The 60948-nt window shown below is 38.9% G+C and overlaps 2 protein-coding genes across 3 annotated transcripts; one reads left to right on the top strand and one right to left on the bottom strand.

The window, feature by feature from the left end:
• Positions 1 to 7304: 7304 nt before the first annotated feature.
• Positions 7305 to 17616, top strand: LOC122642125 (cyclin-T1-4-like). Its single transcript, XM_043835548.1, has 7 exons — positions 7305 to 7348; positions 8028 to 8509; positions 8785 to 8866; positions 9309 to 9443; positions 9968 to 10143; positions 16214 to 16359; positions 17360 to 17616. Exons 2-7 carry the CDS (start codon positions 8031 to 8033, stop codon positions 17389 to 17391), a joined length of 1050 nt encoding a protein of 349 aa, XP_043691483.1. The 5' UTR covers positions 7305 to 7348; positions 8028 to 8030; the 3' UTR covers positions 17392 to 17616.
• Positions 17617 to 20736: 3120 nt separating this feature from the next.
• On the bottom strand, positions 20737 to 53849 carry LOC122642219 (mannosylglycoprotein endo-beta-mannosidase). Of its 2 annotated transcripts, XM_043835654.1 has the most exons (12): positions 53825 to 53849; positions 53550 to 53724; positions 51288 to 51426; positions 42100 to 42327; positions 41187 to 41245; positions 39542 to 39590; positions 29933 to 30163; positions 26131 to 26300; positions 25848 to 26052; positions 22010 to 22678; positions 21690 to 21917; positions 20737 to 21594 (listed from the first exon to the last, which is right to left on the bottom strand). In XM_043835654.1, exons 2-12 carry the CDS (start codon positions 53693 to 53695, stop codon positions 20845 to 20847), a joined length of 2874 nt encoding a protein of 957 aa, XP_043691589.1. In that variant the 5' UTR covers positions 53696 to 53724; positions 53825 to 53849; the 3' UTR covers positions 20737 to 20844. The 2 variants fall into 2 exon arrangements, with proteins under 2 accessions (XP_043691589.1, XP_043691590.1); XM_043835655.1 differs by lacking the exons at positions 51288 to 51426; positions 53825 to 53849 and having other exon boundaries at positions 53550 to 53667.
• Between the last annotated feature and the right edge of the window lie 7099 nt (positions 53850 to 60948).

The raw sequence follows: 60948 nt of genomic DNA, 5'->3' as shown, positions 1-60948 counted from the left end.
AAAGGCAGATCTCAGTCTAACTAAATATTATTTGACTATTCATTACTAAGAATCTTTCATGATTCTTCATCTTGTCATTGTAATCATGGAAAGAAAGAGAGAGAGAGAGAGAAGTATTACAGAATTAATTTGATTATTAATCCTTAATTAATAACACTACGAATAAATACTTAGTATCGAGACTAGCGACCCCGACGGAGATGCTGTTGCCTCTTGGGGAGTAGTGAAGAAGGGAAAGACAGGAAACTCGGTCCTTTATTATTATGAATTACAGTTAAGTAGAGTTTTGAAGCATAAATCGGAATTGGATCGGTCGAATTGATTAATATAGATTGAAAATCAGCCTTGATCAATCTTGATTCCATTCAATTCGATACGGTGAAAAACTCTAGGGTTTTGTCACCAGATCATTGGGTTTTCAGATCTGATGGACTATGTCTAGGGATTTTGGAACTGCTTCCAATTTGATCTGAGTTGGAATAAGGGTTTTAGTGCAAAGTATCAGAACGGGTATCGACTAGTTCCAAAACCGATGTTATATTCAATACATAGGTATTGGACGTCTTTTTCCCTCGAAGCTACTAATATTGTGTCATACTTTGACCGTTTTAGCCTTTAGCCATTCAATATCATCATCCGACTTTGGCCACCGATACCAATTTCTAAAACCCTGATTGGAATCGACATATACCAATTAGTTTCTCGATTTGGATTTTAATAACCTTGGACATGAACCCAATAGAGAGAGAGAGAGAGAGAGTGTTGGCGTAGCCTATGCCATCAGTTGAGAGACCTTTTCTCCTATTTATATATGAATTGAAGGTGTGCATAGGGATGGAAAAACAACACTTAACAAATGTACTAAAGAAAAGATCAGATTAACCAATAAACACCCTATATTAATGTCGCGTGACATCAATTAATGTATCATTACAACCAAGCCGAATCTAATTGCAAAAGATGATTCGATTGATGAGGTTGGTATATCTTAGACCAAGCCCCCATTAGACTGTCAATGGATCCAATTAATTAAGCAAAGTACGTAGGAAGGACCAGCAACTATATGGTGAATTTTTAACAGTTCGATTTGCAAAAGAAAATAGATGATGGGTTAGCTTCATGGTTTGAGGCATCGGTACAATATGATCCGTATTGGGCATATGTACCGGTTTTGCAAGTGATCGATCCTAATATCGTATCAATGACATAGTACGGATAAGGGATAAAATGGTTAGAAACTCATTTTTAAAGAAGAATCAAGGGTAATTTTTTTCAATATGGCCAATCCATGTTAATACCAATCAAATATCGTATCGATTTTTGGGTTGACCAATACGATTCCGATACTGTGCACTAAAACCATGGCTAAGTGCTGATGCATGTGCTCCACATTATTGCATGCATCTCATTTACTAATTAAACTTGCAAAGGTAAGCTGTTCACGCGGAGACTTTCAACTTTCTAGCCCACATGGTATCTCGTGGGTGGCCTCACAAGTAATAGCTTTTAGCAAGGAAAAAATATTCCCTCAACTCCAAGTCTATTAGGATATATGCGCCCAATGTTTCTTTGCCACATAGAAAATGATATGGCAATTCTTTGGAAATAACGTGGATTAGTCACAACTACAAGCTAAGAAGGAAGCTATTAGGGAAGGCTAAGACAGGATTATTATCCTATCCAATTCTTAAATTGTGGCAGTGCGGCAGTGATAGGTGGAGATGTTGACACCTGGTAGCTGCTGCATCCAACAGTCCGATCTCATTGATATGAACCGTTGGATGTAGCAGTTGCTAGATGTTGACATCTCACCTAGCACTGTCTCACTGCCACACTTTAAGGAATTAGAGAGGATAATTTTTCGGCTAAGACAAACCGACAATCTAAAAGGGGGGGGGGGGAGAGAGAGTGGTGGAACAGTTAAAATATATCATGATCACATCTTTTGGGTATGCCAAGGATTTAAAATTCAGAATCATTTCAAGCGAATCGGCCGAGCTTGTTCCCAATTCATGTCGTTCTAGAGCAGGGAATTTATGCACTGTTTCAAGGGTTCAGATGGAATTTGACTGATCGATTCTGACCCAATTCCCATGTCGGATATCAATTCCTTGTTTTAAAACCTTGAGGCATACTCTCCTGTGTATGTTCATGCACCCAACAATTATCTCATGGTAATATTTATTTTTTCATTTCTTGTTTTACCACTTGACAAATTCATATTGGGCTAAAACTTGATTTGCGAGTACAAAACTTGAGGTCAACCTATACAGAACCTTGATCAAATAAAAACCTATACAGTGTTAGTGTTAGATTTCTTGTGGGCTTAATTAATTATACCTTATCTATTAGTCTGAGTCAATAGACATAAAAATAGTTTGGGACCACTTTAAAGTTAATGAGGTATTTTAGTCATAGCCATTGTGGGTGGGGCAAAGATTAGAGTTTTGTATTATAAGTACACGGTTAAGGTCCCTGAAGTCTCTTGGTATCATTCTATGTTCTTCCCATAAAGAATTTAAGAGGAGTTAGTGGGAGAAGAAGATTGTAGAATTTCCAAACCAAAAGATTTGATTGTGTTTGTCGTGATGAAATTTTACGAGGTCTTCTTCAACATACCTAAATGCAAGATATACATCGTTTCTCTCGTATTTAATCAATGTATATGTATGAAATTCGATAGGGTTTCATGTGAAACCCAAGATTCTACAAGCATACAGAACATTAGTGGGGTTGATCTCTCACCATGGTTTTAAAACAGGACTTGGTATTTGGATTGGGTTCAGTTTCCATTATGATTCCATTCGAAATTGATTAGAATTGGTCAGGAATTTATAGATTTTGCCTGAACCCTAGAAACCCAATCCAAATTCAGAGCGACCGTTCCAATTGGGATTGGCCGATTCACCTGATTCGGTTCTGAACTTTAAATCCGTGTCCCCACCCCCACCACGTATGGATGGTTCAATCACTTAAAATTCCAGATCAGCTGTGATGTCACAGTCTATCACACCTTAATGCCTTATTGGTAGGTGATATTTTATAATTTTTTTAAAAATAAACTCGATTTGTTGATATGGATTGTATCGGTCTAGATTGTTGATATCAATTTGTTTACATTTTTATTTTTGTCCGTATTATTCCATCGATTGAGATTGATTAAGAATCGATATCAATTTCCATTGGTACTGATATGAATCAGTCAATTTAACCGATCTGATACTGATTCCTCAAACCATGGGTGGAGGCCGGGGGTATTGCAAAAGTGTATCCATTCGCTGTCATACGTCATGATCTCTCATCATGTGGCAAGTTTTAAGGCTTTCTAAAGACTTCATCTATTCTGCCTTGCTGCGTGGCCATTTATAGAAAGATTAAAAACATTTGTTATCCAGACTCCAAAGTATTTGATGTGTCCAAAAGTCATTACGGTGGTCCTTGGACTCAATTGATGCTTATTTAGTAGCCACGCCATATTAACGTGTCTGCAAACAATCGCTAGCTCAGTTGGCTGGTGGCATTACAAGTTGGTGCATGCCCCCCAGGAGGTCAAGGGTTCGACTCTCCTGGTTTGCATTTGTGCCCAAAAAAGGCAACTTTATTCTCCTCCCCCCCCCCCTCCTTCCCCTTAGCTTGTAGGTGGCTTATGGACCCTTGAGTAGGATAGACAAAAAAAATAATATTAACGTGTCTTAAAATACCTCAACCCCCCCTCACCCTCTCCCCCTCTCTCTCTCAATAATCAGATAAGAGGATCGATTATTTAGAGAACAGTAGATCTGTAGATATGCAATTGGTCTTGCTTCCTTCATATCTTGGTTTATCTGGCTGGCTCGGCTTGAAACGATTACAGAACTCCAGGAGGCGACTCCCTTGCACGAAAGGTTTTTTCTTGTATATGTGAGATAATTTGGCCACGTTCCACTCCTTGGATTCAAAGTCTTTGTAATTTGGACGCCTCGTCTGTAACACGTTCCTCTCAATAAATTGATGCTTTACCAAAAAAAAAGTTTAGTTTTAATTTGTTAGTTTTCGTTTGATTTAAGATACAATATGCTTAAATTGAAATTTAATTGAAATCAAATACTTTGTGTAAAATTAAATTGAAACAACTTTAATTTTACTCGGTATTTTAGGTTCGCAAATTGCGTTTAAATGGAATAGCTTGCTAAAATAATTAAAATTGAAATGGAAATTACAATCTCATGAAGGTACAATCCCAGAATATCCAATCTGGTATCATTCAATTTTTATTGCACGTACAACTCAACAAAGAAACCAATAGTAGGTGATTTCACATAACTCAAGAAAGACACATGATTGTAGGGTTTAGTATGATTAAGGTTCGATTTATATGTGTTGCACATTATTTAGTTTGATTCAAACAGTGGATTGTAGTCTAAAATCAAAATTGAATGAAATTTTACTATCCAAAACCAAAATCAAATCGAATTTTTTTGGTGCAATCCTAAGCGGCCAATTTCGGTTCCAAATCTTAATTGATACTCTTAGGCATAGGGGGAAAATGAAGGCAATTTAGAACTCAAATATATAGGGGGAGTAATGATGACTATAGCTTTATGCCATCAACCCTTCACCGTGGGTGGAAGAAAACCTTTGCCATTGAGTAATGATGAAGATAGCTTGTGAGACATAGAGTTTTTATGTTCGATTCTAAGCGGCCAATTTTGTTTTGGATTTAAATTGATATCCCTAGGCATAGGGGATCAATGAAGGGCATTTTGGACCTCCGACATATAGGGAGAGTAATGATAACACTAAATTTATGGTGTGAATCCTTTCTGTCGTGTGTGTGTGTGTGTGTATGTGGGCGTACTATAGTCTCTATGTACTACTCATGAGTCATGACTCATGACTAGTTTTGAGAAAAGTACACGATTACTTAAATTTGGATTTCGATCTTACCAAAGTCATCTATTTTTTTTTATAATAACAGGGAGGGGACTCGTTGTTAGGTTGTGTGGCCCTCACTAGCATGGGGGCCAATGAGAGCACATGTAGGGGCATCTAACAGGGGTAGAAATTTTCATTTAAGGGGGGTCATTTTGCCTTTCTTGTGTTTGGCCGCTGACACCAGTCTGGCAGCCTTCTTTTTCCCTTAATAATATTACCCCAAACTAAAATGGGTATATTACCAAACTACCCAAAATAGTGCCCTCCTTCAGCCACCTACATATTTTTTTTATAATTTTGCCCCCACTTTCATCTTTTGTCCCTCTTTGATCATCATTTCCACACATCGTGATTGCTACAGTTGATTGGAAAGATTCTCCGGAGTTTATGTTTTCTAAGCTCAAATCCTTCTGCACTACCCAAAACAGTGCTCCTCCCTCACCCACCTATATATATTTTTTGTAATTTTGCCTCCACTTCCCTCTCTGATCATCACTACAACACTGTGATTGGCAATGTTCGTCGAGAAAGAACTATCGAAGCTTATGTTTTCTAAGCTCAAATCCTTTCTTGCACATCGATCATGGCAGCCAATACCTTCCTAGTTCCCCCAGGTAACTCCTTGATCAACCGGTGGCTCTTCTGCTTGTTAGGAGGTGGAATTTGCCTTGTCTCCATGTCCACCACCTTCACATAGAAACTTGGACATAGCGTCCTACACCGACCCTTGCAAACCCTAGCATGCTTTTCCAACATGAAATAGTGTCATTTCACATATTTATTCAAAAAATGTATATGACAATGATATATTTTGATCATGACATAAAGATATGCCATTTTCAAATTATTTTTGAAAACCCTTTTATACCTCTATCTTAAACAAATTTTGAAAATTAGACAAAGGTGTCATTAAAACACTTTCATCTTGAAATATGTAAAAGTAAAAGGAAATGCAAACATTTTTAATTATAGAGTAGAGAATGTTTCATCGTAAATAAACAAAAAAGACATAATATGAAAATTAGGCTCACTGCTTGCCAATAATTGTCATGACTTGTAGAAAGTAATACTATTCCCTTCAATTATATTAAGAGTATTTTAAATTAAAGAAAATAGAATTCACAAGGGGAAACAAAATTTGCCACGTTTATCACACAAATATTGCTTGGACCTACCTCAATGACATTTTTTCTAGACTACTTTTTTAAAGGGAAAAGATCTTTGCACAGCCCATGTAGGAAGGCCTTCTTACACCATCCATCTACTGGTTGCCAGATTTATGTTGTATCCGTATTGATATCGGCTGTGATTGATACGACACCATTTGACTTACCGACATTAGGGGTGTCAAAATTGAGACCGAAGCAGGTAAACTGGCACAAACTGAACTAAAATGATTCGGACTGAATCGCACCAATAGCTTATTGGACAAGATTCAGATGAGGGTATTACAATCTGGAAATCAAACCAAAAACCGAAAGAATCCGACATCGAAACAGAAACTGCTTCGAAACCTTGATCGAAATCGATCTACACCGATAAGAAACCGATAACAACCCAAAACCCATTAAAAAAAAGAATTTTACTATAGATTTGTATAAATATATTTGTTAAATCAAACCCAAACTGAGTCGGAACTGAAACCAAACCAAACTTTCATTATAGGTTTGGTTTTGGATTCACCATTCCCCCAACGAATCCTTCTCAACCTGAACCGACGGATTGACAAACCTACCTACCATGTGGTAACTGGACCCTTGTGTTAAGCCTAAGATGTGCGAAGCTCAACCCCTCCATTGGGCCAGACTTTTATGGGACACTATATTGGGCTGGTTTTACGGGCCAAATATCAGAGGGGACCTGATATAGTATTGGGCTGGCCCGACCCAAGTAGTTGTGTCACATACGGAAAGCATCTCGAGGGATTTCTGCTGGCATATCTGGGGTACTTTAGTAATTAAATATACTTTTTTTTTTTTAAAATGTCACCGAAATGCCTATTCACTGATTTAGCCTTTAGGGGTAAACGTAGACTGAAACTTTGTACTTTCCGTCACAGATCGTACGGCACACACATCCTCTTCAACACAGATCTAGTTGGATTAGGATTTTCTACGGTTGACATCTAAACCTCACCGTTTTTATCGGTGGGGTCGAGCTCATCGAACGGGGTTCCATGACAATTTGTCAGACCTTATATGCCCTTTAGACCTTTTTTTTGGTTATATGTTTCGCCGTTCCGTTCCTCATTATGCACCTCCGTCTCTGCTGTTACCTTCCACAAGTACAAGCAACCACTCCCACCTAAAAACGAAACATAACCAAATCCCAATTCATCTTCATAGCAAGACTAATTTTTCCAAAATCTCGTCAGGACCGAATCTTTACATTGAAGAACAGAGAAGAAGAGAGACTCATCTCTCAGTGCAAACAGGTATCTCTTTCTCTCTCTCTTTTTTTTTTGGGATTTTTGCTATGATTTCTATACATGCAAGGATATGAACTGCTAGTTTTGAATTAATGGATATACAAATCGGATGCGAATCGTTATGGATTTTACTGATCTTTCGTCGACAGATTATTTTTGTTGTTCTTTTGGGAGTTGAGGGAGGGGTCGGTTGGTCGTACGAAGATATATTCTGCTAGTTGAGCAACTGCTATCGATTTTCGTTGAAACTCGTCTCGGATCTCATTTAGATTAGGCAGATCTAAGAATTTTCTCAAATTTATGATCTTTATTGTCTCTTTTTATGTTCAAGTCATCGGAGTACCTCGATTTAGGACTCGTGTAGCTAGATTTCACAAGTAGAAGCGTAGGTGTTTTTTTTTTTAATTTTAAATTTTTTATGTTTCGGTGGTTTTTCTAATGTTAATTGGCTTATTCTATTATATCCGAATAATTTGAAGATGGTTTGTTCGATAATTCAATGATAATTGTAATTTTTCTTCTCTTTTTGCTACTTAATCTTATGCATCTTTTATTGGGATTGTAAAGTGCCTCTCTATTTATTTATTATTTCCTTCCTTAATTGGTAATGTCCAATTGAGGAAAGCATGTTAGGAGATTTATCAGTCAATTTATCAAATTTTAATCGTTGGCTGTAATTTAGCAGAAGATGCATGTCTCAAGGACTCGTCGACCTCAAGGAGGCAGTTTTGGAAATGAACTAGGGTCCTCGTTCAGTCGACACTACAGCAGCAACAGTAGTAACTCTCGTGGAAAATTTAGGGATCACGTTTATAATGTTAACAATGATGAAATTATTTATGTTCCTTCCTTAAAGAAGAGAAAATTTTCATCCTCTGGTTGGGAGAACAGTGGGAGATATTATTTGCAGTCTGGAACTGTCGGTGATGTCCCTTCAACAAGTAATAGTTCATTTCTTGCCCCCACGAGAGCTGACACTAATGCTTACACACATACAAGCCATAAACGTGGCCACTCGGAATTAGAGGATGTTGTAATCTTTATGTCAAAGGATGAGATTGAGAGATGCTCTCCGTCGAGGAAGGATGGTATTGATTCTATTCGAGAAACACATCTACGTTACTCGTACTGTGCCTTCCTTCAGAATCTTGGAATGCGGCTGGAACTGTAAGCTTTTTTTTTTTAAATCTTTGGTTTTTTATTTTATTTTATAAGATGGTACTTCTTCTCAAGCGTTTCTTGTGAGATCTAATATATCTATACTAATTGTTCTATTGACGTGAAATCGAAGTCTTTCATTTTGTCACATTCTTTAAAATTATCTAGTTTCTTCTCTGTTTACGGAACTGATTCAATTAAAGTGTAGCTTTCAGAATTAGCTGTTGCTTATTATGATTTGAGGCTGCATTTACTGAATGAATTGCATTTCTGTATTTGCGCAGACCACAAACTACCATTGGAACTGCCATGGTCTTATGCCACCGGTTTTTTGTCCGAAGATCTCATGCATGCCATGATAGATTTGTAAGTTTCTGACCCCTTATTATTTGAAACTATCAAGATGTTCATGCTACATCCTTCTACAGGAGAAAATACTGTCTGCTTCAGCAATCTGTGGGCTCTTCTTGTTTTCCTTTGAACATAGCATGGTCTTCCCTAGGGTTTGCTAGTTGCATCCTTCTAGAGATATAAAAACTAGTATTTTATTACTTCCATTTTGGAAACTTCTTCCTTTTCTGTCTACATGATGTGATGATTTTATCATTCTATGCGTTATTTTCTGAGAATCCTTGTTTGTTTATCCAAAATTATTGACTTCACTGCCTTCATCATTGTTTTATTTATTTTGCAATGATTTCACCACCACTGTGACTTGTCATGTGCTCTTAGTGCTAGTTTGTTGACTCTTGTCTTGTCCAATTTATATTAAAAATTTCATCATTACTAATTCCATCCCTGTATTCAGTTGATTGCAACTGCTGCTCTGTTCCTTGCTGCAAAGTCTGAGGAGACACCGCGACCTTTGAACAATGTATTGAAGTCATCTTGTGAAATTTGTCATAAGCAGGATCTTACTTTCTTCTCCTACATGCTTCCTGTTGTGAGTATCTTTAGACCTTTTTGGCACTTGTTCCTTTTGAAGTTATGAGTATTAGTCTTAACTCTTAAGACATTGACAACACTGTTCCAAGGAGAAGCCAAATATCTGCTACAAACATTCATGATTCATTGCTCTAAAAGCAATTTCCAGTAATCTATCAGAAGGGGCAGGGGCAATGCTCGTTATGGAACCATATTATATCCATATGACTCTTGCTTTTTGAATATTTTCAAAAAACAAGCCTGCGATTATACATTACTATTACACTATAAAGGAGATTCATAATTCAGTTCAATCCACCTTGGGGATTTAGCAGTCTTTGACTTGTCCTAAAACAATGTGCCTTTCAAGCATGGATCATTGGGGGCAAACAGAGATTTTTTTTTTCTTTCTCCTTCTCCTATTCTATTTATATGTTTACATGTGTGGCTTAGTCTGTCTCTACCTTTCATTGTCTAATTTTGCTCCTTTGTCTTCTTCTCTCTCTGTCTCTCTCTCTTTTTTTTTTTTTTTTTTTTGTATAGGACTGGTTTGAGCAATACAGAGAACGGGTGATTGAGGCTGAGCAAATGATACTGACAACTCTAGATTTTGAGCTTAATGTACAGCATCCTTATGTTCCTCTTACATCTGTCCTTGACAAATTAGGACTTTCACAATCTGTTTTGGTGAACCTGGCACTGAACTTGGTGAGCGAAGGGTAAGTGCCATTCTTCTTATGTCTTTCATAATCCATTGATGCGTTTCAAGAATTTATTCTCTTCCCTGAAGATGGTTGCTTTTGCAACCTTTAAAAACTTGCATGATTTCAGAGGGTTCTGAGATGGTAATGACACGAGCAACTGATGGAGTTGGTTTATAAGCATGCCTTATTAAACTACATCTCAATAATAATATTTACTCAGAATGGGCAGGATCCTTGGGAGTACTTGTGAACTGGACAATGTATATGATAGCCTTTAAGCGGGTTTAATGCTTCTTCGATGGAGGTGGGGGAAGAGGAAGGGGCACTCCAGCAGTCTGAAAGTCTATACTTTTTCTTGCATCCTATTTCTTTTGGAACTTCTTTAACAATTTTCTTCCATACTCTCAACCTGCAGTAATTATCCTTCCATCGGTCATATAATCTGCCTTACATGAATAGGATTTGAATGCATCAGAGCTGTATCTCCTAATTGACCATGGTGTTTTCAGTTTCTTTCATATCTAAAAGAAGCTATTACAACTTAGCCTTTAACCTTCTCCTATAGGAAACCTAGGCTTTGTAACATTCCAACTTACTCCAACAGGAAATGAATCTTGCTTGTGGCTCCAGTTTGCAGGTGCATCATGAGTGTGAGAGCCTCTCTGCAGACTCCTTTTATTTTATGAACTTAAGAAATAAGGCTCATTATGAATGCTGCATTGCTGCATATGACTCTTTTAGGTTTCTGCAGATAGTCCTTTAGATGGATCCCAAGGTGGTAGACTCTTTTTCACATCCTGTTATAATTATGGAGACTGCCTTATAGCTGTCAGCTTTGTGACAGACAAACAATCTATTTAAACATATTAACTTCAGTAAAGCCTTTTTACTTGTTTGGTTGCACTGATCAAAACAGTGTATCTTCCCAATAATATGGTTCTTAATCATGATCACAGGACCCTTGCTTGGGTTAGTAAAGTTTTTCTTTTTTTTTTTTTGGGGGGGGACGGGGACGGGGCACGTAAAAATGAGGTAGTAAAGATTCTGTTAGACTTATTCCTTCTCTTTGGATTTTGGTTTCTGACAATCAATGGATCAAATTTTCTACTGTTTACTGCTAGAAATTTAGCAGCAAGAAACAGGAGCCAGAGAAATAACCAAATTATATCACCCCCCTTCCCTCTCCTGCACACACACAGGGGGAGAGAGAGTGCTCTGGTCTTGCTCCCTTTCCTAAATCCTTATGAAACCTTGATTGTGGAACACATTTTTTTCGAAAGTTTGTCCTGTACCATATACATGCTGAACAAAATCTTTTTCTTAATTTCAAGAGCCGGTTATTCAATGTTTATTGTGTGTTGCAGACTGAGATTTTCCGACAGTTTTTTATATCTTGGGTACTTGTTTGCTGCTTTTGCTTTTTCCATATTCCACTTCCTTTTTTTCGAGTTTTATAAACTGCCTTTGACCTGTGTCAGTGTTTTTTGTCATTGTTTTCTATTTTTTATATGAAAAGTAGCTTCTCTAGCTAGTCATTTATGGTGTGGCATAATGATGTTTTGGCATGGCATATTAATTGCAGGGTCTTCACAAGAATAGCGTGCTCACCTGTATGATATTCTTAGCTGGCGGATTGATATGCTGTTCATGGAAAGTTTTATTTTACGTATGAAGTTGAACTTCTGTTATGTTGTGGATGCATTCTATGATTACAGTCCATTACCAACTTGGTCCCTGGTTATTGGAGATAGCCAGAGACCTTACAGGACCAGTTTTGTTGTCTACTTACCTGCTTTATATCTTTATCTGAAAATCGGGATGATTCCTAGTCTCGCATGGACATCTGTAAAAAATTGGCTGCCTGTTCATTCAGTGCTCTATGTCCACCAGCCTGGAACCATGTGAATCATCCTTTGGAGACCGTGAAACAAGAAATAATATATTCGAATATTCTTGCCATCGACCAACGGTTTAATTTAGTGTACTGAAGGCCGAGGCAACTGACAGATTATGTCACTAGGTTGATCAGGTTAGTGCAAATATATCTGGCATGGTTATCTAAGGGATGTCCTCTTGATTGGATGGTCTAGATAGGCTGTCTTTATGCCAGTTTTTGGATAGTAATGGCTTATGGCTTCATAGAAGTGATTAGTTTTTACGAGTCATTTCAAAGAATTTACACCTTTATTTTCAGTTTCAAAAATTGTTTTTGCATAGCCTCTCTCTTTTTTCTGCAACCCCTTCACCATAGTTCGGGTTTTTTTTTCCACTTAAATATGATGCACGGCTTCATTATTATTCCTCTTTTGATCTTCGCTTTCATCCTGTAAAGCTTCCTTCAAGATTGACAAATTATTTCAGAATGAAGAAGAGAATATGCTTTTGTAGCTTCACCTTTGCAGTTTAGTTCATGCTGTGGTCAAAGCTACCTTCTTTTTCATTCTAAGCCATTTGAGGCGGGATAAAGCTTACACAATATTTATATGCTGTTGGAATCTAAACAATTTGGATTCAGGCAGCCACATTATCAGCAATAGTGGAGCCAGTTGTAATAGGTGGTATTTTTAGAAAGGACAGAAGCATTAAGGTTTTCTTGTGGCCTAGCAGTATCAAGGGATCTAGAATGTGAAGGAAAGGGAATCTTTGGAAAGTTTTGAGTGATGGACACCCTATTTGGTTCTTATGTTGGCAGAAGGCTACCCCTTTCATGTGATCTCTTTGGTGTCTACAAAGGTTATGGGGTCCTTGGAGGCTCACAGAAATCTTGTGAACTGTTACTTGAGTATGGAGTTGGAAATCTTTTCAGCCATTTTCCTATATAAAACTATGTAACCATATTGGCTATTCATATGTAGAGTTTCTTTTTCTTTTTTTTTTTGTTTTTTGTTTAATGGGGGTGGGAGTTGAATAATTCATATGTAGAGTTGGCTTCACAGGAGTATTTGTCAAGGGTTTCTTAATTAAGCCATTGCTTATTTTGATTGTTTTTTGTTTTTTTGTAGTTATTGCTCTATTTTTATGAAAAGCCATTGGCACAGCCCCCCTTCTTTTGGTATTATGTCTAAATTTTCCTTTTCTTCTTCATATTACTTTTAGCTATTTTATAAATCCACCCATCAACTGACCTGAACCACAGCGTGGACTTGTGCAGTTTTCCCCTCTTCACTTATTTTTATGTTTCCATATTGCATACTTACAGAAACAAAGGAGCATTTTTGGCTTGGGCTTGCTGGAACCATATGTTGTCTTTGGCCCATAGAAGATTCCATGGGGCAGACATAGCATGATCATGAAATTCTCCACCATCTGATATTTGTATTGTTTTGGAACTCCAACAATGGAAACTATAATTGTCCAATCCTGGTTTATTGGGCATGACCTGTTCAGTGGTGGCTCTGGATACTCCTTACATGAGGTGTACCCCTGCTTATCAGGTTGCAGACCAGTGCTGGGGTCCTGTATCCCCTAACTAAATATTTCCATATTGTTTAATATGCCAATAAGAATGATTTAATATTTTCAGTACAACCCTGTGGACAAGTTAGAATGTTGGCTTTCCAAACATCTATTTGTTTTTGAACCATTATGTGTACATGCCTAAGGTACATGAGTTGTGGATTTGCCCTTCCATGTATTTCTATCCTCTTAATTCCGGATTTATAATACCTGGTATAAGCTGTAAGCATGCATTTAAGTTTCTTGCCTTGTTGAGGCCCTTGAGGGTTATGCTGGTGGTGCATGGGCATATAGTTGATATACAATGTATCATTCTAAAATGAATTTTTTTTCCTATTAATTTTGCTCCTTTTTATTTTCTAATTATTACTTTGGTCTAAAGAATATTTCTAGAGGCAGCATCTCTTGCATAGCCATGAGCATTCTCCCCCCCCCCCCCCCCACTTTTTTTTTTTTGTACTTGTATAGAGGGTGGGCAATGTGCAGGAATCATAAGCTTCGGTGTGTTTTTGGCCTAGAATCACCATTACCCACAGCTTCTTAGAAATGGTTTAAGAACCTGAATGGTCCTCAGATTCTTGGTTCATTACTTCTCACTTTTTTTAGCCTTTGGTTGCTTCTTAAAAATGACCAGCGATATATATATATATATATATATATATATATATATAGATATAGAGAGAGAGAGAGAGAGAGAGAGAGAGAGAGAGACCTTTTTCTTTTAATTTTACACCCATAAGGAACTTGTCCCTTGTAGTTGTCCAAAGCAGCCATATTACATAAATACACAAAATTCTACTTACTTCAATTAAGAAAAAAGGCTCAATAAAAGAAAAGTTTCTAAGTTTTTTTTTTTTGGTTAAAAAAAAATTTCTAAGTGACAACTTGCATTATACCAGTAATATTGTAATTAGGTGTATTATGTAGTGATGACATTTTCCATTAAATAATCCTTGTGTTATATAACAAGTTATTAAATTTTCCAATATCGTCACAGTACACTGATGAAACAAAGATTCCCAACTTTCTGGGCTTCTCAAGTCTATATGCCATATGGCATAGCTTGTCCTTGGGAAATTTTAGAGACTCTAAGCGAGAACTTCTTTAGACCGTGATCAATCTATTCATGAAGGAAGCAAGCTTTCTTGTAATTATTTAAATATGCTATATACATTACCCAAGAAGCTGTTGGGGAGAGGGGGGGTACATGTGCTATATGCAACTGCATTCACAAGTTAATGGGTGTTAATGTATAGTTTTATGCATGATATGTGTAGTGCATCCACATGTTTTGTTACTGCACTTGTAGTTAACATGATGAGTGAGTCAAGTCACTTGGCTGTGAAGACTTCATTTGGGTGAGTCTTGAATGTTGCTTATATGTTGATGCATTTTAAGGCAGAAAAAATCCTTTCTATCAGAAGTATTAAATTATGTTAGCCTTTGCTTTCCTGCCATTAAATGCCATAAACCAGGACCAAATCACCATACCATGCAAAACTTTACCGATTGAATGTGTTTTCAACCTTACGAAGAGGCATTTTCCACTCCTGGTGAACCAGTTACACGTAGAAAAATGTCATGGGATCTATATTCTTGTCAAGTTATCCATAACTTTTTTTAGTTATTTAATTTCGATGGCGTCTAATTTATAAAAAAAAATATATGTATTGCTATTTAACTTGTAAAAGAGGAGAGCGAATTGTACTTTATTCCTACTTTCTACACGCATCCGTATCTCTTAAGTGGAGGATTTTGTGATAGTGTACTATACTTGAATCAGTATATGCTTTTTGATATGATATGATTGTTTCTTATGAGTTTAACCATTTACATAAGTATTTTTTGTTTTCTTCTGCCATATATGATAAATGTGATTTTCTTGGTATACTCCCATACTTACATGTGGCTTTGCTATAGTGACTAGCGGCAATGCTTATATCAGTTTTCTTGGCTGTTTATCCTTGGTGTGTGCCCTCGTACATTTTTTGTACATTTTGTTGCCCATTAGGATACTTCCTGCTTTTCAGCCTTGGAAGTAGGCTTATATACTTGCACATGCATGTGCTATGAATTTTACATCATGCATGTTAGCATGACTCTTCATGCAACACTGTTGACCAGAAGATACCATGTACTTCCTACTTCATGATTGCAAATTGAAACATCCCATTACCTATGGCAATGGAATTGCGTGTGGATTGCTGTGTGTGGACACCCCTGTAGCAGAATTGGGCCTGGAGCTGATGAATTGTTCTAAAAGTTTTAACATATTGCTGTAGTTTTGGCACTGAGCCAGCTTTTCTGCAGAAGATTCCTGGAAAATATTCCTCCTGGTTGCTGCATTCTTAGTTGGTAAGGAAAGAATGTTTAAGGAACTGGCTTGTTTTCTGTTACTAGTAATCTGTTTGTTGCTGTCTATTTGTCTTTATGATACTGATCAATTGTGCTGATGTAAAAACACCATGTACAAGAAATTGCCGCTGATATTTAGTGTTGCTGCAGATGGTTGGTTTGGCTGTTTATTTATCTTTCGTCCGTCTTGAACAGTGCTTGGCTTATATTTATTTATTTTTTCAGTCTTTTAGGGCAATTGCTTGCAAATGAATGAAAGCTTTTTTTTTGGCAGGCTTCGGAGTTCACTGTGGCTTCAATTTAAACCCTACCACATTGCTGCTGGAGCTGCGTACCTTGCTGCCAAGTTCCTCAATTTTGATCTCGCTTCTTACCAAAATATTTGGCAGGAGTTCCAGATCACACCATCTATTCTTAAAGGTAAGAGTATCTTCAGTAATGTTTTTTCAGGTTTTTTTTTTTGGTTTGGCAGTGTAAAGGCAACAGGGCGCTTGCCTGTGTGTCATCCCCCTCCTCTACCTCCTCTTTTTTGTTATTAAGAAATGAAACAGTTGACTGGGATTATATGCATGTTAGTTGCTCAATTGCACCTAAAAGAAAACGTTTATAGTGCTGAAATTCATTTTGGAAGGACTTCCAAACCAGATCTTATCTAATCTGTACTTTAATAAGCAGTAGGAAACCATGACTATGGTTGTGTGTATCATCTAAAAGCACCTTTATTGTAAACATTGTTTCATGCTAAGTTTTCACATTTTAGCTCATTTAAAAAGTTTTTTTTTCCCCACTCAGAATGGTGTTTCTTGTGCCAAAACTAGCCGAATCTTATCTATTCAAGATTATGAAGGGTTAGGAGGGCATAGACTTCTTCTGTGAGTCCTAATGTTGCTTTTTGTTGGGATTGCTGTTAAGTGTTGACTTAAGCAATTGTATTATAAGCTTAAGGGCTGTGGTTGAATGTTTGGATAGAGTGGGATTATAGAAAAGTTGAGGTGAAGTGGGTACTATTTTCCTGCACTTTCCCAAAGTGATGATTAATGTACTTTTCCCAAACATACATCAGGCATTCCCAGGTCAATATATCTCAATATCTGACCAAAATTGGTCGATCCTGTGGAATGGGTGGGGAAAGTGTAGGTTATGCTATTGTGCACAATTTGATCTCTACATCCTAGTCAATATATCTAGTTTTGAAACTTTGAAGCCTTTTCCTCTCTTGTACTTTCTAGGTAGGTTTTAAAAAAATGAATAAATAAATAAATTAAAAGGTGTGGTTTTGTCTTCATACTGTGCTGTTATATCGTTTCCCCTTTTTTATCTATGGGAGAAATATTGGCTAGTTTGTGCATCTATTTGTGAGATCCATCTTATATGCAGATTTCTGCATCCTAACTATTTGTATGATCCATTTTCTATACAGATGTAGTCCAGCAGTTGATGGAGCTCTTTTAGAACAGAAGATAAGCAAGTCCCCTCGGTGATTTGCAAGAGTGTGAGTATATATGTATTTTTGTTTTATTATGTGATGCAATACACCTGAAGAAGTCCAATGGTGACAAAATTTGTTCCACTCGGATGGAAAAGGAACGGTTAGGCTAGACAAATAAAATCAATCTGTCTCTTACACTTGCTGCATAAAGTCAACAGGTGATTGAAATGGGATATGGTGTGCATTTGAGACAGTCCCTTTCTTTGATCTACTTATACCATTTAGATTTTTCTCTTTTTTCATTGCACGGAGTTTTCTTTCACCCATGGTGAAAGAGGAATCCCTTCACCGATCGCCATCATTCTATTGGATGGAATCCTGGGGACAGTAAAGGGTAGTTTGGGTATTCAACATATGAGTTGAGGTTGGCTGGTAATTTTTTATGGCAGATTCGTGGGTGAAGGAAAACTGACCACCTTTTTCATTTGCCTAGTATTTATTGATAAAAAAGTAAAAAAGAGGGCTTAAGCCTGTGAAGGGCCATAAAGACACATATGCAGCACTAGAAACCCATCGATGTCATGTATATTATTACCTCACTCGAGCCTGAAGAATGATCTTCTTGGCAACTCTAAATGGTGGTTTCATTTAGTTCCCAGCTCCAGTAGTAGCAATTCAATGGATGTGATATTGGATCATTATTACTACTATGGGGATTTGCGGTTGTGCTTCTGACAAGGAAATGCAGAATGCACATGATGCAGTAGCAGAGGATCTAATTGGACAGGGAGATGGGAACTAAATCCTGAAATCCTCAGGCTTTAAAAGAATGTGAGTTCAGTGGGTGATGGATCTCATGGATTTGGTGGCACTAAGGAAAAAAAATCTCATGGATTGGCTGTGCTCGCGGATTTATAAACTCAAATTGTGGTTATGATTTTTATGAGTCCATGTTTTCTGCTCGCTCTTGCTGTGAGCTCGTGAGTTCCCGATTTGGGGCGAGTTCATTGCATTCATGTAGCTGATTAGGGCATCACGCACTAAGGGATAGTGTGAGGGGTTTAAGAATGATGTGGGAAAGTGCTTATTTTTGTTTTTTGTTTTTTGTTTTTTGGGTAGTGGGGAAAGCTCTAATCGAGGCTTAGGATGATTGAATTCATCCTTGAAGGCAGACGACTGTATGAAGTGGAGACATACCCCTTGGAAAGGCTTTTCTGCTGGAGAAGAGACTCTGGGATGTAGAACATTGTTAAATAGGAATAACTTTCCCTTATCTTTTTAGTCTAACAATGATTCTTCAGATTTTGCCATGACTAAAAGATCTTCTCTGGTTTTGTCTGTCAATGCTATTTACTGGTATAATACAATAAGGGTGTATTGTACGTTCTTTAAACAGGAACTAACTAATAAATTTGGTATCAGATACGATATCAGAGCGGATTCCTAATTGAGGTCTGAGTCATCATAAAAAATCCTCCGCATCTATGAGTGAATACTTTCAAGTTCTCTCTTTCACTGGCAGTAAACTTGTATCATTGTGAAACCTCATCTCTGCCATTTTCCTTAAGTCCCCCTTCCAATCTTGAGGCCGGCCGGCTTAGGCTCACCTACGAGAATGCCTGCAAGTCATCTAGATGGAATTCAAAGGAGGAGTGGATTCTACCTAGATGTGTTCCAGACGTACGAGAATGTTCTCATATGTGAACCTGAGCCGAGTCTTCCAATCTAACACCCAACCCGAAAAACAAATTATGATTTTTTTTCGTATAACAAAAAAGTTATTATTATGATCAAATTTTTCTTAAACCATTGAAACGGGGTTTTAGAGTGCTTGAGAAGATGTTTTGGAAAATATGCTAAAACCCTATAGGGTTTGTGAACCCTAATAACAGAAACCTTTCTCATTGTTATTAATGGAAGGTTTTCATGCATTCCCAAATGACAGAGGGAATGATGTGTAGATTGAGGTGTTTGTCATTTCGGTGCCTCGACGGCCTCATGCTTTTGTCTTATTATTATTATATTCTCTTATGTAATTTTCTAATAAATTTAAGGGGTTCTGTTTTCTGGGTGGGATGCAGGGGCCACGCCATGCACAACAGCCAATGAGAGCATATGCGATGGCACAATAAGGGTAGAATTTCCGCTATATATGGGGTATGGCGGTCATTCCGGGCCCTATTGTGCGTGGGCATGGCCCCTGTGTCCCACGCAGAAAACATTCTATAATTCATCTCTCTCCCCTGCAATTCATCTCTCTCCCACATAATTGGTAAGAAAATCAGAATTCTGTTGTTTCAACTCATGAAAGGTCAAAATTAAGCTAGTTTTACAAATAAACCATTAAAAAGAAGCCAAAAATAGAACATTTTGTGCAGGGGTTGATTAGCTAATGGGAAGATTTCAAGACTGGGGTATCAGGGTTCATACATGGAACATTTTGAGCCTTATATCTGTACTCTTTTTGACCGTCCAAATGAATGAGAAACATTCTCGAAGCATTGATTCCTTTTTATATTTTACCCCATCTAATATCTCAAGTGGGACTCACCAATCTCAATCTATTGGTCCAAATGATTTTTTTTGGGGTACAAACGACCTCGCATGCGAGGAAAATTTATAAGGCCTCCTTCGCAAAGGAGATAAAATCTTGAACAGATCATCTGGGTAGGAGTTCCTCTAAATACCCAAGCTAGGGTGGAGTGTCCATTTAGAAGTAGCATCGGCACAAGCATTATCAACTCCTACTTACAAAGCAGAGAGAGTAGACCTCGAGAGATTGTCGAAGGGTCCTAATATCCAACAAAATTGAAGAGACCATGAGAGGCGGAGATTGTCAAAGGGTCCTGTTGCTCAAGCTAGGACGCTTGCCCCAATACACAACCCAGTCTGCCAGTGTCCAGCTTGGATGGAAGATAGACTGCATAGAGACAACTGGCAAACCATGCATGGATTTTTCAAGTAGCATGGATTTTTAAGCTAAGAAATCCGCTCAAACATGCAAAGGATTGTAAAGACTGCACCTTGTATTCAGGTAGCTGAAGGACCTAAGGATCGGTTCAGATGTGTATATCCCTATCATTCCCCCCGCAATCCATAGTAGACGCTACTAGAGTAAAGAACAGCGAATCAACATACTCCGGCAGGCCTCAGATGGTTGAGACCCCACAAAGAAGAATGATTAACCAGGAACTTCCACCCCCACTTTGCTAATAAGGTTGTACTCTGGATGTGAGTCCCTAGTACCAAGCTCACCATCCATACCCAGATCTGAGATTTTCTCATCCGATTCATTGTGTAATCTCAAATCAAAAGCTGAAATAATGCAGGAAATATTAATGTAATATCGTTCCAGAACGTAAGGAAAATCTCAGGTATTAAGTTACAGATTTTCCTCAAACATTAACTTACGTGTATAATTAACTTCGTAGATTCACAAACAGTAAAAAATAAATTTACAAAAACAAGAAAAACCATCAATAGACTGTGTGGCCACTCTGGTGGTTCCAACCATGAAGTGTGACACGTGGAGTCCCATCTGGAGATGCCTCGAAAGAAATATTGACACGCATTGTCTCTCCTGGCACCAATGAGAAATAGTTATCTGAATAGTGAACGGGAAGAATTCTCGTGTCTCTGTTCTTATGTTGATTTGCAGTATGGACAGAGAAATGGAGGAAAAAAGCAACCCCTAAGTCGTTCCCTTTTGTTTCTGTAACCTTCAAACCATCATCTACCCTTGAGAAACATCTGTAGTTCCTCTGCACTAGACCACCTTCATGTTTCTTCTGTGTCAAACCTTTTATGTCTTCTTTCAAGTCCACATGATTTTCTTTGTCGTTGTGTCTTTCAATGTGATTATTCTGCACAAGCATCTGAATTTCATATGTGGACCCTTCAATGAGAACCTTAGATGTTATCTTGAGAGGGATCCTTTTTGTCCTATATGACTCCAAGAGCTTGTAATCTCCTCCAGGTAGATGCAACCAGTAGAAGTTCCTAGAGATAATTCTATTATCTGAAATGCTGAAAAGCTTTAGAAGAAGGAAATAGACCGGTTTTGGATTTTTAGACTTCGGATACTCCATCTCAATAATAGGAACTGTTCTTTTAGCAGGCAATGATAGATTTTCAGTAACTTTGAAGTATGGACATGTTCCTTCTAGATCCCATACCGAGGCTTCTATGGCCACATTGGATAAGTCATCTGCGGTGGTGTTTACGGCCTGTTGTAGGAGGGAAGAAGCTACATTACATTCTTTAGTCTTGTAAAGATCTGAGTTTGTGTCAAATAAGCAAGGAAGGAATATATATAATTTACCTCTATAAAATATGTAGCTAGATTGAGCTGGACATGAATTGGTTCTGCAGCACACCGGCAGCCATAGAAACCTGCAGTTTGATCTTGGAGATGGTCATAAAACTGACCCCTAAGACCAGTCCAAGGATTCTGAGTCTTCCAAATAAGAACACCTGTGTATTTGGTCCACATACGGGAAGTCCATCCCTCCAAAAGAGCTCTATATTGAACATAGTTAACAAGTTGTGCCTGGTGATGAACAAACAGAATTCATTACAGGAACTGGAAAGCGAAGCCAAAAATGTCACATGCAAGTGGAAGAAGTATGTTTCTTGGTTTACCTTTTCACAGAAATCATCAAGGTCCTTTGGAGCACCATAATGTTCAATCTGATCATGAACTAATCCTGGCTTTGAATAGGGGATATATTTATGGTACTCCCATATGGGATTTGGGGTTTCTTCTATGTAACCATTACTTAGTTTTTTAAGCAGTGGAACCTCCCACCCCTCTTGAGGCATTGTTGCTCTGATGGTAGCAGCAACAGGGATTCCTACTGAGCCAACCTCTGGATTAAACCCATACTTGTAGAAGTTGTCCTTGAAGAAGTCTTCAGGATTTTGGATTTCATAGGGGCCATCTGTAAAGTCCCCCTTCCCATTTGCAAAGCCATCCCACATGGATCCTTGAACATATATGCGAGTACCATCAAGATATAGACTAGGATCAGTGGAGGTTGGAGTTAAATCTTCTACAGGATTACTTGTTCCATTGAAGCTTCCAAAAAGTGGATGCAACTTCAGGTCATTTTTTAAAGCTGTGTTGATGTCCTCTGGTGGAGTTTGTTCATTCCCTCCAACCCAAAGGGCAAGACTCGGATGGTTCCTTAGGAGCTTGACAGTGTCCCTTGCACATAGCAAGAAAAGGTCGTGATCCAAAGGACCATCTGGATTGGATACTGGGTCACCCCTTCCATCAACATCTCCTGTTATCCAAAATTCTTGCCAAACCTGCAAGAATTGATCAGTTAGCAAGACGCAAATTTAAAGAGAGAAAAGAGAAGGACAACAGTGATTAAAAGGAGATCTAGAATGTATATATTACTATTGGAATGGGCTCTGGTTTCCTGCATGGCTCACATTGGAAGGCATCTGGTACTGCCATAATATGGGCCAATGGTCCCCTATTCATGTAAAATTGCAGGCCCAACAGAGTTGGCTATATTCAAATATCACTAATAAGCCTCAATATTCGTAAAATGGTTAAAAAAAATTTGACGGTCGAAAATACAAGAGAATATGCCAATAAATGGGGGAGTAAATAGTTGGATTTGGCCCTGAAATTGGACACATGTTAGTCCAGGGCATCTCTAATCTAACAGTAAAAAAAATACTGCATTAACTTTCCAAGTGACATTATTGGGTGGACCACACAGGAAGACCTTCCTCTCCGGGCCATGCTGTGAACCTTTTGGGTGCTAAAGTAATTGAGAAAAAGATGATATTCCAAAAAAATTTCAAAATAAAAAATGAAAGCAAAAATTTTGAAAAAAAAAAAAAGAAAGAAAACAATGACAACAACAACAATGAGTAGATAAGAGTTTCTGGAGAAGGTTTTAGAGAGATAAGAGGTAGCTCATACTGAAATAGTGCCATAATTTATACAAAGAGACTTCTAAAATTGTTTGCAGGTGACCTCTCTCTCTCTCTCTACACATGCTACAACTGTCTAAATCAGGGGAACATCTGCCACGATTGCCGTATCTCTCAAATAGGTTCCCCTCCCTCCCATTTCTCCAGTAGGACAGCTGTTGATGCATAATAATTCTGATCTCAACCATGGTTCGAAATTTCGGTGGTTGACCGAAATTTCGCGACTTATTTCAGTTTCGACGTAGCTCGAAACGAAATTGAATGCGACTCACTAGGCATTCTAAGTTTCAACCAAAACTTATATGTTTCGGTCGAAATTTTTAAGGTTTCAGCAACTCCATTTCATTTCACTGAAAAACGTTACATACCCTATTTATAAAGTTCATTCCGTTCGTAATGGGTACTACTTTGACCCATTTCGAATATCAGTTCAACAGATTTTGACCGAAACTAGTGTTCCGACTCCAAACTTGGATTTTTGCTTGATTTTGGGCATCCCACTTGCAACTCTTAGTGGAGCAATTTGTTGGAAGCTTGTACTAGCTTGTACAAGCCATCTACAGCTAACATTTGGTGGATTTGAGGGAGATTTCTTGAGGATTCACAGTTTGAGGTAATAACCTTTTTCCCTTGAGTATTTTTTTTTGCCAAAAAAGGGTAGATATGTACTAATTAGGCTTCAATTTTTGATATGTTAGATAGCATTAGCATAACTACGACTTCATAGAGTCGGATTTAATTTGATGACTATAAATTATTTTTTTATAAATCTGGGTTAAAAAATTTGATTTTCAAGCAACAAAATTTTGAAAAAAATATATATATATAGGGTTAACACTTAGTGGTTGGAGCTCAATTTTATATATGTTAGACTAGACACCGTTGGTCGATTTATGGCCTCACGGAGTAGCTTTTTTTTTCTTCCAGAAATTAATTATTTTATTTTTAAAATTAGAAAACTATTTTTAAAAATTCAAAAAATTACGAAAAATAAGGAAAAAATTCTATTTGGTTTGGAAAATAGTGAAAATTTTCAAAAGTATTGTTGACTTGTCAACCCAAAATGATGCTTTATATGTTGTTCCATATTTATATATTGGTTAACTAGGTAATTATTATTTTAAAAAATAATTATAAAAATTAGTTTCATGACTTAGTTAGAAATTAGGAAAAAGCTTTGTTGTTGTCAAAGGAATTTTAATTGATGTAGAAAGTTTAATTATGTGACACTTTAAACACTTTTTGTTGCAACAGTGTACTCTTGTTACATCATTACCACTCAGGAGGAGATGGGGGTGACATAGCATGGTGTACCTATTCGGAATGTGAAAAAAATACTGGAAGGTGGGGCCATTAGACTGAAGTGGCATTTGGCAGGTGGATATAGGGATGTGACCAAATGTCCCAGGGTTCCTTTTGTGCAGAAGGCCATGGCTACCCTCATGAAGAGAGGGCTAAAGAGGAAGTTAGACAAGAGGAGGGCAAGAGGAGTTTAATGAGACAGTACTGGAGAGATAGGCAGAGTCAGGACAAGGGGGCTCAGACTCTGATTTTGACTGTGATTAGGACTTTGTGCCCACTGATTTGGAGACAGTGATAGAGGCCAGACAGATGCAGGAAGTGACCAGAGTGTGACATTGTCCCAGGGTTCCTTTTGTGCAGAAGGCCATGGTTACCCTCATGAAGAGAGGGCTAAAGAGGAAGTGAGACAAGAGGAGGGCAAGAGGAGTTTAACAAGACAGTACTGGAGAGACAGGAAGAGTCAGGACAAGGGGGCTCAGACTCTGATTTTGACTGTGATTAGGACTCTGTGCCCACTGATTTGGAGACAGTGATAGAGGCCAGACAGATACAGGAAGTGACCAGAGTGAGCTGTCACACATATGCAAAAGTAGGAGAGAGGTAGGGACTCCAAGGGAAGAGCTGGTTCCTCTAGAGCAGCTGCAGGAGAGGCCAGTCCTAGAATCCTAGTGGTTCTGGATCAATAACAGCTACAGGAGAAACCATGCATGGAAACTTGCAGGGTTTCAACCCTGGTTGAAACCGACTTCTTGAACCTTGACCTCAACAGATGTCTCAGTGATGATACAATTTCTTTTATCCCTCACTGAGATCAGTTTACAAGGATCTTAATGCGAACCACTCACAGATTCCTTTAGATACATAAATGAGTGAGAACAGTCCAAAACCCCAGGTACATTACCAACAGTCGATTATTCAAGCAATCATGTCACTCTTTCAATTCCTTTAAGTTTTGCCTAATCTGATCTTACTTTCCTTCTTGTCCAATTTCAGTGACCGGAGGTCGGCGAAACCTGGAAGGGTTAAACCTTCAGCATTTGCAATATTAATATTCAACCCCACTCTACATTGGCAAAATTTCATATAATTTATTTGTATTTGCAATGGATCCTGGACAAAATATGAAACCCAGAAGATGGAAAGGAACAACAAGCATTATAACTCTTAATTTGAACTTCGAAGCAGCGAGAGCAATTATATCATTACATAAACTATCAAAACTTACCAGCAAACCATAAATATCGCAATAGTGATAAAATTCTGGCCTCTCAGCTAGTCCGCCACCCCAACAGCGGAGCATGTTAAAGTTCATGTCTGCATGAAACTTGATATCTGTTTTGTATCGCCTCTTTGAGAGCTGCAGTAAACCATCTGACAATATCCAATTCCCACCACGGATAAACACAGGTTGTCCATTGACCTTGAACAACCTGCAAAATGGACATATGTTGATTAGAAACATGTGATGGAAGGATGCAAAAACACATTAGGGGGAGGATGGTTTCTACCTTCCACCAGTGGCATCATCTATATGACTTTCTACCTTGCGGAATCCAAACTGATGGCTCCATGAATCAGATTCTCCATATCCCTTTACGTCAACTGTTATCCCTACATTATACAGGGACTGTTCTCCAATGCCATTTGGCCACCACAAATTGGGCTTGTAGAAAAAGAGCTGGTATCTAATTCTCCGTTAGCAGTTGAACAAGAGCATTTGTGAGAAAACTAAAAAAGCACAGCTAATATAAGTTGGGCACAAATGGACACCATAGACTTTAAAGCAGTCGGTGAAAACGATACAATGTGCTGAAATTTATTAGATGAAGCAAATAAATTTTCCTAATGGTTGACTAGAGAACATAATCATGGTTCAACAAACTCAACTGGAACCAAGAGTCAATAATTCAATGTCTATGGAAATTTTTCCTTAGGCTCTGTTTGTTTTGGCGTAAAATTTGACCTTTACTTGAAAATTCACTTCAAAAAAATTGACATGTAAAATTTTACATGTTGAGAAGTGTTCCAATGTTTGTTTTTTGATGGAAAAAAACATTGAAACAAATTTCAACATATAAAATTTTACATTTACGAAGTAAAATTTACCCAAGGAAAATTTTCCAGGTAAAATTTTACGCCGAAACAAACAGAGCCTTAGTGAGTTAGAGCAACTTGTTCCACTGAAATGTTTATGAGCAATGGATAAGGGAGTACCCAGTGCACAAGGCTCCCGCCACTGCGGGGTCTGGGGAGGTTCATAATGTACACAGCCTCACCCCTGCTTTCACAGAGAGGCTGTTTCCAGGCTTGAACCCGTGACCACTTGGTCACAATGGAGCAACCTTACTGTTGCACCACCCTCTTTATGAGCAATGGAAAAAAAATGTTTAATTTTGAGAAACTGAATAAATATTGTAAAACCTGAAGATTTTCAATAGAACTCCAGGAAATGTTAAATAAGCATGATACACAGCCAACCACCTCCTCCAAAGAAAATAAAAGAAAACAACAGAAACAAGAACAAAAGGATCAAGTGATGAATAAGAAGCTCGCATAGACACTACCAAAGAGGCAATAAAATATGCTTGTAAGTATCCAAACCAGATTTAATTATTCATATAGTGAAAAAACTTAAAAACCAAAACACTACAATCAAAAGTCCAAAATCACTTCTGCACACCATTTTGTACCCTAAAACTCAACTCTACTTAGAAGTATATATTGGGCGGAAGTTGACCCATGACTTTCAAGTTGTTCCATGAGGCAATAAAGAAATAAATAAAAATTGCCAATACAAAACTCTAAAACAATATGTGGTGAGGCTTTTAAATTTTATTGATTTCCTAATAAATCATAGACTTGTGCATTCTTGAAACTTATGAACAAGCAAATTTTAACAAAGAAACCTTCAAATAAGAATATCAAAACTACAAGAAAACTAAGTCCTAGGAAAAAATTACATATTAGAAGCTAGAACACCAATTCCAATTGGAAACCTCCAGTCCGAGAGAGGGAAAGCGCCTCTACCATTAGAGTAGGATAGCAATTGGTTGAGAAGAGGGTGGGGACTGAATACTAGTAAGAGGAGGGATTTAATGAAGCATATATATATATATATACACACACACTGCCAATATCACGTGTTAAAACGATACATCTAATGTAAGGGTAGGTCGATGAAGTCCTATCCTACAGGAAGGGTCAATATACTGACAAACAGTAGGTCTAACCAGTAGTTCCAGCAACACTAGAGAGGACTAAATCTCAGAATTAGAAAGTGTTCCAGAATTAGTAACTCAACACTTGGAGGGGGTGAACTAGGTAGGGATAACTCCACAAAATATCAGCCTGTTCAGGTGGCTGGTTGTGGAATTATGAAAGAACTCCCAAATTAGAAAGTAAAACCAAAATTAATAACTTAGTCTTAGCCTAAACCAGCCATTGGATCAGGCTAATACTCACTATCGAAGGAAGGCTGGAAGATGGACAACAGAATACCCAAAGATGGCCAGATTGTGAGATATCATCGTCAGAAGGATACTGTTACAGAACTCCAAAACCAGGGTGCCACAGGGAGTATTGGAGCCTTCTAATCACCAGCTTCTTGGAGAAATAGATGGAATAGACCTAAGAGGATTAACAGCAACTCAAATATCACACAGGGACATCTCATTATCTCTCACAGCAATAAAGATTGGAGGTTTATAAAATACATACTAAAGAAGAAAAAGGGAAGAAAAGGGATGAGGAAGGGAAGGGTCTCTCACCCATGGCCTCTCAAGTCTCACCATAACTCTCTCTCAGAGCAACTGACTCTCTCAGCAAACTAAATCATTCAGCCAGGCACAAAGCTTCTTCTCTTTTCTTCAAATCATTCGAGGCTGAATACAGCCCTTCTTTTTATTTATAATGATGAAAATCAACTACAATAAAAAAACCTTCCATGCATGGGAGAACTGGAAGCTTCTAAATAAAATCAAAATAAAAACACAATCCTACTTTCTAAATCTGAAAAACTGAAATTAGAAACTATATCTAGCTAACTAGCTATTACATGGAAATAGAAAGTAACTAAAATAGTAAGTAAATATGGATGTTGGAAGACTTCAATCCGCTTCTATTCTCCTTCACATGCCAGCTGTTCATAGACCCCACAAACTCTTCTAGAAGTTCCCTACCGCTAGTAACCAATTCCCCAACAAAATCTCCATGCTATGGCTATCTTGGACAGGAATATGGGCTTGACCAGGGGCTTAACCGCTTAAGTATGACCAGCACATGGGCCCAAATATGGGCCTGAGCATGCCTTAAACCGATGGCCCTTGGTTTGGGCTGCCCAAAACCATGCGGACCCTTAAGGGGCCTGTTTGGACTGACCTCACACTGCATCAACATCTCAAGAAACTAATAACCATGCAATTTTAACTAATAGTATTCTTAATGAATTTTAGGAGATACATTGTTTTGCTATACAGTTCCAGTGTTTAAAGCGTGCATGTTAGTCGTTGACCATATACTACCATATAAGATTGTTTTTATTGCACCAAGTTTGCGTAACACTGCCACATAACATATTGTCCCAACACCCCCCCCCCCCCAAAAAAAAAAAAAAAAATCCCATGATCGGACTTGGAGAGGGGGATATTTTCAAACTAAGAATGGTTAGGTTACCTTAAAACCAAAAGGCTTCAGTTTGTATCTATTAGATCCTCCCTTTAGAATTGGTAGCAAGTCACTGAAGTCAGATTGAATTATGTTACAGTATTAGGGACCTTGTTTCTTGGATGTGAGATGAGTAGGGTTAAAACCTCAAAATGAACATGATTAAGTGTGAAGCAAAGAAAGTTGGGGAGGGGGGAGGAACTGAGGGAGAGAGTTTAAAGAACTCGAAGGCTTGGTGGCATCCATTGAACCAACTTGGTTCTCCCAGTTGAACCATTAAATCATGTGCTTCAATAGACTGGCCATGGACCTTGACGGGCTAGTCAACATCCAATGGCAGCCCATGAGCTTGTCAAGGATGCACTAGCATCAGCCTCTTTTCTTTTCTTTCTATATACCTACTGATTCTTGTGAAAGACTTGATAATCTTTCATAGAAATAAAAAACATGCATTCAGGCATAAGTGGAGTTACATAAATAACAAGAATGTAATACCATGGATATAAGAAACCGAAATAGCAACCATCATGGGGAAGTTCATCCTAGGAGCCACAATTCAAGATTCTCTTCAAAAGATCCAGGCAAAATAAATTTAATAATCATGTTTTCCACTTAAACAAACAAACAAAAGAAAATAATATCACCGACCTCAGGAAATGTGTATTGAACATGTGCTCCTGGAGGAATCGACAAAGGTTGAGTTTGGAGATGTTCGACTATGCAAATGTCTCCTTCAGGTTCAGTGGTTACTTGGATACTCAAAGAACACTCAGCAACCCAGGCATTTCTATTTTCCAACTCAATGGTTGTGTGCAGATATACTCTCTTGTAATCGTCAAAGAATGACGAAACTAAGTGAGGATCCACTATTTTCACTGGCTGCATTCATTTAAGTTCATAGTTGCATCTAATTAATACTATCAATCAAGAAGTGGAGGCAGTAAAAACATCACCAATTAGCATGAAGAATTTTCATAAAAAACAAAGTCACAAGAAGAACATAATCCAGCAAGAAATAGGGTGCACATAATACCCAAACATCAACAAGTGTAAGATGCTACTTACATTGTCAATTCCCTGTATCCAAACCAGTGATATTGAGGTGATTAGTTGACTCTTTTGTTTTTTTTTTTTTTTTTTAAATAATGACTATACAATTATACATTGATGTAGATCGAAGTGAGGGAAGAGAAGAAAGGCCAGCAGTATTGGTCAAGCCCAGCCAGCCCTTGGGTTGGGCTTAATTTCCAGCCCATTAAGTTGTCATCTAATAAGTTTGTGGAAATTGTGAGTAATGGCTTGTGACTAATTGATCAAAGCCCCCCCTTTATTTATAATAGATGAGAGAACATTCTAGAATAGGTACACGGACAATAATGACCCTAGGACATAAATACCCCTGAACCCATTTTACAACTCTCCCCCTCAAGTTGGTGCATAATTATCAAACATGCCTAACTTGCTGACAATAGACATAAAACTCTTGCTATTAATGCTCTTAGTGAGAATGTCGGCTAGCTGAACTCCTGACTGAACAAAAGGAATGCATATCAATCCTTGCTCCAGCTTCTCCTTGATAAAATGACGATCAATCTCAACATGCTTGGTACGATCGTGTTGTACTGGGTTATGAACAATACTTATTGCTGATTTACTATAACAGTAGAGGCGCATGGGCAGCGTAACAAGAACACACAAATCATGAAGAAGACCTTGCAGCCAAAGTAGCTCACAAATACCATGGGCCATAGCCCAAATATCTGCTTCAGCACTGGATCGAGCAACCACCAATTGTTTCTTGCTCCTCCAAGTCACTAAATTCCCACCAATAAAGGTAAATACCCAAAGGTGGACCTCTTGTCATCCGAACATCCTGCCCAATCTGCATTGGTGTAGTTCTCAATCCGTAAGTGTCCCTAGGAAGAAAAGAGAACACCTTTCCAAGGTGCAGACTTCAGATATCTCAAGATCCTATACGCTGCCTTTAGGTGAGTGGAGTGACGATCATGCATATACTGACTCACAACACTTACTGCAAAGGCAATATCAGGCCGTGTGTGAGATAGGTATATCAACCGGCCAACTAATCTCTGATAGCTGCCTCTATCCATAGGATTTCCATCTTTATTCTTTAGGTGAGTATTTGGTTCTAAAAGGGTATCTGCAGGCTTACACCCCAACATTCCTGTCTCATCAACATCGTTTCCAGTAATGACGATGTCGTCTACATAAACAATCAGCACAATGATGAGTTGATCTCTCTTCTTGATAAACAAAGTATGATCAACATCACTTTGCTTGTAGCCGATTGACACCATCACTCTACGGAAGCACCCAAACCAAGCTCTTGGAGACTGTTTTAAACCGTATAGGGCCTCCTTTTCAAGCTCTCCGTGGAGAAAAGCATTCTTCACATCTAGTTGTTGAAGATCCCATCCTTGATGGGCTGCACATGAGATGATAACTCTAACAGTATTCATCTTTGCTATAGGGGCAAAAGTCTCTTGATAGTCGATCCCATGTAGGGGTGTCAATTCCAGGCCCGGCCCGACAGAACTGACGGAGCCCGCCCGGCCCGTTTAGTAGCCAGACAGTCCCGGTGTGGGGTCTTAGCCCGTCGGACCCCCGACCGGACTGTCCGAATGCTAGCCTGACCTAGCCCAACCGATTATGAACCTTTATTCTGTTTTCCTTCTGATTTCTATGTGAAGACTTTGGTCTTTGATCAGTCCTATATATTTCTATATGATTTTTATTTTTGGTAAATTATATTCTATATGAAGACTTTGGTCTTTTATCAAAAGAGATGAATATTTTGTGTCTTAAATTATTCTGATCAATCAGTTTTATAGATGTCAAGCAGAGATATACACCTGAAGGTTGGATCACAAGGTAGTATTTACCATAGTTATTGGGATGATGGGGGCAAAGGAAACGTAAGGCAGATTTATATAAGACATGGCAAAGCAATAAACACTATACAAACCGTCAATGAAATGAATGGAAGCTTAGTCTTACTGGAGAAACATGGTGGTGAAGGACCTAATTTCAATATGGTAATTAATTTTCTCTTCTTGTCTCTACTGTTTACATTATTTGAATATTCCACGCCTTAATTCTTTTGGGGGTATGGTTGTAAATTAACAAACTTAATCATACTAGCTAGTGGTACTGCTCGATCCATTTGAACTTTCATGTAATTAAATTAATCAGATTAATCTTGGCCCATCTGAATGCATTACTTCAGTGAGTGGGTTTTCAGACGCTCCTGCCGTTAATTGTTGGGAAATGAATTCATCAATGAAGATATGAACCAATTATGGTTAGTATGGACCATATGGTTAATGGTAGTGAGAATAAGGAAAGCAATTTCAGATATTATTACATGACTGGAGAGTGACCATGTGGTCCTTAAGGCCCATTTATAAATACCCGATTAAGGTCCGTTTATAAATACCCGATTAAGGCCCGACCTAACCCGCCCGGTTACAGCCCAATTAAGGCCCGATTATAATGCTCGATTATAGCCCGAGACAGACCGAAGCCCGACCAGGCCCAGCCCGACTACTTAAACGGTCGGACACGGTGCAGCCTGCACAAATTGTGAGGCCCAGCTAGGCCCGACCGAACCCGACTAATTGACACCCCTGATCCCATGAGTCTAAGTGAATCCTCTAGCAACCAATCTCGCCTTATATTGCTCCAAAATCCCATTAGCCTTGTGTTTGACAGTGAAGACCCATTTGCAACCATAGTTATCAAGGCGACGCCATGGCGTCCAGGCTCCTTGGTCGCCTTGGACGCCTTGGGCGCCATGGCGGGCGCCTTGCCGCCATGGAGGTGTCGCCTTGAATTTTGCCCCTCTAAAACGCCATGGTCGCTTTCCCGCCTTGATAACTATGTTTGCAACCAACTGATTTCTTTCCCGGAGGAAGACTCACCACATCCCATGTATCATTTTTTTCCAAAGCCCTCATTTCCTCATTCATTGCATCTTTCCGTCTAGAAATGGCCATTGCTTCCTGCCAAGTGTTAGGAATAGAAACAGAAGACAGAGTAGAAATAAAAGCAAAGAAAGATGGATAAAGAGAGTCATAAGAAACAACATTGGAGATGGGATGTTGAGTACAAGTTCTACGAGGTTTATGGACAGCGATTGGTAACTCTAAAGTGGGATCCAAAGGGGACTTACCAAAAGAAATGGCAAAGAAACTGGATCAGAGAGCATTGATTGGTTGGGTGCAGTGGTGGTGGTATTGTCAACTTGCTTCTGTTTGTGCTACATTCCTCTGTTAAAAACTTTCAAAGGATTGGATTTCCCAATCTCCCCCCTGCACTTGAGATTGCTCTTGTTCCTGTCCCGTTATCCCATCCTCAAGTTCAACTGAAGTGTCTTCTACCATGGGAACATCAAGAGAGGTAATCAAAGGCACCTCCCCTTCACTAGAAGACTCCCCCTGAAGCGGAGCGTGAGATGGAAAATACGCCTCGGTATCGAAAAAAAACATCCATAGTAACAAATAATTTTCTAGAGGGAGGATGATAACAATTGTATCCCTTTTGCGTAGCAGAGTAACCCAGAAAAATACAACGGAACCCCTTGGGCTCAAATTTGCCATGAACATGATGATTCCAGGCAAATACCACACAGCCAAAAACCTTCAAAGGTACCACAAAGGAGGAAGAGCCCATCAGCACCTTAATGGGACAGTGGGACGACAACACCTGGGAGGGCAGCTGATTATTTAGATATGCTGCCAATCGGACAGCATCGCCCCAAAACTGAAGTGGAACATTCATGGTAAACAATGAAGATCTGGCGACCTCCAAAAGATGGTGATTCTTCCGTTCGACGACACCATTCTAAGTTGGAGTGTCCACACAACTTGTCTGGTGGATAGTGCTATGGTCCGACAAATATTTCTGAAATGCACCATCCACATATTCCTTCCCTTTGTCCAATCGAAGGATCTTCACCTTGGCATCGAATTGGGTTTGAATAATTTTATGGAAGAGTTGAAAGAAAGTAAATACATCACTTTTCCAGTGCATAAGATACACCCAGGTGGTATGACTAAAACAATTTACGAAAGTTACGAACCAACTATATCCAGAAGCAGAAACACAACGGCCAGGGCCCCACACATCAGAGTGAATTAAACTGAAAGGAACCAAACTACGATTTTCTGATTTAGGATAAACTGCCCGAGTTTGCTTTACAAAAATGCAAGCATCACAACTAAAATTATTGGGATTACAAGTTTTCACTAAACTGGGAAATAAAGAAAATAAAACGCCTAAAGGAGGATGACCCATGCGATGATGCCACCGATGCAAATCAGCTAAAGCAGAAGCAGACGAAACAGACTAGGAAACCATTGCTGATGGAGAACTATCAAGCAAGTAAAGATCACCAGCCGCCTTACCACAACCAATCGTATTTTCCGTTACCAGGTGCTGAAAAAGACAATGATCAGGGAAAAAGGTTACTTTGCAATTGAGGTTCCAGGTAAGAGTACTAACAGAAAGTAAGTTAGTGGAAAACTTGAGAACATGTAATACGGATGAAAGAGATAGAGATGGAGTACATGTAATGGTGCCCTTTCCCGAAATCAAGGAAAGAGAACCATCAACAACACGAACTTTTGTATTATCTGATAAAGGAGAATATTGGAAAAAATGAATAGGGGAACCAATCATGTGATCAGTAGCCCCTGTATCAATTATCCAAGTATTGGATGGATAAAGGAACTATGACCACAAAAAGAAATACTTAGCTGGTCAGAAGAGGAAGATGGAGATGGTTCTAAAGTCCTTGGCAGGGAGGTAGCTGATGCAATAGATGGAGCTGGTGAAGAGGATGAATCCAATAAAGTCACCAAGTTGCGCAGGGTGTGGAGAACTTCCTAAGAAATGGATTGGTCAGAAGTAACGGTGTCTTCAAAAGAGGCCTGGTTTGCCCTAGCAGAGGAAGAACGATTTTGACCACGACCCTGAGTATCTACAGGTTGCCCATGCAATTTCCAACATCTTTCCCGGGTATGCCTATCCTTGCCACAATAATCACATTTCACAGGGGCACGATCAGATGAAGAACGATCACCAATACCACGTGAAAGACCCCCACGAGATGGAGTTTGAGAGGTGGTAGAGAGGGCTGATCGTTCCTGAGAGACTAAGTGTACCATGGCAGTACGTCAACTATCCACAGATTGAACTATAGCATAAGCCTACTCCAATGTTGGGAAAGGATCTCGATTCAGGACATGGACCCGTATTTGATCAAACTCAATATTGAGTCCTGCGAGAAAATCGAAGACGCTAAGACCATCTTCCCATTTCTTAAAAGCAGTAGCATCAGTCTCACAAGTAGTGGTAAAAGACCCATAAAAATCTAATTGTTGTCACATGCTATGCAAAGTAGAATAATATTGAGAAACAAATAACTCCCCTTGTTTAGTAACATGGATCTTCTGACGGAATTCATTACACTGGGAAGCATTACCGACTTGGGAATATATGTCTTTTGCAGTCTTCCAAATTTTGGCTGCGGTGTCAATAAGGAGATGGCCCCCGGCTATGGTAGAATTCATCGAGTTGATGAGATAGGACATCACCAAAAAACTGGAAGTCATCCATTTGTTTTGCAATGGACCAGCAACGGTAGGCAAGGTTCTAAAACTCGGGTTTCGACCAGCCAGAAACCGAGATATGGTCGAAACCTATGATTTTTTCCCAGCCAACTCGAGTTTGTGGTTTTGAGGCCCAGAAATGCTTTTTTTGATCTGATTTTTTGTAGACACCCTATTTTTTACATTCGAAACACAATGCATGAACTATTTTCACCAAAAAAAAAAAAAAACACTCAAAATGGTACTTGTGGTTTTTTACCCAAGTTTGCTAGTGTATATTGTTCTTGGACATTGGCTGGAAACCAGACATTTATTTATGCCATATTGAAGTAAATGGTTTTATATTTGTTATTTCATTTACTTAAGATATTATTCATAAATAAGCACATACTCCCTATTTGAAACCAATAAAAATAGTTAAAAACCAAATTCCAGAAGGATAAAAAGTCAACCCCCCAGTTCAAGAACAAAAACTGGATTTTCGGCAGTAGGTGAAATTTTCAACTTTCTAATGCTCTGGGGTTTTTCTCAAATCTAACAATTTCATAAATCTTAATATGGTAAAACATTGCTAAAAAACAAAAGTACGGTAAAATATTCAGTTGTTGAAAGCTTTCGAACAAATCCAAAATTGCTTAAATCTGATTTATATTGTAGGAGTTATATTCCAGGCAAACTTAATTTGGTGTGCATGAATGCTGTTTAAAATCGCTCTGAATGAAAATAAGTGCTTGGCCTAGTTTATAGCATAAATAAGTGTCTAGCCTAGTTTCTGACATAAATAAGTGCTTGTCCTGGTTTCTAGCCAGGTTTCCTCAAGTTTCGATGGGGATAAGTGACACTTACATAGGTATTTAAGTCGAAACTAGCAAAATATGGTCGAAACAGGTCGAAACCAACCGAAACCATGAACTTTTAAAACTCCCTGCTTAACTAATCTCGGTTTCTTGCGAATCTAAGATCTCTTTCCCTAGTGGTAGGCATAATAGAAACGCCAGTAAGAAATCCGGTAAGACCACGAGCACCAACAACAAGGTAGTAAGATCTCACCCACATCAAATAATTGCTCCCATTTAATTTAATGGGACTAGCAGGGAAGGAAAGATCTCTTTGATTGACTCCTTCCTGTCTAGTAGAGATGGTGGAGACCTCGGAATCACCCATGGTTGCTGACTAGAGTTAAAAAAAAAAAATCACAGGTACATCAATCCAATCGGGATAACATCACCACTTAGGTTGAAAAAAATCAGCCCATGAAGAGGTCAAAAAATCCCCTTGGTGGAAGAAAAAAACTCACCACCAAGGTTGAAATCGAGTGGGAGGCAAGAAGAGTGGTGGTGCTAGAAAGGGAGGGGGGCGGTAGGTGGAAAGGTGTGTGGAGGCGGTAGCGGAGATGGTAGGCAAAGGTGGTGGAGGCGGTAGTTAGCACCGAGAAGAGAAGATAGGAAGAGAGATGGTGGCGGTGATGGTGCAGAAACCAAGAAAGGGAACGAGAAAGGGAAAGAGAAAGAGAAACAAGAGAGAGAGAGAGAGAGAGAGACCAGGGTTCTGAGTTGAGAACCATTAGGGTTCGGATCCCCATGATGATTCCTGCTTTGATACCATGTCGAAATTGTGAGTAATGGCTTGTGACTAATTGATCACAGCCCCTCTTTATTTATAATAAATGAGAGAACACTCTAGAATAGGTCCAAGGACGATAATGACCCTAGGACGTAAATACCCTTGAACCCATTTACAACAAAGTTCTTGTGTGGGGAACAGCTATCATCTACCTTCTAAACTTATTTATTAGCTATTTTATTTGATACTTATCTTTTACATAATAGATAGATATTTAGCAGGTCGTGTCTTCACATAGTAGTTTCTATTTTGAGGATTTCAGATGTAAATGGGATCTCCATCCACGCATGGGAGTTTCCTCCTTACTATTTTTGAGAATTATCAATAAAAGAGAGGGGCTGCTACATCCTCCCCATGATTTATGCAGTTAAAAAGAATTCTGCTTGATAACCAATGGCTTGTGAGATGCAGCTGGACAGTGAGAGAGAGTATACTACCTTGGTGGGATGCTAGGGAACCGGTGGGAAGCTGGTGAGGTTTAAGTGAGAGACTCAACCATCTACCTTATCTTCTTTTTCTTTGGTGAGGTTCGAGTGAGAGACTCAACCATCTAGCTTATCTTCTTTTTCTTTGTTTTATTTAATTGCCTGCAGTATTTCTTTTCTCAGTTTTTCAACCCCCCCCCCCCCCCCCAAAAAAAAAAAAAAAAATCCAGGTCTGAATATCTTCTTCCCACCGTGTACTGATCTGTTTTGTCTCCATTCCTATAAAGCTATAAAAGACTTCTATCGATTCAAGTGTCCTTGAAGTTCTAACTGTTATTCTCTGCGGAAAATTGTTATCGAGTAATGAATCCAAGAGGTTACAACTTCCTATTTGCATGGACCACAATTGCTGGTTCTGTTTGATCAACTTCTGTCTATCAAGATATGAGTCCCACCTTTTCTTAATCCCCTTTCCTGGACAGAACTAATTACATTGTTAGATGTTCAGACAAGGACACTGGCTGTCTGAATTTACTTATCAATTAATTCTGAATTAAACTTCCTATGGATGCCATGTTTTGGAGTTTTTTAATCAGATTGGGTCACTATCATATCACAGTATCCAACTGTTGGACCACTGTGATCTTTTGGGTCCCAACTCCTTTCATTATTTGTCACCTTCGACCAAAGTCCAAGTTGATCTGATGGGCTGATTTAAAGATCAGTGAAATCCCCTAAAAAATAGGATCTAGACTTGCTATTTTCTGATTTAACTCATAACTCAAGATCCCACCATTGTTTATCTTGTCAGAGGGCCTACTCGACTAGATATTTATCATGAACAAAGTTATGGATTTTTTGCCATCTGGTTTGTCAGTGTGACCTGTGATCCTGCCTGTTGGACAGCATCTGAAACCCATCATTTGGTTAACCAGATTGTGTTAGGCATAGCCTAGACAACATATTTTTTTTTAATAATAAACCTCGAAGAAAACCAATTAATTGATTACTGTTTTCTATATATATATAAAAAAAAAAAGAATTAATTTCCTTTAACACCTTAAGGCCTTTCTATATACTTTCTGCACATACTCATGCATTAAAGAATAGATGAATGACGCATAAAAGGAAATATTGAAAGAAGCTAAAACATATAGACAGTAGAAAAAAATTTAGGTTAATATCTCAAGTTAAATGCATATGAAAAATAGTGAATTCATAAAACAAAGAGGTATACAATAGGGAGCATAGTATAAATTTTTCCCATAAATATGCAAAATAGTCAACCAAGCTGGCAAACTAATGAGTACTAGTTGGTGCCTAGTTGGCTCAGTCAACACCATCCAACTAGTATCTAAGTTGGTCAATGTATATACAATAACAACACTGTTACGAACTAATCTCAGAATCAAAGCTTTTGCACTTCAGATTGAAAATAAAAAATGGCTTATCCCAAGTCCAAACAGATCAGTGTGTTCCACAATCAAAAGTTAAGAAAAGGTTCCACAGGTAAAATAAACAACTTCTGCTGAAAGTAGGGACTAAAAGGAAATCAGGAATACTGAATAAAAACTTACCCCAGTAACAGAAATTGAAACCTCATCCCATATGCCAGTGTTCCTATCCCTGAAATGGTATAGAAGCAAAATACTTGGAAATTGAATAATTTTGATCTTTTCGATAAATAAAATGAATTTTCTAATGCAGTAACTTAGTAAATGGGGCTGAATCAAAGACCAAGATCAGGAAACAAGTTTTAAAGGGAAAAATTAGAAAAGGCACCATAAGAATTGTAAAACACAAACTTGTCCCGTCATCATTATGGTCTAAAATGCTTTATGGTTTCCAAAACCATGCATCAGTTGACCAATTTCTCCTTTATCTTATTTCTATCCTTTCTTTGGTCCAAGTTAGCATCAATACCAGTATGACTTACGTCGACAATATGGAAATTTTGCATACACATCCAAAATTTCATCTACCCAAACATGCAATCAAGCAAGCTTGCTTGACCAAGAGGCCCCAAGGGTCAGAACTGCAAAGTGTTCCAATGACCAATAACATTGTGCATGCAATGAGAAATTGAATTCGTCGTATGAATATTGTGAAATCAAAGCAACCTATTCTCTGGTATAAACAACATTTAACTACAGAGAACTAACCTGACTCCTAATTTAATTCAAGGCTTCAAGCGCAAGTACTAGACTTCTATATAGACAAGTCATTATAGCACTGGACTTGGAACCCAAGGGTGTGAAGTACTCTCACTTGCGTTTGCTCACGCGCACACATGCACATATCTAGGACACAGATTTATTAGACTTCAATGAGGAAAAAGGACTAGAATAATTCTTTAGCTTGTCACCCTAATTTTCTAATAGACAGGTTGCATGGCATGAAACTGTCAGACAATGTTCCATGCTTCTACCTCTTCAATGAAAACTTGCAAGAGGGATAACACGGACACAAAGTTCCCTTGGAAAATCAATCCTGCAATTGATGCCAATTGGTCTACCAGAAGGGTGTGCTTTTGAAGTTCTGTAAATTTGTATGCTGTAAAGACATTGGTTACCAAGATGTCTGAATTACATTTAAGGGAAAAATCTTCCTCTTTATTATGTTTGTTTCTTCTATTCCCATTTTTATATATTTATTTAATTTTTTTTCTTCTCTTAGAGTATGTAGAAAAATTCAGAGTTTTCAAGACTAATAAAAGAATCACAAAGAAAATGCTGGATACAATCAAATTTAATATAGCAAATTGGACAGTAATTTTAGATTCTGATTGTAGAGGGGAATTGGAATGATATCAAAAGTTGAAAGATGAAAAGGAGAGGGGAAAAACACTGACTATCAAAACATTTCCGGTCAATTGTTAAACCACCATAGACCCGGCTGGGAACACAGGATAATGTAACTCTAGATGAGAAGATGTACCAGATATCATCATAATCATCTTCAAAGGATAGACGAATCAATGGGAGATACAAATTGTACCCATCCAAGGATTATAATTTTGTTGTTCCTTGTTTTTTGTATGTTGTGTGCTTGAGCAAAGGATGGGAAGCTGTGATCTGGAAAAATGACTAACTCTGAATGACTAATTGCTATTTTGCACCTGTTTACATAATGTTAGAGACTTTATAGCGCTCAAAAAAAATGTAACAAAACCCCACAAGGAAAATCAGATACATACACTAAGGGGTCACGTAAATTTCTTACCTAATCGGGGTCATCCAATCCCAACCCTCAACATATTGTGCAGCAACATCTTTTCCAATCTAAGATGACAAGAAAATGTTGTCAAGCCACACCAAATGATACATGCACATGTGCACACACAGAAAGACGCACAAATGCAGGCATAAACACATCATAAAATATAAAAAGAAAAAAAAAAAGACTCTGGATATCCATAACCTTCTGTGGACTCATGTAATTCACGTTAACACGGATTTATCTACGGATATACCCATACCTGTACATATCGTAGTTTATAGAGTAGAACATTTCTGGTATTATATAAGTATAGTATTAAATGGGCTCAAAATTCACATTAGAGTGTAGTCTCGGTTGGAGGTCCATGGGTGTCCATGGACCTCAGCCCTATGGGGATATGTTTCTAGTTAAGTATGTCGTTGCTTCAAGTTGGCAAGCATATGCTATTTATACAAGTGTGAAGAGGAGAATCAGCTTCTTTTTTAAAACGTGAAGATGCTGGGTTGATGTGGCAGTATTACTGGAATTTATTTGGGACGAAATCAGTAGAGTAGCTGAATTGAAGATGATAATTACCATGTGACCAGAATATGTTTCTAAACCAAGAGGAAGGATTTGGTGGAGGTTGATTCTTCAGCTATTACTTGGGGGGTTCAAGGATAATTGCAGAAATAGGTTCTTCTCTATTAGGCTTGTGCTACAAAGACACAGCTGAATTGAGAAAAGTTCTTTGGAAGCAGAATGGTGGCCAGTGTCAAATGACTAAATTAACTTTCATGTATTTTGTAATTTATTATAAAAAAGTTGGGAGCTGCCTTTGCACTTCCTACATGAATTTTTTATATGCTAATAACATCTTCTCGTTACCAATAAAAGTTGAAACAAAATAAAATAAAGTTGGGAGCTGCTTTTGTACCTCATGATCACCACCTTGGCCCCCCTCACGAGGAATTTTCCCAGGATGGTCAGGAGGATGAACAAGAACAGCCAGTAAGTTCTGACCATCTGGATGCAGAATATCAGTCACATCGAGAGAATGTCTTCTAAACATCCCTTTAGGTAGGATCTTCTTATGACCATTCAAATAAACTTCAGCAGAGTAGTTGATTGCACGGAAATTCAAATCCACATGTTGATTTCCCGCCTACAAAAAATTGATAATCACAACTAAATAAATTGTAAGGAAACATTCATTCACTAGTATTAAGAGCTCAGCACTTAGGAAGAAAGAATATAAATCCCTCCCCCCCCCCCCCCCATCCCACCCCAAAAAAAAATGAATTGTTAATGCATCTGTGTCCAAGGTGAAATTTCCCTCATCCAATAACATTCCAAATTACACCAGTAGTAGCTAGTAGCACCATGAAATCTATGAGGTGTGATATTCCTGAACTTGATTTATGTTATGTTTATGTCCTGAACTGGATCTCATAATGCCTAGGCCCCTGAGCATAATAATGAGGCCCAGAAGCACCACCTAATAATAGCTGCCAGGATTGTGGTCTTGAGAGTGACAAAAGGGAAATGTTGTCATGTAAAAACTGCCTGTGTTCCTATTTTCTCCTTAATTTCTACACAGAAGGCTTTCTGGTTTGAAAAAAATGCTTGTATTATTTGTCCTGGGATTAACAGTCAGTTCACCCACGAAAGACTTATTCCACCCTTGTGTACTCTTCTTTATGTGGAAGCTCATTCAGACCATCTTTCATCGTGGAGATAGTTTATTGTCAAACCATAGTTTGAAATCTCAGTCGAAACCACCGAGATTTAGCAAAATAATTGGGTTTCAACGAAACTTGCTGTGACTCAGTAGGAATGCAAGGTTTTCGATCAAAATGGGTCAGAATTTCGGTACAAAACAGTGCATATAAAAGCACTATTTCGATTGAAAGGAGTTTCGAGTGGTTTCTCCTGTTAGCGGGGAAAACTCCACAAAAAACCTGCCCAGATTTGGTATTTTTCTTGGTGGAACAAAGTGTTGATGACTACTAAAATGCATCTACAATGATGCTTTGCCTCATTTGAGCAAGATTTGTGCAAGATTCAAATGTGGAGGAATATACCCTTTTTCCCCAAAAGTTTTGAGCCTTCCCGGAACTCTATGTGGTATACATAGAATTGAAGGAATGGTTTCATAGGGATATTTAAACCTTGGTTGTACATTGTACTTGACTACTTGTACACTTGTACTTGATCACTTGTACACTTGCAACAGTTTGACATCAAGTAATATTAAATGGTTTTTCTTCATTCCTAGTGCATATTTTAGTTGTTTTCATTGAATTTGTGTGTTTTTTTAACAATCTAAAGGTTTCAATATGTTTAGAAATACTTAATTAGGTATCCCTAAAGTTCTTTTCCAAAATATGGCCATTTGACTACCGAAATGGCCAGCCAAAACATGCAAAGTTTCGGTTGAAACCCCAAATATTTGGCTTCTGCCAGGGTTGAAACCAAGATCAACCAAAATCTCGAACCTTGTGTCAATCAAACTACAAAATCTCATCAACTCCACATATATGTTCTCTGTGCTAGCAGTCTCATATTTTTTTTTCCATATAATAGTTTGCTTAGCAGAACATGTTGTAGCACAGAACCCATAAGCAAGGATTTAAGTATCGGGTATCGTATCGGAGGGGTGATTTTAAGAGATGTATTGTAACATACGCATGTGTTAGAATGTGTTAGAATAATTAGTTCTACCCGATAGGGGTATACTTGTCCTTTTTTATGTTTATGTTTATTCTCCCTTAGCTGATTCTTATTTAGGTATTCCTAGTCTGAATTGGCAAGGGTAGCTTTCCTATTCCTAGTAGGATTAGGAAAGCTTTCCTATTCCTAGTATGCTTCCTGTTCCTAGTAGGATTATTGTAACTCTTTGCATATAAATAAAAGGGCTTGGTGATCCATATTGATCACTCAACCATTCAGTTCTACAGGGCTTCTAACATGGTATCACAGCAAAATCTGATCTAGGAAGGAGTTCTCAAAGTTTATTTTTCTTTTTTTTCTTCCCCCCTCCCACGGTTTCTGGTTTCTCCCTTCTCCACTACTCTCGGCTCCTCTCTTTCACTCAGGGCAGCACCTATGAGATGATCTAATGGAGATTTAGATGCTGCCCTCAACTTCACCTCATTGAAAACTGAAGATTACAGGTATGACCTACTGCCAGCAGATTCCCTCCACCATTGGAGATCGTGTTCCTCCCCCAAAAGCTGAAGATCGATTTCTGTTTTTTCCTAGAGATTGGTTCCCGCTATTCCTGGTACACACCCCTTCCTGTTTGAAGACTGCAGCATTGGATCAAGTCAAAGACAGATTCAGCTCTGCGATTTCTCTCCAAACAGTTTTTTTGGCCCAATTTGCTGAAATTAGGGCTTCTTATTGCCTCATCAGAATCAGCTCATATTTTGACGACTTGTTCTCTACTACAAGAGGGAACCTCGACCTCAGTTTCAGCCTAGTCTGACGGCTGGAAATTCTGGAAATTCAAAACCCAGTTCTCTGCTCGATTTTGACAACTGCCCTGCCAGGGTTTTTTATTTACTCATCAGAAGTTGCTGATTTTTTTAGGACTTATTCCATACTACTTGCAGAGAATTCGATCCAAGTTTGAGCCTATTCTGACGGATCAATTTGTGGAAATTTCAAAACCCGTATCTTCTACGCTTTCGATGGATATGTTCGTCCAGAGTACCTTTCTTTTGCTTCTCCCACTAAACTAGATGGGGCTAATTATTTGATGTGGTCAAGGTCTACCTACCTTACTATTGCTGGCCATGGCTATACAGGACACCTTACAGGCAACCTTCCCAAACCTGTTGAAGGACCTGCTCTGACTCGGTGGTTATCTAATGACTTTATGGTAATGTCCTATCTTATACATTCTATGCATTCTTCCATTGCACCTGGTTATCTTCTCCTTGACACTGCTGCCTAGATATGGAAGGCCGCAAAGGATACCTATTCTAAGGTTGGGAATGATGCTCAGGTATATGAGTTTAGAAAAAAAATTCATGACACTAAACAACTTGAGTTGACTATCTCTCAATACTATGCTGAACTTCGCAAGTGCTGGCAAGAACTTGATCATTACTCTGATTATTAGCCCACTACTGCCAATGACATTACTACATACTAGAAGCATGTCAATAAAATTAGGGTTTATGATTTTTTGGCTGGCCTTAATGTTGAATACGATCCAATTAGGGTTCAGATTCTCAGCAAGGATCCCTTCCCTACATTGGAACAGTCCTATGCATTGGTTCATGTTGAAGATCGACGACGTGCAGCTATTCTTAATACTACACCTCCAGATCGATCAGCTCTACACACCGGGACTGGTTTTACTCCTCCTATTGCTGGAAATTCTAAGTCTGAAAAGGCAACAGTCAAATGTGATCATTGCGGTAAGTTGTGGCACACTAAAGCCACATGTTGGAAGATACATGGAAAACCAGCCGACTTTGAAGCTAAGCGTGCTGCCCAGAAATCGAAAAACAAAGCTAATCATACTGAGACTGTTACTACTACTCCTCCTACTGACACTGGACTATCCAAGGATGAACTTCAGGCTATCCGTCGTATGTTACAGGCTTTTGCTACTTCTACTACATCGACTCCTACCAGTTCTTCCAACCCTCCAGGTTCAAATTTAGCCCACTCAGGTATTTCTTTTGTTGGTCATTGTGCATCAGTAGTCTCTTCTCCCTGGATCATAGACTCCGATGCCACTGATCATATGACTGGATCCTCCAGCCTATTTCATCGTTATTCTCCTACTTCTAGTAAAGATAAAGTCCGAGTGGCTGATGGTTCTCTCTCTTCTGTCTCTGGGAAAGGATCTATCAGTTGCTCTCCTTCTCTAAATTTATCATCTGTTTTACATATCCCTAAATTTACCACTTGCTTCTAATATAAGAAATTACAAAAATACCCCTATACTAACATAAGGTATCTAGAGAGGTAAAAAAGGAAAAATACAATACAAGATTATGTCACAGTACCCTAAATACCCATATTACATGAACACTAACACTGCCCCTCAAGCTGGAGAATAAATGTCATACATGCCCAACTTGCTCAATAGGGTATTCAACTGGTGAGAGTTGATCCCTTTGGTGAAGATATCTGCCAATTGATTTCTTGTCTTCACAAAAGGAGTACAGATGTGGCCAGAGTCAATTTTCTCTTTGATGAAATGTCGATCCACCTCAATGTGCTTTGTCAAGTCATGTGGCACAGAATCGTGAGCCATACTTATAGCAGCCTTGTTATCACAATCATAGTTATCAAGGCGTTGCCTTGGCGTCCAGGCTCCTTGGTCGCCTTGGGCGCCTAGGCGGTCGCCTTGCTGCCATGGTTGTGTCACCATTCTTTTTTACCCTCTAAAAAGCCATGGTCACCTTCCTGCCTTGATAACTATGATCATAAAACTACATAAACCCCTCAATATCAAACCCCAACTCTTGGACCAACCTATTCAACCATTGAAGTTCACATACTCCATGAGTCATGGCTCTAAATTCTGCCTTTGCACTTGATCTAGCCACAACAGGCTGTTTTTTGCTTCTCCATATAACTAGGTTACCACCCACAAATGTGCAATATCCTGATGTAGACCTTCTGTCAGAAACAGATCCTACCCAATTAGCATCAGTGTAGCCTTCATTCTTCAAATGGTTGTATCGGGTGTACAATAGCCCTTTCCCTGGGGTATACTTCAAGTACCTAAGGATGTGACACACAACATCCAAATGCCCACTCTTGAGAGCATGCATAAACTGACTTACCACTCCAACCGCATAGGTGATATCTGGGCGAGTCAGAGATAGATCATCTTTCCTATTATTCTCTGGTACTTCCCTGCATCAATAAGGGACGGTCCACAATCTTCTCCTAACTTGTGATTTGCTCAATAGGAAAGTTTGCTGGTTTATAGCTCAACATTTCTATTTCTTTCAACAATCTAGCACAAACTTCCTTTGACAGATATTTTCCCTTTTGTGATCTTGACACTTCAAGCCTTCGAGGACTATTTGATGTCATATAGAGCTTTCTTAAGAAACCACGCTTTCCCTTCAGCTGAGGGAAACTTGAACCCTGGTGGAGTTTGCATATACATTTCCTCTTTCAAGTCATCATAGAGGAATGCATTCTTCACATCCAGCTGATACAATGGCCAGTCTCTATTGGCCATCAATGATAAGAGAACTCTTATTGAAATGTGTTTAACCACAGGAGCAAATATCTCTTGATAGTCAATTCCATACACCTGACTACATCCTTTGGCCACCAATCTAGCCTTATACTGTCAATAAAGCCATCTGATCGGTACTTGATTGAGTAGATCCATCTACATCCAACTAGAACTCTCCCTTTGGGAAGATCAACCAGCTTTTATGTACAGTTCTTCTCAAGAGCCATCATTTCCTCACATATGGCTTCCTTCCACTTTAGGTCATACATGGCCTCAGTGACATTCTAAGGAATGAAAGTAGAGGAAAGAGCAACTGAGAAAGCAATACTTGTAGGAAAGATGGCATCATAGGAAATAAACTTGGCCATAGGATTTGTACAAGCTCTTGTTCCCTTTGAAACAACGATGGAAAGATCTAACTCAAAATGAGGGGAAGGAGTATAACTTGACTCAATAAGGTGGAGCTCAGGATGTGGATCCAAAGAGGACTCTTGGCTGGTCTTCTTTTCTTTCTTTTGTAAACAAGTAACTCCTTCTCATTACCAGCTCCTCCTAAATGATCTAATACATCAACAACATTCACCTCCTTATGTTTCCCCACATCAAGCAAAAATGGAGGGATAGGCAAAGGAGGAACCAAGGGATGACAACAACAACCTCTTCACTTCCACTATTCTCCCTCTGAAGAGGTGCAAATAAGGAGTAAAGAAAGGCACAGATTCAAAAAATGTGACAGCTTTTGGAGAGAAGTTGTCTTCAGAAGGATGGATGGTATAGCGCTTATAGCCCTTGGTAGAAAGGGCATAACCAAGGTAAATACATTTGAGGACCTTATGATCAAGTTTAGTCCAAGCAGACTCATTAACATGCACATAGCACACACACCCAAACACCTTGGAAGGAAGAGAGAAAGCAAACACTTGAGGGGACAAAATTTCTAAAGGGGATTTGGAACCAAGGATACTAGAAGGCATACAATTCATCAAGAAGGCAGCAGTAAGAAGGGCATCTGACTAAAAGATCTTTGGGGCATGCATACCAAAACTACTAGTGATTTCCAATAAATAGCGATTTTTCCATTCAGCTACCCCATTCTGTTGGGGTATGTCAATACTAGCAAGCTTATGGGCAATGTCATTATCGGTAAAAACATTTTGGAGTCCACCCATGTAATCTCCTCCCCTCTATCGAAGCGAATAATTTTAAATCTACTATCAAATTGGGTACAAATAATTTGATAGAAATTTTTGAAAGATCATAGATGTCACTTTTGTGTTTCATCAAAAAGTCCACGTGGTTCGGGAACAATCATCAACAAATGAGATGAAATAGCGATAGCCAAATAAAGAAGTGGTAAAAACAAGTCCCCAAACATCAAAATGCACAATATGAAAAGGAACAGTAGATCTATTACCATGGTAAAGATAAGAGAAACGACAACGTTTAGCAAACAAACATGGTTCACACTGAGATACATGGGAAGTAAAAATAGAAGAAAACAAGTGTGGCAACTGTTTATTCATAACACCAAAAGAGAGATGACCCAAGCATTGATCCCAAAGCATCACAAAATCAACAATGCTGTTGTCACTACGCCCACACACATAAGACTGAATTGTCGTAAAAAAATATGCTTTGGGTTCAAGAAGGTAGAATCCTTCCTCCTCACATCCACTGCCAATAATTCTCTTTGTCATTGTCTTTTTTCAGGATTTGGTTAGGTGACTCACAAATAAGAGGTTAGTGGCAAAGTTAGGAACATAAAGAACAGAGTCAAGAGCATTAAAAGAGGTAACATGAACCCTACCCTTACCAAGAATAGAAGAAAGATAATCATCAGCAACTCTAACCTTATCCCTATCAAAGCAAAAAGAATATGAATAACATTGAGACATATCAGTCATGTGACTAGTGGCTCCAGAGTTAATGACCACGAAGAGGCAATAGAAGAGGCTGATGTAAAGACCTACAAGGCTGAAGCCAAAGAATCTGGCACTGTGGTTGTGAAAAAGGAGCTATCCAACTGTAACATAACCCGTCAAAAGGCTGCAAGATCTTCCCTTGTGAGGAAACTATGGTCTGCCTGCAGTCCAGATAAATGTCCCACGGATTCAGTTTCAACCATCACGGAGTGTGCTCTGGCTCCCTCTCTCCTGCCACTACGCATACTAGTAGAGGCAAGTCTGGAAGGGCGGCCATAAAGTACCTAGCAAGTTTCCCTAGTGTGCCTGGTTCTACCACAATGGTCACATCAAAGTCTGTCTTTGTCATCCCCACGGTTTGGTCCTTGGCCTCTTCCTCCATTACACCAATCTCTATGGGAGATAGAGGAAAGTGCAGATCTCTCAAGTGATGGTACAGTTTTCAGGGCCACTCTTCGGGTCTCCTCACTTTGCAAGTAGCTACATACTTCATCTAAAGACGAAAGAGGTGACCGGCCCAAATTTTACACCCGGATTGGTTCATATTCCAGTTTCAACCCGCCAAGGAGAATCCGAACACACTCCTTCTCAAGTGTTTTATATACCTTTGCTTCGTCCTCGGGGTTGGACAGTTAGAGGACCATATAGTGATCACACTCCTCCCAGAGACCAATTATTGTGTTATAATACTCCAAGATAACCCTGTCTCCCTGCTTCATCGTGATAATCTTATGGAGGAGTTGATATCTTAGACGAGTCACCGAGTTGGTCAATAGTCTTAGGGGAGTTGATAATCACCCACTTGGTACTCACAATACTCACAGAATCCTTCCCAGTACTCACAAAAAAATTCCAGCAAGAAGACTAACCATAAACTTGAAGAAACTTTAATCCAATACACCTTTCAAGGTGTGGGTTCATCCCATTACAACTCATAGGACTCAAACTCACCAAAAAAAACAGCACCTGATAGCAATATAGCATCACACATAGCATTTCAGATGAAAAAAGGAACAAAAAATCCAATCTGGCGGTACCTGTCAGTCCATGGGAAAATGAGTTGTGTTCTAACCACTCAAACCTTCAGCAACCAAGGCCATGGGGAATTGAAAGGGGACCCTTGGGTGACTCTAACAAGCCTGGTTCCACCTTCAACTGATGCTTGATGAGAGAAAGAGAGAAACTGAACCAAAAAGCTGGTGATAACCCTCTGTTTTCTTTCCTTGTTCTTCAATCTATCTTCACAGCCTCAAATCTTCTCCATTAGGTCTTCTAGTCGAAGATAGACCCCTTAGGTCTTCTTATATAGTGCAGCCTCTATTGGAGCCCTCTACTCTTCTAGGGTTCCAAAAAGAGGCACAATGAAGATGCAAGCTGCTGATTGACTCTCAAACCAGCTCTGATATCAAGTTGAAAGTAACGCAAGGATCAAAGTGAGAGAAGAGAAGAGGAGAGGATGAGAGAAAGAAGAGAAAGAGTGCATACAATGCCTTGGGGAGAGAATCGATTTCTCTCCCCTATATTCACTTACTTGCTTATAATATGGGCAATTAATGAAATACCCTCATACTAACATAAGATAGTCTAGGGAGGTAAAAAAAGGAAAAATACAATACAAGATAATGTCAAAGTACCCTAAATACCCTTATTACATGAACTCTAACACAAATAACAAGAGTTTTGAATATAGTTTCAAGTTGTCTTTGTGCCTTCAGATAATGATACACCTTGATATAAAACCCAGACATAAGACGACAGATTTTTGGGTTCTCAATCCCAAGTTCCCAACAAGCTAAGACCTTCTGTCAGTTACATGGTAATGATACATGATAACAACTTCTGAGTTTTATAAATATTGCACACATCATAAATGGAAGACAAATTTGAGTTGAAACTATAAATATTAACAAAAAACACAAAATAATCCAATGTGCAGGGCATACTGAAGAAAAGAAATATATACCATGTCAACGAATTGCATACCACTTTACACTGAAATTTGGTGAAAAACCAGAACGTATAATATTCCCTCCCAGAATCAGCAATATCTATGATACTCTGGTTCTCCAATCCATAAAAAGGATCTGGCACAAGGTTGTTCTTTAACAGGGTTCCTAAAACACTGCATGTCAATCACCATTGCTCCAGGTTAAATAAAATAACAGAAGCCTTAGCAGAAGATCAGTACTTGTTATTATCTCCAATTCCTAGTTCTCATATGCATTTTGTTGTTTACTGGAAACAAAGCAAATATAAGCAGCAATAATACTGCATATTACAAGCACCCAGAAATCCAGAATGTTTGAGTCACATCCCAACATCAGTTTAATCATCTACTTCTTCAATTAGTATGAACTATGAACTAAAAAGCACAAATCTCAAAAGGCAAAACAAAGTGTAACAATGTTTTCTTGTAATGATGAGTATCAATTCATCATTTTTGAAACCTAAATATACCTCACACTCTCACAGTAAAAGTTAAACTTATTACAATTAATAATAATCTTGCTGAAACAAAAAAACTGTATATTTATGCTGCACAGCAAGCCTACATCCATATACATATACTCTCCAGCTGAAGCACATTAATTTTCAAGTACTTTGAAATATAAATTCTCTATTTTGCAATTCGTTAGAAATATAAATTTTCTATGCTTTCATACGTACTATTTTAGTCCATTTTATATAAAAAATTTGATTCTAATGCATCACTCCGTCATTTTAAAGGGTTTGGTGCAGTTGCCATTCAGATCCCTGAAACTATTCCATTTCCAGAAGACCTATACTTGTCAGAATTGTTGTCTTGCACTCGCATCAATGAATCAAAGATTTGGAGTGACTACTTTATGCTTGCACCCACCAGGTGATTTTGTATGATTGCTTCACACTCGCAGAAGCTTTATACTTACAAATAGTAAAGATTATTTCATTTCCTAGACTCTCTGTGATTGCTTCATACTGGCAGGATTTGGGGATTCATTTTCACATACTGACATCTTGTGTTTTGAGTAACATTTTGGTTGGACAGTTCTTCGATAGAACAGGTTTGTTTCTAGCTTGCAGTTATGTGTGTCACATGTTCATGCATGTATGCATTTCTGTATTTGCAACTTTATGATTTTCTCTTGCAGTCTCGAACTTTTAATCAGCCCTGGATATAATTGGGACAAAAACAGGCATACCCAGTGCACAAGGCTCTTGCGACTGCGGGGTTTGGGGAGGGATCATAATGTACACAACCTTAACCCCACTGTGCAGAGAGGCTGTTTCCCGACGAGCAACCTTCCCGTTGTGCCGAGGTCCGCCCTCTATAATTGGGACAAGTAAAATTTAAATTAAGCCCTAAGTATCTTGACATTCAGATAAGAAGAAGCTGGTGTCATCTATGTCAGATCATGCAAATACAAGAGAAAATGACCAAACCAATCTTAAGTGAATCCCAGGGATAACTTGGCTAAATCCGTTGTTCCAAGTGTGTGGATGGTTTCGTCTATACTCCAAAGCTAAACTTCCCTGGCCCTCTGTCTTAGACCAGTTGGAATTCTAGTAAATTTTTTCTCCCACTAATTTTCGCAGCTCATCTCAACCTCATCATTCATGCTCCAATGTAATGGGCAAAATCCCTTTCAATCTTTCCTTCTAATACATAACTATGGACAATCAAACCTAAGAACTCAAGGATACAGTGGTACAAGGCCATAGATAAGATCATGTTCACGTATGGTCATTTCAGGACATCTATTGGTCATCAATCATAACTATTAACTCATTTCAACTCATCGCTTAATTAAAACCGCACCTTCATATATTTGTCGTTACTGCGACTTAATTCGAAATCATTAGATTCTATGATGTGCCCCGCAGTTCCAGTTGGGTATGTGACACCATCTTATTTTGGCTGGGGAAAAAAAAAGCTTCCCAATTTAATCAATTTGGTATTCGGATGACATTGAATAATAACGATAACATAATACTTTCATAAGGCTTTCTTCTTCTTTCTTGGTGAGTTCATATATACACTGAAGATTACAACAACAGGATCAGCAACCGAATTGTATTTGACAAACATTAATAAACAAATGTTGCAGACTGAATGAGCAAGCGCGACAAGACTTATTCCAACTTCCAAGCAATGCAGTGTTCAAGTAATACTGTAAATTGAGAACAGAAACTTGAAAAAAAATCATTTAAGCAGAATAAATTAAAAGAACCACAAAAAAAAAATAGAAGAGGCAATGTAATTACGTTCCGGGAACAACAGCTTCCATCCAAGGAGTGGAAGGCCCGGTCGGAGGGTGAGTAGTGGTGAGCTGAACTCCGTTGAGATCAACTACCGTAGATCTTGCAGCTAGCCATCCTGAATCCAGCATCGTCTTCCCGATCGCCGGCATTCTGTATCTTTCTCCCTCTCTAAACCCTAAACCGGGTACGGGAGGGGGTGAGTGATGACCGTAAATTAACTCAACTTACTTGCTCAGTCCGGCAGTAGTGCAGTACTCAGTTTTCAGTTTTGTCTCTCCGTCTTAGTCTCTGAGACTGGAAGGTCCCACACCCCGGAGGTGGGTCCCACAACCCATGGAGGGTTGGGATCTGTGCCCACTGCTCCCACGTGGGTAGCTGATCCCACTTACATAAATACAGACCTTCACAGTTTACCCAAAAATTTACAGACCTTTCGCTAACCGCACGTTTTGAACAAATGCTTACACTAATCTACTGCAATAAAGTAAAGTAAGATTACATTTTCCGTCTTTGCCTCCTCTTTGGAGCTGGTTAGATAGATTAGACTCTAGAATCGGTAGCGTGAGCGCCTTGGTTTCGGGGCCATTTTCGTCGATGGATGACTGTTGGTTGCAGTTGTCGGTGGTGTAATTGGAATTGTCTATCTATAAAAAAAAAACAAATTAGAATTGTGACTTAAGCAAAATGCGCAGTACGACGCCCACGCCCTTGAATGGGACCATGTAGTCCATGTGGGATTGAGCTCCTCTGTGACCTGTGAACGGCCATCTTGTTCTCACATGAGGTCACGTGGATTTTATGTGAATTCAATGATTGGTAGAATGAGTTTAATTTAAAATTTAAAATTCTCGCTTAAAATTTAAAAATATCAAGTCGTCAAAGAGCTCATCTACCAAGTACCAACCATTGAATTGGAATGACAGCCTATGAGTTGAGCGTAACATGATGACCGCTCAAGGATTCAGTGTGAGCACTCCACTCTGAATCCTTGCCTTCTTTTTGCACCATGCACAGCAACACAGGTGGGCTTGCATTGACAATCTTGTCACCTTTTTTCTCCTTCCTTTTTTTAAGGTGAAGTATCGTCAGAGATATAGTCCTAGATTTTTATGCTCTCAAGTTCCCCATCTCCGAGTTCCTCTCAAATACCCCTTTGAAAAATCGACATCTGACAGGTTTTAATCCGACGATCAGATTTAAGTTATGTCATTCACCCAACCCTAACCTAATCCGAAACTTTGAGTTACCTAATTCTCTCCTCTCTCATTGTGGAGCAAACCGTGCAACCCTCTCCTCTCTTCTCTGCATTTCATTTATCCCTCCTCAGTCTGGGGTTGTATCAAGTAATTCAAAGTCGGGGGAGTCTATTTTCCCCAAGTAAGAGTATTGACATAATTTGGAATCCTAAAAGGTATTTTGGAAAATACTAAAACCTAAGAAGGTATTTGTGAACCCAAAGGGGAAGGGGATTATTCCAAGTTGACACCTACAATTAGGGGCAGTAGGAATATAATTGCAACACGGAAGCCAAATTTTTTCCATTATGGACGGCTTGTAATGACCTTATATTTAATGCTAAAGATTGGACTCCCATGAACGCGATCAACCAAGTTGAATCTAAGTTCCACGAGTTCCAAAATGCCACCTCCACCATATCTAGAGTCATGGGTTGTCATGCATCGATGTCAGCTCCAAACAAGCCTTCTGCAAATCCGAATTCATTTTGATCGCCCCCTCAACCTTCGTTCTATAATCTAAATTTAGATGCATCCCTTTCCCATGACAAGGGGGACTCAATCATGTTATTTGCAATTCTTATAGGGACCCCTATTAGTGCCATATCTGAGTTGGTCTCTTTTTCATCAATCCTTTAAGGTGAAGCTTTGTTGTGAGAGCAAGCTTGCTTCAAGGGATTTCGGAATGGATCGACAACATGATGGTGGAGGGGGATAATAAAGATCTGATTTCCTTTCTGAAACATGAGCACCAACCCTCCACCCATTGAGCTCATTAGTATTATACGGGATATAAGCATTTAGCAACTTACTTTAGATCATGTTCTTTTTTTCTTTATTTCGAGGGAGATTAATAGTGTGGTTGACTCCCAGGCCAGGAGGGCTATTGTCGCGTGTTGAAAAAATTGGCCCAAATCCACGCTTGTTGTCTGAGTTATGTACACAAAATGCAAGAGTTTTGTACGTGTGCACACACACACACACATGTCAGCTCCTTACAATATCTCCACACCTCTAGCTCTTTTCATCTCGGCCCCAGTGCACCTTGCAGTCTTTGTTGCCCCCTCATGATTTTTGCTTCTCGATTGAGAAAATAATTGAAGCTCACCTCACCTCACCAGAAGAAGGATTGAAACTGCCATCACTAAAAAAAAATAGAGAGATCCTCATAACATAAACTTTGATATTCATCTAGGGGTAGAAAATTAGGGATAGATTGAAAGCCATCTAGAGATACTATGCATCACAGAAATTATTTATTTTGGAAGATGATCTCAATGGAACCAAAATAAAATAATAAGTTAAATTTTCATGTAGCAACACTTTCCTTTTGAACTCACATCCCTTATAAGTCCCATGAATACTTATAAGCATGTCCTCACTCTTGTTTGCCAAACAACACGACACAAAGCCGAAAGTTTGGCGAAACATCAAAATTTCGACCGAAATTGATACGATTCACTGATTCGCCTAGTGTTTCATCTCGGGCATGTGAAAATCATTGAATTTAGAGAAATTTCTCCAAAATTTAGAACTATGCAAACCATTGATGCAACCACAAGAAAATAAGAGGACCTAGCGTCAGCTCCATTGCAAGTCCCATAGTGAGTTCATTTCAGGTGTGGTTGCGGGTTATTAGAGTTCATTTTAGTGCTTATGCCTAGCGGTACCCCTATTTTCTGTTGAGTTTTAGCTTCTTAAATTAGTCATATCTGTCTCTCTCTATAGTGATTAGTTTTTGTTCAAATATGATAATTAAGGTTCTGTTACCATGATTTCTTAAATTCTATCATGAGACTCCAGTTTAACAACTTCAATTCTCAGATGCAAATTAGCTACTTTGTTTCCCTTTTATTTCTCAGTTGTACCTATTGCACCCTTCTAAGTTTCTCAAAAATCTATAATTTTTTGATATTTAATATGCCTGGATTAAAGGGTCACTCAACCTGAATTTCAGGCCTATTATATCAATCTCTGCTGAGATATTAATTTCTGTCTTCTCTGCTTTCTTCCTTGACGGATACTTTATCCCTCGGAAAGATGTTCTCATCCACCGTGCCAAACATGCCCCTATTTACAGTAAATTCGATTGTAAATTCGGCTTCTGGCAAATTAAGCTAACTGAGGAATCCAAACCTCTAACAGCTTTCTCCACTCCTTTTAATCGCCATTACCAATGGACGGTTATGCCTTTTGGTCTTTGCACGGTCCCACAAGTGTTCCAACGCTGGATTGATTCCATCTTTGGTGACCTGCCTTTTTGTGTGGCATATATTGATGACATTCTTGTCTTCTCCAACTCCCCCGCTGAGCATACGAAACACCTTCGTATCATCGGTAACCTGTTCCTGAAACATGGAATAATTCTTTTTTCAACCAAAATCGAATTAGAGAAACCTCAAATCGAATTTTTGGGCCCTATCTTAACTGATCACGGACTCTAACTCCAGGATCATATTCTTATCAAAATTAAGGATTTTCCCACTGTTCTTCGTGATAAACAACACCTACAACAGTTTCTCGGCATCCTTAATTATGGGTGTAATTACATTAAAGACCTTTCCTCTAAAGAACAAAGTCTTTTACTAAAATTACGCAAAGATACTATTTTTACTTGGACTAAGTCTGACACCCAGACCGTTCAATCCATACAGGCTGAGACTAAACCCGTTCTCCGGTATCGGTAGGACAAGGGTCCAAAACACTCTAGGTTCTTCAAACCAGTGTTCCGCGAGACATCACTACCACAAGAGAATATATGGCCGTGGAAATTACAAGATAAAAGCAAAGAAACTTAAAAGCAGATTCACCAGTGTTTGTGTAAAAGCCGGAGCTAGAGATCTTAAAAAGATCCGTCGCAGCACTCAAAGGGGGTAACCCTTATCGATCTATCGGTGTTGTAGGTAGTCTTCGGCGTGCAGAGTCATTTAAAAGGACAAACGAAAGAAACATAACAAAAAAAAAAAAGAAAAAGAAATGGATATTATATGTGCATATACCTTATAATATGTCGGAGATAAGTTCTCCTCTTTCACTCTGCTGCAGATCGAAAGATAGAAGCGACGATCGTGTGTCGATTCTCGGTGTTATCTAGCGGTCATTTAGCAAATTCTATACCCTGGGGGTAGGGTGTGGTTACAAAGAAAAGAGCGTACTAAGGCTCTGATACCAATTTACAAATGATAGAAGATGAGCTATCGAAATGGAGATAAAAGGAGAAGAAGAGGAGAAGAAACAGCCTTGGGGAGCGGAGCTTTATTTGTAATAGAAGATGAGCTATCGAAATGGAGATAGAAGGAGAAGAAGAGGAGAAGAAAGAGTCTTGGGGAGCGGAGCTTTATTTCTTCGAAGAGAAGAGCTCTCTTAAATAATGGGTGGTCGAGGTCGGATTCCAAATTTTGTTTTAAAATCCGCACAGTAACTGCTGACATAAGCAATGACGTAGGGCGGCTACCACTATTCATCACTGTTCATGGGTCCATGATGATGTAAGCACACGCAGGGCGGCGTTACTGTTCATGATGAAGTCATCAGTCATCACTGAAGCTGATGTCGGAGGCGTGAGCTGGAGAGAGGTTCTCTGCAGCGGCTTGTTCTGTGGCTTCTTGTGTAGCCATTTCTTCAAGGGTTTCTGCGACTTCAGCAAGGAGAGTGGTGGGAACGTCTATCAAAGGAGAGAGTGTCTGTAGGTTCTCGACAAGGCGGAAGGACTCTGCAGTAATTTCCATAGGGATTTCGTAATCCATGAGGAATTGGGTAACGAAGATTCGTCGTCCGTCAGAGACCATGTAACGATATCGGGAGCAACCGTTATCATAGGTGAGGGCTAATGCTTCTTTGTGTAGAGCAATAAGCAACTGCTTGTAGAGCTGATCAGCATGGATGTAACGATTGGCAATGGCCAAAGCTTCGTCTTCATCGGTAATGAGCTCAGGTTCCTGTACTGTGTAACAGGCAGCAGGTTGGAGGTGCCAAATTTGATAGGGCTAAAAAAAGCGTTCTCTGTGTCGCCATCCCAAAGTACTTGTGATGGTAAACTGTAGTCCGCCTGAGAATCTCCAGTTGGCAATAGAATGGACGATCATGGTTCTGATCATCATAGGTAATTGGTCGAGGACTGAGGTATTGTCACTAGAAAAGATTAGTTGACCAATGAGTCCCCATTCAACAGCAGCAATACTCCAGGGTTCGTGTCCGGGATAAAAGATTAGAAGATGCCGTTGATACAGTGTTCGCATAATATTTTTAGGGAATTCCAGCATAAAGCTTTTGTAGCGCTGGTATTGTTCTTCATCACAATGACGTTGTATAATTGGGAATATTTCTCGGGGAAGGAGTTCTTTAGCCTTTAAATATAAACAAATTCTTTTAATTTTTTCGAAGAGAGCATCTTTTAAATGATCTTCGATGCATTCTAAAATCTAAAGAAAGCTGTGTACTTTCTCAGGCGAAGTGACATCCCCAATCAATGTGTTTAATTGAGTCAAGCACACAAGTTTGAAGGGTGAGCTGTTTTTTGTAAAAAGCTCCAAGAGATTTAGAGAAGGCGGGAAGAGCAGTCCGGAATGGTTTTTTCTGTCCGGTTAACTATGTCTTCCACAAAGTGTTAATCTGATGATACCAGTTGGTTGGTATACCATCATGATGAAAGAAATCAGTAGTGTGTGTCACTGACTGACCAAAGGAAGATGGAGCAATTGCCGCTGGTAGTTGTTGTACTACTTGGGAGTAGCTGGCAGGGGTCATGTTCCATAGATAATAAGGATCCTGACTCTCCTGATTTTGACTATTTCCAGGGAAGAAATAGGGACTAAAAGGTTGGTAGGGAGAAGGGGTGAATTCCGCTGTTGTGGCAGGAATCCGGGTATAGCCAGGGGCAGACCATTGGGTAGGAGCTGCTGCTGCTATCTGGGGTTCTCATATGAGAATACCGCCACGAGGGGTAGGGAGTAAGGCTGGTGTGGCCTTTTTGCTCTTGCGATGTGGTGTCGCAGGGGCTTTACCTTTACCTTTGTCCGGAGGTCATCAAGGATTCATTGCTTGCTAAGATAATCAGCAAGAAAATTATCAGCACCTTTAATGTGGACAATTTCATATTGATATTGATTAATTGTGTTGGCCCAATTAATCTTTCGTGAGTTTGTTTCCTTAGTTTTGGTTTTTAAGAAATCGCGTACAGCTTGATTATCCGTACGAATAAGGAATTTCTCAGGAAGTAGGTAAATCCGAAACCGTTGGATTGCATTGACAATGGCTAGGATTTCCTTTTCATAAATAAGATAATTAATTTGAGCTGGGGTAAATTTGCTGGAGTTGTAGCCGCAAATTTGCTCATCAGAGGGGTTTTTAAGAGGTCGTGCTTTTAAAACACAGCCCCAATGTTCATTGCTAGCATCGGTTTGGTCTGAAACTTCAGAGAAGAAAAGAACCTCGTAATCACATTCGTCAAGATAACGAATCATTTTTTGAGCATTCTTAGTTTTGTTGGGACATTCATTGGCAAAATGGCCCTTTTCATTACACAAGTAACAGGTACATTGAGATTTGTCCCGTTTAGGTGTATAAGAGGTTTTCTTACGAATAAATCGTTTGTTGGAAAATGACTTCTTCGGTTTTGAGGGAAAGTCTTTTGAAAGGAATTTTTTCCAGCGAAACCGCTTGGGTTTGTTGTACTTAGCTTTAGACTTGGCCTTATGGGGGTGAGTACTTGGCGTGGTACCAAACTCAAATTCATTATTGAGCAGATCTTTACACAGACCAGGAGAGATCTTGTGCTTCAGTGTTTTAGCTGCTCGGGCTTTAAGACAGTGATCCAAAATATGACCTTATTGATCTCACCTAATTTTTGTTCCCCCCCCCCCCTCTTTCTATAATAAGTCGCTATTTAGTTTCTAATATTTAAAGACATGAAACCTTTTTTGTTAATATTCTGGCATTTAACTAAAAGGGTCTTCTGGAATTATAACACTAGTAAAAAAAAAACATTTTTAAGTTGGCACAAGGTGAGTATGTAGCACCAGAGAAGATTGAGAATGTATTTGCCAATTGCAGATTTATTGCACAGTGTTTTGTATATGGTAAGGAATTGGAGTCGAATACCTTTTTTTTTTTTTATCCCGAATATGTTCTAGGACCTGGGCTGGCCCTTAGGATTTTATTAAAATAGA

This window comes from Telopea speciosissima, chromosome 10 (genome assembly GCF_018873765.1).
Source record: "Telopea speciosissima isolate NSW1024214 ecotype Mountain lineage chromosome 10, Tspe_v1, whole genome shotgun sequence".
In the NCBI taxonomy this organism is placed as follows: domain Eukaryota; kingdom Viridiplantae; phylum Streptophyta; class Magnoliopsida; order Proteales; family Proteaceae; genus Telopea; species Telopea speciosissima.
The sequence above is the reverse complement of the archived record's forward strand: the minus strand, read 5'-3'. Positions and strand labels throughout refer to the sequence as shown.

Excerpts from the sequence above, each read along its gene's own strand:
- LOC122642219 (XM_043835654.1), bottom strand. The coding sequence starts at position 53,695 with ATGCCGGCGATCGGGAAGACGATGCTGGATTCAGGATGGCTAGCTGCA. Across the intron at positions 39,591-41,186 it reads GATTGGATGACCCCGATTAG|GGATAGGAACACTGGCATAT; the intron begins GTAAGAAATTTA and ends ATACCATTTCAG. Across the intron at positions 30,164-39,541 it reads TTTCAATTTCTGTTACTGGG|CCAGTGAAAATAGTGGATCC; the intron begins GTAAGTTTTTAT and ends AAATGAATGCAG.
- LOC122642125 (XM_043835548.1), top strand. The coding sequence starts at position 8,031 with ATGCATGTCTCAAGGACTCGTCGACCTCAAGGAGGCAGTTTTGGAAAT. Across the intron at positions 8,510-8,784 it reads CTTGGAATGCGGCTGGAACT|ACCACAAACTACCATTGGAA; the intron begins GTAAGCTTTTTT and ends GTATTTGCGCAG. Across the intron at positions 8,867-9,308 it reads ATGCATGCCATGATAGATTT|TTGATTGCAACTGCTGCTCT; the intron begins GTAAGTTTCTGA and ends CCCTGTATTCAG.